Genomic DNA, 72089 nt, shown 5'->3' with positions numbered 1-72089 from the left:
AAACTTCAAAAATAGTTTGATTTATACAAAGACATAGATCTCATTGGCTGGATGAAATCAAGTACCTTTTGACAAATAGGGCCCAAAGCCAATTAGTTTTCAAGAATAAGGGTAAAAGTGTCCCACATTTATACAGAGATCACAGACTGTATCTATATTACTATAGATTTTTTATGTCTTAGAATTGATCAGGCATTTCATGTTTTGTAGGGTGAACATGAACTAACATGCAAATCTGCTTATCATTCCAGAGTCTGTAAAAAGTTTTACTAGCCTAGAAGAAGTTCTTCTTTTGAATTGAGAAAGATTTAAATAAAAATGAAAAATAGTCCTTATAACATTGAAGCTCTCTGCATTGAAGTTCTCTGTCTGGTTTTTTTGTTTTTTCTTCAGATTACCCATAGTCTTTGTCATAATGGCTACATCCCTTTAGGGATTGTGAAATGGGTTGCATGTCTCCTCTGGAGCCCTCTTTCTGTCTCCCCTCCTTGTCTTGTCTTCCTGCTATTGTCTGATATACAAGGTCCTCTACTACGATAATCTTTCCCTTTCCTGCCCAGATTTAAACCACTTTCCCACGTCAAAATTTACCCCATTTCTTCAGGAGTCATGCAGATAAGTGTTTCTCAGACTTTAATGTGCACGTGACTCACTGGTATCTTATTAAAATGCATATTCTCATTCAGTAGGACTGGGTTGGAGCTCATGATTCTACATTTCTAACCAACTCCTTAATGATACTCACATCTGCTAGTTTGGGGACAGCACTTTGAATATCAGGGTTTTAGGTGACAGAAAAAAATTTCAATCAACTTCACTTTTATAATCTAATAATGGCTTCAAAAGCTTTACTCTGTTCAGAAAAATGTACATTGTTAAATAAACCTTCAATAACTCACATGTAAATATGATATGGAATTTTTAAATACTACAGTAATACCCATGGGAGAAATGTTAAGAGGACAATCATCATTGAATGTCTCAAATCACACAACAGAGTAGACAGATGCTTTGCTTATAAAAACAGCAAGGCCTAATAATTAGAGGACTCAGGAAGCAGATATTAATTCCCCCACTTTATGGATGAGGAAACTGAGTTCTAGTGATATTAACTGGTCTGAGGTCATGAAAATTGTAATTGAAACAGAGAGGCTTTGAACACCGATTTTCTGACTGGAAAAATCTATGCTCTTTCTACAATGTAACTGCACCTGCCTGATAGCTAAAGAAATTTATCAGAGTCATAGGCTGAAAAATCCTTCAGGGGATTTTAAGATTCTAAAAATTTAACTATCAGGTAGATGCAACTGGATTCTGGGGGGAGAGAAAACAACATTTGTTAATTCATTTTGTAATAATACACACACACACATAATATTACTAAAAGCAAAAAAGTAAAACTTTATATTCAAATAAATCTCTAAACTTTATATGCGGTGAAGTTGATTCAAAAAAGGTAGCAATGAACATTCAAAACTCATAGCTGAATTTAAGTAAATAACCTGCTAAAAGTAGTTCTGTTACTATTTTTAGAATTGTATGGATTTTTGTCCAACATTTTATTTCACCAGATTTTCTTATCAATTTGTAGACTTCCATTATTTATTTATTTAAAGCTTGACTCCTCTTCTCTGAGTGTAATTTTAATATACTCTCTACTGAATTCTTACAATGTAATTTGGAATAAAAGTCAAGGAACAATAATAGCAGTAGGATTCCAAGTCCAATGTACTACAGGCTGATCTTAAAATAGAGTTCAGAATAATGATCAGCTTTAGGGCTGAAAGAGACCAAGAAATAAATAAGATATAATGGAAAGGAAAAAAAAAAAGTCTAGTTCATTTTATGGTGCCGTTCCTATTTCTCTGTATTCAGTCAGCCACGGCTATTTCTTACAGCTGAATAAATAAAGCAAAACATAAGAACTAGCATCTTAAAACATATACAAAATTCAGTAATAATCTTAGGCGGGAATATTCTTTAAATTGAAATGACTGCAATTTTGTTGACATAGTTTTTCTCCAAAGTCAAAAATACCCATATTTTAAACCACTTTTCACATTCAGTCTGTCCTCCAATAGTTACAGGGCTCCATTAATGGGGAGACGAGGGGACAACATTTCCTTTCAAACTTATTATGTGCCTTGGGTCAATGGTTCCACCATATCTTTATTGCGTCCAGCTTATCGTCTCCTCTCCAAGAAAGGCTCTCATGCAAAAATATTGAACTATGTCCAACGTGTAGAAATTAACATGTCTAAAGCAGGATCCGATATTTTGCAGAGACGAAGCATTCTAAACCATAAAAAAAGGTGGGCTCACCCTCATCCTAGTACGTAACTAAAGATTGCGTGGGGCAGTTTCAGTTCCAACTCAGGCATAATTCATGATCTTTTGATGAGCTAATCATCCATAATGGGTCTGTTTTCTCTTCCGGCCATGACTTATCCTGGTCATCCTGGCCAGTTTCTCACTGCATTTGCTTGCTCCTTTGATTTCTCTAACTTGCATGTGTGCTTGGTAGTGCCCCACCAATAATTTTAGATCTCCCAGCCACTGAGTGGAGATGAACAACCTCAGCAATTACCAGGCATAATTTTAACTCCATGAGGTCCACACAGGGAAAATCAATGATCTAAACTTGAGAAATGATACAAACCATAGGTTATTTCAATCAGACAAAGATACACATGCTATGTGACGTTTGTTCATTATACCAACGTGATACAATGAGTATAGTCAAACATGCCCTATACTAGTCTGAAAATAAGATCCCTAAATGCCATAAAGTTTAGTTGTAGTATTTGTAGTTAAACATACAATTGTATGTTCTTATGTTTGAGTCAGAAAGGGCTCTTTTTTTTCTGTGAGAATGGTAAAACAAACACATCTCCTAGTAAATGATCATGAAGGCAAGTAGAAAAGCCTACCAAACATACTCTCATACTGTTGCATGGAATCAGTGTTATTCGAAATACATTAGAACAGTGGCCTCTTAAACTATAAAAAGTAATGTATATAGTAGTTTTATCAATGTAGCAAACTGACCTAACACCAAACTCTGCTCTAAGGACATATAAATACTGAATAAAATATAGCTATTTTTTTCAAGATTTTTATTTATCTATTTGGGAGAGAGAGAGAGTACAAGTAGGAGAGAGGAGCAGAGAGAGAGGGAGAAGCAGGCTCCCCACTGAGCAGGGAGCCCGACATGGGGCTCGAACCCAGGACCCTGGGATCATGACCTGAGCTGAAGTTAAACGCTTAACAAACTGAGCTACCCAGGCGCCCCATAGCTATTTTAATAATCATAATGAATCCTGAAAGAAAAATTCCCAGCTGACAGAAGTCTAAAAAGAACTCAAGCTCTCGGCTCCTCCCTGTTCAACAGACAGCCCCATTTTCTGGTGCAGTGTCAGCCATGTCCCCGATACATCATGGTGAAAGTCACAGAAAACAGATGTGGCCACATTGGGCTTTTAACTCTGACAAAATAGATATTGTCACATCAATGACCTCTTCATTGACCTCAACTACATGGTCTACATGTTCCAGTATGATTCCAGCCACAGCAAATTCAATGGCACAGTCAAGGCTGAGAATGGGAAACTTGTCATCAATGGAAAGCCCATCTCCATCTTCCAGGAGCAGGATCCCACTAACATCAAATGGGGTGATGCTGGTGCTGAGTATGTTCTGGAGTCCACTGGGGTCTTTACCACTATGGAGAAGACTGGGGTTCACTTTAAAGGTGGGGTAAAGATGGTCATCATCTCTGCCCCCTCTGCTGATGCCCCCTATGTTTGTGAGGAACATGAACCATGAGAAGTATGACAACTCCCTCAAGATGGTCAGCAATGCCTCCTGCACCAACTGCTTGGCCCCTCTGACCAAGGTCATCCATAACAACTTTGGCATCATGGGCCACAGCCCATGCCATCACTGCCATACCGAAGACCGTGGATGGCCCCTCTGGAAAGCTGTGGCATGATATCTGAGGGGCTGCCCAGGACATCATCCCTGCTTCTACTGGTGCCGCCAAGGCTGCAGGCAAGGTCTTGGCTGAGCTGAACAGGAAGCTCACTGGCATGGTCTTCGTGTCCCCACCCCAATGTGTCAGTCGTGGATCAGACCTGCTGCCTGGACAAAGCTGCCAAATAGGATAACATCAAGAAGGTGGTGAAGCAGGCATCGGAGGGCCCTCTCACAGGCATCCTGGGCCACACTGAGGACCAGGGAGTCTCCTGTGACACCCACTCTTCCACCTTCGATGCTGGGCCAGTCATTGCCTTCAATGACCACTTTGTCAAGCTCATTTCCTGGTATGACAATGAATTTGGCTACAGCAATCAGGTGGTGGACCTTATGGTCTACATGGCCTCCAAGGAGTAAGAGCCCCCTGGTCACCAGCTGCAGCAAGAGCAAGAGCTAGAGATGGGCTCTCAGCTGCCGGGGAGTCCTTGCCTCAACTCATCCCCCGACACATACTGAGAATCTCCCAACCTTTACACGGTTTGCATCCCAGACTCCCTGAAGAAGGGGAGGGACCTGGGGAGCCCTACCATCAACAAAGCATACTGTGTCCAGCCAAAAAAAAAAAAAGTCAAAACCAGAGTGACAGCAAATTAACTAGTATTATGGTGGCATAAGGGCTCTCTGAATGACATATCTAACAAGCATTCCAAAAGAAGAAGATAGGAAGTAAGGAGAAGCAGTAGTGAAAAGAGGGGAGAATTTAAGGAAGACATGAATACTCAGATCAAAAGAGCAAAGCTCCAATGGAGATAAATCAAACTAAAGTGACATGTGGAAACAAGGTAGGAAAACTGTAGAATAGCAAATGCAAAGGAAAAGATTACAAATAATCTGAGGAAGGATATATTCCCCCAATAAAATGGCAATCATATGGACAATAGATCTCGTATCAACAACACAGGCAGGAAGACAGTGGACATCTATTATCCAACAGCTGAGGGAAAATAACTGCCTGCCTAGGGCCGCTAAATATTCAAGAGTGAATGTGAAAAAAGACATTTCAGACAAACACTGAATGAGTTTACCACTCACGAATGCTTACTGAAAGCGTGACTAAACATTATCCTAAAATGAGACAAAGTCTGAACCTTGAACGAAGTAATGGAAATGCAAAAGGGCTGTGGTGAACAAAGAAGTGGGCACAAATGTGAGGAAAGCTAATGAGGCATCACTTGTAAAACGTATACTATGAGGAACACTTTGGGCAAGTTTAAAAACAAGTTGGGGGCGCCTGGGTGGCTCAGTTGGTTAAGCGACTGCCTTCGGCTCAGGTCATGATCCCAGGGTCCTGGGATCAAGTCCCACATCGGGCTCCCGGCTCAGCGGGAAGCCTGCTTCTCCCTCTCCCACTCCCCCTGCTGTGTTCCTGCTCTCTCTGTCTCTGTCAAATAAAAAAAAAAAAAAAAAAATCTTAAAAAAAAACAAGTTGGGACCTCCACTTCTGGGAAGACGGAGATGGATTTTCCCTATTCCTCCTGCTAAGTACAACTGAAAATGCTGGACATTATATATAAAACAAACATATAAAGACTTTAGAAAGTGGAAAAGAAAGCAAGTCAATTATGGACTTTGGGGACCAAGGAATGGTATACTGGTGAGTTCTCAGACAGAAAGATAGATACATGATAGAGAGACATAGAAATAGATATATCTCCATCCCATGAATATCAATAGGAGCAGACAAAAAAAGCTTCAGTGAGACTTATTGTCTCCAGCCAAAGAACCAGGAATGGGAGACCTTAATAAGACAAAAAGCTTTCAGACAACAACCAATCTACTGCACTCAGATACCATGGTAGAAACTATAACCTGACTCCCACCCATGAAAGCAAAGGCCAAAGGGGGAACCTAGACACCCACTCTCACAAAGCTGTAACAAGGTTCTCCAACACCAACGATTAGGTGGTTCAGAGAAAGCCATATTAAAAGCAGGGACTTTTATCCCCCCTGCCTGGTAACGAATCCCACCCTCATGGTGTCAGAGGATACCTTATGGGGAGCCTGAGCTTACGCCCCACCCACCATCAATGAGGCATTGTGCTCCCTCCCTGCCGGAGTTGTGTAAGAGGAGGCCTGGTGGAGAGTCAGGACTTTTACAGTTTTGTAGAGGAAATGAAGTGACACAACCCCATGGTGAAAGTGGAAACCACATGGTTGGAAGTACAATCCTATCCAACAGAAATGAGTACACCCCACTCCAATGCCAGTGTCAGTGGAAACCAAGCTGGGACCCTTTACTACTACTCCACCTTACACTAAATGAGGCAGCACTTCATTTTCCCCTGCCAGAGAAGTGTCAGAAGAAAGAGAAAGTCAGCAAAAAAAATATGAAGATTTCAATAAGATCCAGAGCCTCCTAAGATAAGATGAAAATGCCCAGCTTTCAATAGAAAATCATTCATCATACTAAGCACTAGAATGATCTCAAACAGAATGAGAAAAGACAATCAGTAGATGCCAAGGTCGAGATGAAAGAGATGTTAGAATTATCTGAAAGGAAAAAAATGGCACCCACATAAATGTATACCCAGCAAAAGTACCCTTCAGGAATAAAGAGAAACTCAGGCATTCTCAGATGAATGAAAAATGAAGAGAATTCGTTGCCAAGAAACACGCTCTAAGAGAATGGCCCAAACAAAGAGAATTTGTTGCCAAGAAACATGTTCTAAAAGAATGGCCCAAAGAAGTTCTCTAAACAAAAGGGAAATGATAAAAGAGAGAACCTTGAAGCATCAAGAAAGAAGAAAGAACATGGCAAGCAAGAATATGGGTAAATACAATAGGTGTTTCTCTGAGTTTTTTAAATTATACTTGCTGGTTTTAAAAAAGTCTAACACTGGTGTGGTTTTAAATGTATGCAGAAGAAATATTTAGGACAACTATATTATAAAAGGGGGAAGGAAATGAGACATAAAAGGAGGTAAGAGTTCTATACTTCGCTCAGAATGGCAAAATAAGGACACCTATAGAAACCTCAATCGAGGGATGTTCTAGAAAATACCAGACTGTCTACAGGAGCCTATGGAAACATGATGGCTAAATGTATCATGATCTCCTGGATGAGATCCTGAAATAGAAAAAGGACATTAGATTTTTAAAAACTGAGGAATCTGAATAAACTACAGACTTCAGTTTAAAATAATGTATGAATATTAGTTCATTAATTGTGGCAGATTGACCATACTAATGTTTATAATAGAGGTCTGAATATATGAAAACTCTACTATCTTTGCAATTTCTCTGTAAATGTAGAACTATTCTAAAATTAAAAGTTTCCTTTAAAAAATTGCTGTACCATTAAAAAAAATTATGCTCAAGGACTGATTTCATTCACACTATGTTCTCTGAATACAGTGTGGTAATAGAACAATAAGAAAGAGACTATAAATATCTAAAATGATTATAGAGATTAGGGGCACCTGGGTGGCTCAGTCAGTCAAGCGTCCAACTCTTGATTTCAGCTCAGATCGCAGTCTCGGAGTCCAGGGATCGAGCCCCAAGTCATGCTCTGTGCTCAGCAAGGAGTCTGCTTGAGGATTCTTTCCCTCTCCCTCTGCCCCTCCCCCCACTCGCACACTCTCTCTCTCTAAAATAAATAAATAAATATTTAAAAAATAAAGTAAAATGATTATAGAGATTATAAAAATAAATAAGAACGGGGTGCCTGCGCAGCTCAGTCGTTAAGCATCTGCCTTTGGCTAGGTCATGATCCCAGGGTCCTGGGATCGAGCCCCGCATTGGACTCCCTGCTCAGCGGGAAGCCTGCTTCTCCCTCTCCCACTCCCCCTGCTTGTGTTCCCTCTCTCACTGTGTCTCTCTCTGTCAAATAAATAAATAAAATCTTTAAATAAATAAATAAATAAATAAGAACTATGATGAAAGCACAAAATGATATTTAAAATTCAGATATGTAAAAATAAAAAAATAGAAATTAATTTTTTTCTAAATGGATGAGTCAAACAAATCATAAAGGAAATGGTTATATAACTGTAATTGAATAATCACAAAAATACTACATATAGGAATTTACTATGCAGTTATAGTAATTAAAACAGTGTGATATTGGCAAAATGAAGCAATTAGGCTAATGAAATAGAATTAAGCCAAATGTATATGCATACATTTGTACGTATATGAAAATTTATCATATAACAGAGATGACATAAGAATTTTTTAGGAGGGCGCCTGGGTGGCTCAGTCGTTAAGCGTCTGCCTTCGGCTCAGGTCATGATCCCAGAGTCCTGGGATCGAGCCCCATATCGGGCTCCCTGCTCCGCGGGAAGCCTGCTTCTCCCTCTCCCACTCCCCCTGCTTGTGTTCCCTCTCTCGCTGTGTCTCTCTCTGTCAAATAAATAAAATCTTAAAAAAAAAAAAAAAAAGAATTTTTTAGGAGAGTGCAAGCTTTTCAATAAATGGCATTGGACCAATTGAGTGTATATATATATGTGTGTATATATAGAGAGAGTGTAAAATTAAAATAATGTATTTTTCTTCATATGAAGAAAAATAAAATTGGATCCCTACGTCACATAATAATAAAAATCAATTACAGATGGATTTAAAGACCTAATATAAAAAAAAAAAAAACTTTTAGACAAAATACAAGAGACTATCTTTATGATTTGGAAATGTCAATGGCTTTCTAACACAGGAACCCAAAGCTAAAACTACAAAGTAACAGATCAAAGTTTGAGTATGTCGTAATTTAAATTTTTCTGTATGACAAAAGACAGGGTTAAATTAGAAGATATGACTGGGAGAAGACATTTCCAATACATATAAACCAAAAACACATTGGGGATCAAGAATCTATAAAGAACTCCTATATGTTTGTTTGTTTTTTTTAAAGCAGTTAAAAGGTGGTCAAAGAATACGGACAAGCGATTCACAGAGGAGAAATACGAACAGTCAATAAACATATGAAAGGATGTTCGATCTCAATAATAATCAAAGAAATACAAATTTAAATAAATATCTTTCATACCCAACAAATGGATGAAACTTTAAATCTGACAGTGTAAATTTAGGCAAGGATATAGCAAAACAGGTTAGGTTCACTCAAATGCTGTGCGGTTGGAGTGCAGTTGTTAAAATAATTTTGGAAAGAACTTTATTTACATAATGGAATGCTACTCAACAATAAAATAAATGAACAAGGCCAATATGGATACATCTCAAAACAAAATGAATGATAAAACAAGTTACAAAATAAGTCATATATAATAGTAAAATGCTTATAAATTTTAAAAAAAACACACAACCAGGGTCCATCTTAAAAATAAAATAGCCAGTTATTGAAACAGCAAAAATGAATTTATTTGGAAATAATGTAAGAATTGCTGTCTTGGACATGCAAATTAAGGCAAACCATAGTCAAGTTCAAAGAACTAAGGAGCAGAGCATGCTTTTATAGAGGAAAGGAGGAAGTTGAGAAGGGTCATTTTGAACGAAAGCTCACTGGAGGAGATGGAAAGTTCAGGGTAGTAGCAGTGTCTTATTGGCTAGGTTGTTGCTAAGCAAGGAGAAAAATCATTCTTCCTGCTAGGTATGGAAAGAAAGCTGTGAGGAGTGGTACGTGAGTGAGAAACCTTCCTTCATGGCTTCCCAACTCCATTTTGAATTAGGTTTCCTGTATTAATTTTCACAACAGTAATATACTGTAAATGGTTTATGGAAACATTTTTGCTGTATTAACATAAAATGAGACATGGAGGAAACGAACTTTAAAATGGTGGTCATTCCAGGAAGGGAAGGCATATTGGGATAAGTTCAGGGTACAAAATGGGCTTCGGGCGCCTGGGTGGCTCAGTCGGTAAGCGTCTGCCTTCGGCTCAGGTCATGATCCCAGAGTCCTGGGATCGAGCCCCGCATCGGGCTCCCTGCTCAGCGGGGAGCCTGCTTCTCCCTCTCCCACTCCCCCTGCTTGTGTTCCCTATCTCGCTGTGTCTCTATCTGTCAAATAAGTAAATAAAATCTTTAAAAAAAACAAAACAAAACAACAAAAAAAACAAAATGGGCTTCAACTGCATCTATAAGTTTTATTCTTTAAAAAAGACTCAAGCAGATATGGCAAAATCTTAATATCGGTGAAGGTGGATGGTGGATTCTTAGTGTCCAGATTATTGGAAAGAACATAAAACCTCTCCTAATCCCAAGATCCAGAGTTTACCATCGTTAAACTTGTAACACATTTCTTAGAGCCTCTGCGCTTCTCCCTTGTTTTCTTATTCTCGTGTGTGTGTGTGTGTGTGTGTGTGTGTAGTAAATTGGGATCATGAAGTTTTACATACTAATTTCTTCATCTAACATCATATAGTAAGCATTTGAGCATTTGATATATAGCCATTTCAATACCTTCCAGTTTTTCACTACTTATATAAACAAGAAATGGCTGTTTCTGATGTGCATCTTTGGCCCCATCACTGAATATTTCTTAGGATAGATTTCTGATGTGGAATTACTTGGAGATTAATACTTTAAGGCTTTTGATACCTATTTTGCTATATTGCCTTTGAGAATATTTGGGTTAATTTGCATTCCTATCAGTAAAGTGAGTATCCACACTCATCACGGAGAATTAGTATCTTAAAAACATTAGTCAAATAGGGGCGCCTGGGTGGCTCAGTTGGTTAAGCGACTGCCTTCGGCTCAGGTCATGATCCTGGAGTCCCTGGATCGAGTCCCACATCGGGCTCCCTGCTTGGCAGGGAGTCTGCTTCTCCCTCTGACCCTCCTCCCTCTCATGCTCTCTGTCTCTCATTCTCTCTGTCTCAAATAAATAAATAAAATCTTTAAAAAAAAAACAAAAAACAAACAAAAAAAACATTAGTCAAATAAATACACCTCATTTTAATTTTCATTTCTTTGATTGCTAATTAGGTTGAGCATTATTATTATTTTTTTGGTCAATTGTTTCTCTTCTTTTTTATGTCTGTATCAATTTTTTATTAGAATATTCATCTTTGTTTGGAGTTTTCTAGTCTCTTTCCATTGTCTTTATATTCCCGTTCTAATACCACATTGGGGTTAAAGTGTTTCTTTGATACATTTTTATATAAGCAAGTAATCTCTCTTATTTTTGTTGTTCAAAAATTTCTTGGCTGTCCCATGTTTTAAAACTTCCAGATGAGTGTTAAAATCATTTTCTCAAGTTTCAAAAATCCCACTGGGATTTTGATCTGAATTACAATAAACTTACATCTGAATTTTGGAAAACTTGGCATGTTTATATTGTTTAGTCTCCCTCTCCAGGAACATGTTATTCTTCTACGTTTATGTAAATCTTGTATCTCTCCCAGTAAAGTTTTGTCATTTTCCTCAGGCAATTTTTAATTGTTTGCTTCTGGGTATTTTGTACATTATGTTGCCATTTTCAGTGGTCTTGTTTCCCTGCTATATTTCCTAACTAGTAGTTACCAATATGTAAGAAAGTTCTTTAGTCTGTTTGTTTCCTTTGTATTCGGGCATTTGACTAAACTCTCCTGTTAGTTCTAAGATTTTTTAATGCAGAACCTCTTAGATTTTCTATGCAGATATTTCTTGTTGCATTGGCTAGAATTTCTATGCCATAATTCTAACGATGAAGTATGCTTGCCTTGTTCTTAATTTTGATTATAATGTCTCCAGCGTCTCACTGTTACAGATGATGTTGCTTATTGTTTTCATCTCAATATCATAATGTTAAGAGCCTATTCTTTCATGTGTAGGCTTTTAAAAAATGAATGCTTAGTTTCGTTTATCCAGAAATGGGTGTTGAAATATAGCAAATGCCCCTTTTGGCCATGTACTGAGATAGTCTAGTAACTCAGTTTTCTTTTGACCTCTGGGTATGATATAGTAAGAGATTTCCTAATGTTGTCAGGCTAACATTCTGGAATAAATTGTACTTGGTGATATTATTTTCTTTTTAATACTGGCCATATTTTATTGGCTTAGTTCTTTATGTCAGTTTTTTTTAATTTTAAGAGAATCAGTCTTTAATTTCTATGTGCTATCTTTGCTAAGATTTTGTATCAGGGTCAGATTAGCTTCAAAAAATGTGTTTAGGAGCCTTCCTTCTTTCATCATGGTGTGATTTTTTTTAAAAAATTACTGGCTAATTACATATTCCATGAAAATCTGAAAAAAAAACCATAAATAATCAGTCTGGGAATTTGAATAGAGCTTCTCAATAGAATATAAGCCACAAGGAGGATTTTTGTCTCTCTTGTTCACTACTGTATTTCTACTATCTAGAATATTCAGTAAATATTTGTTGAATAAATGTAATGGATAGTATCCTCAGACCTTTTGTATAGTATTGTTTGGAAGGTTTCTCTCTTTCTGAATTATTCTGTATTTTGCTCAATAAAGCTCTTTTAGTGTATCACTTCACACACACACACACACACACACAAAACTGGTTTATTTTAGAAAACCAAAGTACAGGTGTTACTACAAAGACCATGTATTGTGCTTAAATTCCCCACTGATATTAAGAACAATTATCAAAATTTTCTAAAATTTTCCAATATTATAAGTTTTAACAAGGCCATAAATTATATTTTAAGAAATTTTCAAGCTGACATTTCAAAGTTTCAGTGATAGACATAATGAATTGTTAGTGTCAATTTGAGATGGACATGTAGCTCATTATCTTGGTAAAAAAGCTAAAAGCAATTTCTCTTCCAAGTCCCTTAATACTTTTCAGAACACATTACAGACCTAAAGGTCACTTAAAATAAGCTCTAAATGTCACTTAAAGTAAAACTATGTCACTGAAAATAAAATATCAAATTTAAGCATCATCGCTCAGATTATATAATCATTTTCTTTTGCCTATATTACAACATCAGGGGTAATATGGGGATAGAGGAGCAAAAAATGTCTCAGGTTGGGATTGATCATAATATATATAGTTTTTAATCCCTTTCTTTTCAAACAAAGAGAAGAAATATGGTCTGATAATGTTAACTCAAAGATGATTAATTTTAAAGAGCATGACCTCGGCAAAATACGATGGTAATTTTTATGTAGTGACTTCTGGATTATGAGTCATAACAGATCAATGATCTGTGGTATATTTCACAAATACAACATACCACTTATTTATTTGACCCTGGATAACATGGTACTATTCCAAATGAAAGGAAGCTGTGATTGAACAGTATAGAGCAACCAAAAAATGAAATAAACCTACAATGCCCTCTGTTGATGAAATGTGTGACTACAGAATGCATGATCAAAAAGGAAAAATTCAATGGATGTTTCTTAGTTCATTTTTGTATCAGTTTAAAGTAGTTTCTCTAAAATATGTCTTAATTTAATTTCATAAAATGAATATTCCATTTTTATAGCAGTCAGCACAGAACTATAAAAATTAATAAGAAAAAATCAAAATAAAAATGGTTAATGCAGCAGTTCCAGTCACATGGCTTTGAACAGGTATGATCTAGTCTGGCCTTGTTCCAGGAGAACAACAATAGGGAAGGAAGAACCATTTTTAGAGAATTTCAACTAAGGCAGAGTGTAAGAGGTAGATGGGTGGTCTTCTGAACAAGTCAGATAGATTGCTATTCTCTCCCTCATTTTCCCTAGTCTTCAAATATCAGCCAAGTCCTTACAACTGATGGAGTTCACCTGTGGTGTATGGGTGCAAGGATGGGTTGGTACCCTGAAACAAAATCTAAGTCCCCTCCTCTAGAAGGTGTTATAGAGATTGATAGACATCCTTTGATACTCTTCTCCCTCTTCTTCTTAGTAACATGATCATAAATTTTGGTTGGGCATATTGGTCCCCAGCATAAACACTATATTTCTTAGCCTCCTTTGTGGCTAGATTTGACCACATGTCTACATTCTGGCCAGTAAAATGAACATGGTAGTGACATATGTAACTTCCAGGAAATGTCTTTAAAAGAGAGGACGCATGTCCTTCTTCACCTTTTCCACCAGCCTGGTAAGCAAGGACTGTTCGGCAACCATCTTGGAATTTAGAACATATATGTTGAAGATGACAAATCAACAGAATATAACATTTGTGTTCCCAATACATTTATGAATCTCCCCTACTCATGCTGGACCGCCTGTCTCTTAATCAACTATTTCTTTGTTAAGTTATTAGTTTGCATCTTAGCTACACCTGAATCTAAACCTGAATGAAAATAAAAAGGAGTTTTGGGTAAAAAATTTCAGAGACTATGACACTATCAAGCATTATGACAAGTTGCTTTATACCGATTATTTGCATAACCTTTACCACATTATTCAAATAAATTTGCATTAAATTTACATTGATTGTGTTAAAGATACATTGTATAAACCTAGGGTAAATTTTATTGTTATAGAATGAAAACTTTTGTAATATTTTCTGGATACCAATTACCTTACTTCAGTGGTTATGTTGACACAATTGTTAAGGAGGGTTTCCTTGATGATTCAGGTTGTAGAATGTCCTTTTTTGTGCAAAGGTTTATTCTGAGGAAACTCAGGTTTCATTCTACATTCATACTACTCTTCCTTCAAAATCAAATAGAAATGGGCTCACATCTTCCAGACACCAGGAGCTACTACACTTTGAGCTTAAGATGTATGACATTGTTACAGAGGTGATTAAATATGGTAGCATAACCCAAGAGAAGCTCCTGAGCAATGGCAGAATCTCCATAGCACAGCTAAAGGGGCAAATGCTTCAATTACAACAACGATGTCTTAATATCATTTGATATCCCCTCTGTCAATTTCACAACTAGAGAGATGATGGGTTGCTTGTCAATGAACCTGATGGTGAACACTGAAAGATTTAATGTGTATAGGTAACTGCTGACAAGGTATCTCCATTTATTCATCTTTTCAACACAGGGACAGAAAATTAATAGCATAGACTATCTAACTTGTGATTCTTCTCTACTTGGGGATAAACATATTGAGGCAGTATGATGAAAGGACCCCAAATCAAGAGGCCTGGTTCCTAGTTAACTAATTCTGAGACCTTTTTTTTAAAAGATTTTATTTACTTTTATTTGAGAGAGTGAGCAAGAGAGAACACGAGTGGGGGGAGGGGCAAAATGAGAGAGAGAAGTAGACTCCCCTGCTGAGCAGGGGGCCCGATGCGGAGCTCCATGCTGGGTCTCCATGCTGGAGCTTGATCCCAGAATCCCAGGATCGCGACCTGAGCCAAAGGCCGACGCTTAACTGACTGAGCCACCCAGGCGCCCCTAATTCTGAGACCTTAAGCAAAGCAATTAAATCACACCAGCTTCCTCTGACATAAAATAGGAATTACACTCGTCACACCTACCAGACAGGACTGTTGAGAAGGATTAAATGAAATCATTTAAATGAAGATGCTTTGGAAATCATAGAGATGATAAACAAATATAAGAGCATTACCTTTCTATCCAGATTACTAGAGATAGCAAACTCTGTCCATGAATAAATTGACGATGTAACAAAATACACTTATCTAACTTCATCACCATAGAAAGCACTGTCAATGCTCCCACTATAATGTAAAAATCACATCTATTCAAACACCAGCCTTGGAAACACTCACCAAGTTGCCCACAAATATTTCACAATAATATCCAAATGGCTGAGGAATCTGGTATTTTCAAGTTTAATATTATATGACGTATACGTCAGGACTTGGGGAAAATTGCAGTAAAATTTATACACGATATCCTCAGTATCCTTTTTTTTTTTCTTGATTCTATCCTACTCCCTACCCTCACACAACTGTATTAAACCTATTTTCTCATTTTACCCCCTTCCACCAGCAGAACCCCATCAAATAACTAAGGTAATCTGAGTATTTTAAAAATTGATGTCATATACATCTTGGCATAAATTAAAATATCACAAAGTGCCTGGATGGCTCAGTCAGTTAAGCGTCTGCCTTCGGCTCAGGTCATGATCTCAGGATCCTGGGATGGAGTCCCAAGTCATAGGGCTCCCTGCTCAGCGGGGAGCCTGCCTCTCCCTCTCCCCCCTGCTCATGCTCTCTCTCGCTATCTCTCTCTCAAATAAATAATTAAAATCTTTTTTAAAAAATAAAAAAAGTCTCAAGAGGGAGAAGTATTTTAAGTTTTATCTCTAAAATGTGGAGTAAACAAAAGCTTTCACAACCTCCTCCCCTAAGAATTTCAGCTCATTAGTAGGGGGATTAATCTTCTCCTGTGTAAAAACCGAAGTGGCAAAGGACCAGCCCATGGACTTTAAAACCACATTCTGTAAGCATATGAGATAAGCCTAATTCTGATGGGAAATCAAGGGCAAAACATACTTTTTCCGTCATATCCCAACAATAAGATAGGCCTCTGTAATTCCTGTCTGAACCATGTAGCTTTACAAAATAGCACTTATAAGACTGCAACAGTTTAGCTTGTTAACAGCAATTAAATAAGAAGCAGAGTATTGCTGCTTGTTTCCTATCTTTCCTTTATTCTGGATAATCTGAGCTGCCCCCCCACACACACACCTGTAACCTCTCACCACTCAACCATCCTTCTAAACCACACTTACTTGACTTGTTCCTTCCTAAAGGGCTTAATTTTTCCTGTTGCACCAAGAGGCAGTTATCCAATTCTTGAAACTATATCTGTATACTGGATCTCTATCAATGCCAACACCCTACCTGTGTCTAATGCCTACCATCACACTTCCTAATATCAAACATATCCTTTCTGAGATATTTTAAAAATTAATAGTATAATGGGGCACCTGGGTGGCTCAGTCCGTGGGCATCTGCCTTCAGCTCAGGTCATGATCTGGGAGTCCCAGGATGGAACACAAGAGCTCCCCACTCAGCAGGGAGTCTGCTTCTCCCTCCTACCCCTTCCCCCCACCCCTGCTCATGCTCTCTCTCTCTCTCTCTCACTCTCTCTCTCTCAAATAAATAAAATCTTTAAAAAATTAAAAATAAAAAAATAAAAATTAATAGTATTACTAAAATATCAATCTTTCACATTTCATAAAATTCAGCAAATCAATAATATTTCACATTTCACAAAGTTTCTGATAGTCACAGTACTTAAACAATAACCAAAAGGATGAGATCTTCATTGAATACATTGATTTATAAAGGAATAGGTACTTGGGAAAGCATGTGTTCTACACAGTGTCTTCAAGTTGAACTCATGTTGTTAGGGGCCCAGAGAAGGAATAGTCATTAGCAGAGAGAAAGACCTGGAAGGCACCTTTCTCTTCTGCATATACAAATAGGAAAAGGCACCAACAAGAAAATGCAAATTTTTCCTTTTATCCACAATAGTTTGCAAAGATAACATATTTGTCAGAAACATCATTTCATAGCACAAACCAAGATTTTTTGGGGGAAATAGACTGGATTTTTGTTTGTGCTAACATAAAAAGCAAAATCATTACAAAGGGAGAGAAGTAGTAAAGAAATTTAGAGATATGCTCATTAAATAAATTTGCTGCAGAGACCATTGAAACAACATTTTATAATTGAATAAGCACATTCCTGCCAGTGACCAAGATTACAAATTTTGAAACATTTGTGGCTAATATTTTGAAAGCACAGGAATAAGCAACAATAATTATTAGGAACTTAACTTTTTCCCCAAAATAAGAACTTTTAAAAAGATGATTTAATTATAGGCCAGAAACACAGAGAGTTTACAAAATATTTCAATAATAAAAAGTAATCTGTTTTCTGTGTACACAATAAGTTGGTCTTTGAACAGAAAGAAACTCAGAATCTGATTTTATGTTCTGTATGTTTTAATGTAATAATTTCCAGTAAAGGATTCATAAACCACCTTTATTTCTAATCCTAATATCGCTTTAGATGAATGTGTTTATACAGGGCGCCTGGGTGGCTCAGTTGGTTAAGCGACTGCCTTCGGCTCAGGTCATGATCCTGGAGTCCCGGGATCGAGTCCCACATCGGGCTCCCTGCTCAGCAGGGGGTCTGCTTCTCCCTCTGACCCTCCCCCTTCTCATGTGCTCTCTCTCTCTCATTCTCTCTCTCAAATAAATAAATAAAATCTTTAAAAAAAATGTGTTTATACATATATAAATGTATATTATATGATAATGTGAATCTTTCCATCTTATTTTTAAAATATAATTAACTTTATATGCATATTAAATAAGACAATGTGTAAGGTATGTTGAATTTATTATCTTAATAAAACTGTAATAATTTTTTGATAAATTAAAATATAAATTATATACATTATCTCATTTGTATTCATTTCTAACTATTATACCTAGTCTAAACTCAACCATTTATTGCTACCAGAACCAACCATTAAAACTTCTTTCCATACAGGCTCCCTGCTCCTCCCCGTTCGACAGACAGCCACATCTTCTGGTGCAGAGCCAGCTGCATCCCCGAGACACGATGGTGAAGGTCGGAGTGAACAGATTTGGCCGTACTGGGCGCCTGGTCACCAGGGCTGCTTTTAACTCTGGCAAAGTGGATACTGTCGCCATCAATGACCCCTTCATTGACCTCAACTACATGGTCTACATGTTCCAGTATGATTCCACCCATGGCAAATTCCACAGCACAGTCAAGGCTGAGAATGGGAAGCTTGTCATCAATGGAAAGTCCATCTCCATCTTCCAGGAGTGAGATCCCGCCAACATCAAAACCAAGAGTTGGATGCCCAACCAACTGAGCCACCCAAGTGCCCCAGGACTCTATACTTTTCAATTATTCCTACCAGTTGTCACATTTTATTTATTTAATTTTTTTCCAGTTGCTGTATTTTATTTTTATTTTTGTTTTTTAAAGATTTTATTTACTTATTTGAGAGAGAGAGAGAGCACAGAGAGAGAGGGAGAAGCAGACTCCCCACCAAGCAGGGAGCCTGACACTGGGCTTGATCCCAGGACCCCGAGATCATGACCTGAACCAAAGACAGCCGCTTAACTGACTAAACCACCCAGGCACCCCTCCAGTTGTAGTAATTTTTTTAAAAGATTTTATTTATTTATTTGAGGGAGAGAGAATGAGAGGGAGAGCACATGAAAGGGGGGAGGGTCAGAGCGAGAAGCAGACTCCGTGCCGAGCAGGGAGCCTGATGCGGGACTTGATCCTGGGACTCCAGGATCATGATCTGAGCCGAAGGCAGTTGCTCAACCAACTGAGCCACCCAGATGCCCCAGTTGTAGTATTTTAAAAGTCAATTGTTAGTGGGTTATATCAACAAGATGGTGGAACAAGAAAACCCCAGGCCCCAGGCCCTCTTTTCCTCCTGGTGATATCAAACAACTACAGATTGACTAAATTTAACTTTATAGGAACTCTGTAAACCAATGAAAGATCTATAGCAACCAACTGATTGCCCAATCAAGAAAAAAAAAAAAACACATGAAAACTAGTGGGAAATTTTGCAGCCTTTTTGCTCACTTTTGCCTCACCCCTCCCTGATGGGCGCATGCTGGAAAAATAGCAGCCCAATTCCTGGTTACATCCATCGGGCAGGAGCAGAGTGAAACTTGTTTACAAGGACTTGGTCTGTCCTTGGGCTGTTGGAGTGACTGGTTTATGTCTTGCCTGACTAAAAGCTCACTTGAGGAACAGCAGAAACTTTTGGATCTCAGTCTGGAAGTCATGCGAGACAATGGAGAGTATCTTGGCATGCAAACACTATAGGGGGGTGCAGGCCTGTGAGCCAGAGATTCTAAGTAGAGGAATACAATAGAACTTCTAAGGCCCCAAGAAGCTTGCATGAGACTTTTGGGGAAATGAGACATTTAAAAGCCCCTGGGAAATAAAAATTTAAAAAGCACACACACAGACTCACAAAAAAACACACACCCTGAGAAGACCCAGGGCTGATCCCAAGGCTCAGGGTCCCTCTAAATAGTGAAGGTCTTCTATGTCAGTCTTTAAAGACTAGAAAAGGTGGGCATTTTTCCAAATGCCCGATTCTCAGCAAGGTATCAAAAAGCATACAAAGAAACAAGAAAACGTGGCCCATTCAAAGGAAAAAATAAATCTCCAGTAATCATTCCTAAAGAACATATGCATCAGACTTACTACACAAACATTTTAAAAGAACTATCTTAAATATGCTCAAGGAGCTAAAGGGGAGCATGGACAAAAACTACAGGAATCCAGGAAAAAGATATATAAACAAAATGAGAATATCAACAAAGATAGAAATAATAAAGTATCAGATTCTGGAGCTGTAAAATACAATAACTGAATTGAAACATTTACTAGAGGGGGATTCAAAAGAAGACTCAAACAGGGAGAAAAAAGGATCAAAGTTAAAGACATTAGAAATTATTTTTTTAATTATTAACATATAATGTATTATTTGTTTCAGGGGTACAGGTCTGTGATTCATCAGTCTTACACAATTCACAGCTCTCACCATAGCACATACCCTCCCCAGTGTCCATCACCCAGCCACCCCACCCCTCCCACCCCCCTCCACTCCAGCAACCCTCAGTTTGTTTCCTGAGATTAAGAGTCTTTTATGGTTTGTCTCCTTCTCTGGTTTCATCTTGTTTCATTTTTTCCTCCCTTCCCCTATGATCCTCGGTCTTGTTTCTCAAATTCCACAAATCAGTGAGATCATATGATACTTGTCTTTCTCTGATTGACTTATTTCGCTTAGCATAATACCCTCTAGTTCCATCGACGTCATTGCAAGGACATTAGAAATTATTGAGTCTGAAGAGTAAAAAGAAAAAAAGACTGATGAAAAGTGAACAAAGCCTAAAGGACTCATGGGACACAATAGAGTGAACCAATACACACATTAGGGAAATCCCAGAAGAGAGAGAGAGAAAGGCAAAGACAATTTATTTGAAGAAATAATGACAGAAAATTTCTCAAATTTAAGGTAATATATGAATATACAAACCCAAGAATCTTAACAATTCCACTTAAGATATACCTAAAGAGTCCTACCCTGACACCATTATAATTAAACTACTGAAAGCCAAAGAAGGAATAGTGAAAATAGCAAGAGAAAAATGACACATCATGTACAAGAAATCCCCAATAAGATTATGGGTGGATTTCCCAGCAGAGACCTTGCAGGCCAGAAGGCAGTGAGAAAGAAATAAACTGTCAGCTGAGAATTCTACATCCAGCAAATACGTCTGTCAATAATAAGGGAGAAATTAAAACATTTCCAGACAAACAAAATCAGGAAGAGTTCATTACAAATAGAAATGCTAAAGAGGGGCACCTGGGTGGCTCAGTCGGTTAAGTGTCCAACTCTTGACTCTTGATTTCCACTCAGGTCATGCTCTCAGGGTCATGGGATCAAGCCCCATGTCAGGCTCCACGCTCGGTGTGGCACCTGCTTGAGATTCTCTCTCTCCCTTTCTCTCTGCCCCTCCCCCCTCAAAAAAATAATATTAATAAGTAATGCTAAAAGAAATACTAAAAGGAGGGGCGCCTGGGTGGCTCAGTCAGTTAAGCGTCTGCCTTCTGCTCAGGTCATGATCCCAGGGTCCTGGGATAGAGCCCCACATGGGCTCCCTGCTCAGCAGAGAGTCTGCTTCTCCCTTTCTCTCTCCCTCTGCCTCTCCCCCTGCTTGTGCTCGCAGTCTCTCTCTCTCAAATAAATAAATAAAATCTTAAAGAAAAAGGACACTAGAGAGTAACTCAAAGCCATATGAAAATATAAAGAATTCTAGTAAAAGCAAATGCATGGGCAAATGTAAAAAAAAAAAAAAAAAAAACACAGTATTATAGCGATTTTGGTTTGTAACTCCACTTGCTATTTTCTACAGGATTTAGAGACAAAATCATAAAAATAATTATAAATCTATGTAAGTGGGTATCCAATATATAAAAGATATAATTTGTGACATCAATAACATAAAGTGGAAGCAGGAAGCAGAATTGTAAAAGAGTGAAGTTTATGCATGTAATTGAAGTTAATTTGGTATCAATTAAGACAGATAATCATAACTTTAGGATGTTATATGGAACCCCTATGATAACCACAATAAAATATCTATCGAATACACACAAAAGGAAATAAGAAAACAATCAAAATGCATCACTACAAAAAACTGAACTAAAGATAAAGGCAGTAAGCAGTCATGGAGAAAAGAAAGGACAAAAACACTAAAAGAGGTACAAAAACCAAAAAATAAATAAAGTGATAAAAGCAAATGCTTCCCCACCAGTAATTACTTCACATGCAAACAGATTAAACAGCCCAATCAAAAGACATATATTGGCAGAATGGAATAAAAGCAGAACCCAAGTGTATGTTGTGTAAAAGGGAGTAATTTAACATGCAGAGATTGACAGTAAAAAGATGGAAAAAGATATTTCATGCACATAGTAATCAAAAGGGAGTGTAAAGTTAAGTTGTTGATTTTTTTAAAGATTATTTATTTATTTATTTGAGAGAGAGCAGAGCAAGCGAGAATACGGGTTGAGGGGGAGGGGCAGCGGGAGAGGGCGAAGCAGGCTCCCCACTGAGCAGGGAACACAACACGGGGCTCAGTCCCAGGACCCTGGGATCATGACCTGAGCCAAGGGCAGACGCTTAACCGACTGAGCCACACAGGTGCACCTAAGTTGTTGATTTAAGTCCTTTTTTTAAAAGAAAGCATTTAAACCTATCAATTTCCTGCTCAGCACTGATTTTGTTGCATCCCATAAGTTTTAGTGTATTGTATTTTCATTTGCATTTGCATCAAGATAGTTTCTAATTTCCTTTCTAATTTCTTCTTTGACCCATTGGTTGTTTAAAAGTGTGTTGTTTATGGGACGCCTGGGTGGCTCAGTCGGTTAAGTGTCTGCCTTCAGCTCAGGTCATGATCCCAGGGTCCTGGGATCGAGTTCCGCATCGGGCTCCTTGTTCCGCGGGGAGCCTGCTTCTCCCTCTGCCTCTGCCTCTCTCTCTCTATCTCTCATGAATAAATAAATAAAATCTTTAAAAAAAAAAAAAGAAAAGAAAAAAGTGTGTTGTTTAATTGCCACAGATTTGTGAATTGACCAGTTTTCCTTCTGCTGTTGATTTCCAGTTTCATCCATTGTGACTGGAAAAGATGCTTTGTATGATTCAATATTTTTACATTTATTAGAACTTGTTTTGAGCACCTGGGTGGCTCGGTTGGTTAAGCATCTGCCTTTGGCTCAGATCGTGATCCTAAGGTCCTGGGATCAAGTCCCGCATTGGGCTCCCTGCTCCGCGGGGAGCCTGCTTCTCCCTCTGCCTCTGACTCTCTGTCTCTCATGAATAAATAAATAAAATCTTTAAAAAAAGACTTGTTTTGTGGCCTAACATATAGTCTATCCTGAAGAATGTTTTCACGTGAACTTGAGAGAAACATGCATTCAGCTATTTTTAGGAACAATAACAGAACTAGAAAAAGAACAGACTAAATTCAATGTTAGCAGAAAGATGAAAATAATAGATGTTAGAGCAGAAATAAAGGAAATAGAGAATATCAAAACAATAGGGGGGGAAAAAAAACCCAAACTAAGAGTTGTTAATTTGAAGAGATCTAGATGACCCTGGGTTTGGTGATAACTTTTAGACATAACACCAAAGGACCTACTCATGAAAGAAAGCATTGATAAGCTGGATTTCCTTAAAATTAAACATTTCTGCTCTGTGAAAGGCTTTGTCCAGAAAGTAAAAACACAAGCCACAGACTGGGGGCAAACATTTGCAAAAGACATATCTTATAAAGGACTGTTATCTAAAACATACAAATAACCCATGTTCATAGCAGCTTTACAATAACCAAAAGGTAGAAGCAACATAGTGCCCATCGATGGATAAATGGGTAAAAAAATGTGGTATATATATACTGTGAAATATTATCCAGCCCTAAAAAGGAATAAAATTCCTACACATGCTGCAGTATGGATGAAACTTGAAGACATTATGTTACATGAAATAAGCCAGTCACAACATGACAAATATTGTGTCATTCTACTCCTATGAGGTAACTATTCTATCTAAATCTGTAAAAACAGAAAGAAAAATGGTAGTTTCTAGGGGCCGAGTGGAGGGGAGAATAGGAATTTAGTGTTTAATAAGTATAGATTTTCATTTGGGGAAGATGAAAAAGTTTTGGACATGGATGGTGGTGATGGATTGCACAACCCTGTGAGTGTACTTAAAGCCACAGAAGTGTGCCCTTAAAATTGTTTAAAATGTTAATTCTATGTTTTGAATATTATACTGTAATAAAAAAAATAAATGAAAAAATCAATGGTTAGCAAGAGTAGTCTAATGTGCTTGATGAGAATATTTTCAAAGGTCTTTGAAGTGTTCCCTTGGATACCAGTAAGATGAAATTCAAAATGCTTTTGTCAGAGACAATGATACTGGGCTGCACTCCATTTTATTTGACGAAGCAAGAAAGTTAGATGTCAACATAACCACAATAACATACCAGAGGAAGTGTTATTACCCAGCCAGTAAATATTGAAATCCTTCCATGCTCTATTCTTTGTTTGTATGTCCTAAACTGACATGAGGGAATTTCTTCCATACCTAAAGCTTCAATTATCATGTATATGCAGATGCCTCACAAATTTATGTCAATTATCTCCCTGAGCTCAACTATTTCATGTCTCAATGTCACCTCAAACTCAACATGTCCAACACCAAATTCATGATTACTAATCCTACACGTGGTTATTTCCTATCCATCTAGTTGAATAAGCCATAACGCCAGGAGCGTCATTCTCCTTTATATCCCATATCCTATGAGAAGCTCCTGTGCCACCATGTACTTCTTGCTACCACTTATCTCATTAGCACTTTTACATTCATTTCTGTGGGTGTTTGATTAATGTCCATCTCTCACACCACAGTGCACATTCCAGGTGAAGAGACCTTATTTTCACTCATAATCATATCCCCAGAATATATCACAGTATAAACACCCTTTACATGAGTGTTTATTACATACTTGTTGAATAAAGAAATCTTTAAGCTTTGAACTCATCATTGGGAAATAAGTTTGATGTGCAAAATTTATAAATAATTCCTTTCTTTCCTATTTATATGAAGATGTGAGTCATTTCCCCAAGCAGTTAGGGGTTGTAGTTTGCCACTCATGTTGAGATTACCCTGGCCATTGCTCTTAGTTCTGAATTTTTAGTTCAGTGTCATCTTGGACATCTATCCAAATTTCTCGAACATTTCCTGTTGAGTACAATGATTCCTGTATCTTTTACCTCTCATTAATATTAATCCAAATATACTGTTCAATTCCTTGAGTGGAAAATATGAAATACTCGATGCTCACAAGTCCGCAAGTACAGGTAGAGGTCCTGAGGATGGGGATGGGGGAGTTCATCTCAGGACTCAACTCTGTGGATTCGAGTCCTGCTTTTGCTGCTAGTTTCAAATGAGTTTACTTAATACCTGACCTGTTTCTGCATTTCTGAAAGTAGACACGGTATTAAAAATACCTATAGCACAAAAGTATTGTGAGAATTATGTGGGAGAATGTCTCTGGAATTACTTTTTAAGCTGTACAGTGACACAAATGTATATAATTAGCCCAATGTGAATAGGGTTAAAGTGAATCCTAAAACAGCAATGGGACTGTGGAGGAGGTTTCTGGCAAAGACTCACACAGTTTGTGGGTAACTACTTTTCACAGTACATTTCCATCTTGTTTCTGAACTTGTTTTTGAAATGAATAATGGAGTGGGTGCAGCAAGGACAAAGATAACTTAAAAGAGAAAAAAAGGAGGGACGAGCACTTTTAAAATCTTGTCTTTAGCCGATGAATTTCGAGTCTATTTCTACAGTGTTTCAGCTTCCTGGAAATCCCGACCGCCCCGGGTGTCTCTCACCTCCCTCTCTAACGACCCGACGCCGCAACCAAGTAGGCCGATGTCACGCCGCCTGCTTCTGGGTCTTACGTCATCAGATTGTGACATGGCGCCCTCACGTAGGTGCTCGATTGTGACGTCACACGCCCTTTGCAGTATATAAAGCCGAAAGCGGACCCGTCTTCCAGCTGCACCAGGCAGTGTGGGATGCTTATCATCTTGGCCCGCGACTTCCCTAGTCCGGGTAACTAGTGTCCCCCTGCTCCCCAACTGCCAGCCGAGTGCCTCCGTGCCCCAGAGAAAGAGGCGGAAGAGGAAACATGAGCATGCTGTGGCTTCTACTGAGCGGTATTCTGTTTGCTTTTCTGTTTGTCTTCTGGAAAAGCCACTTTCAGGTACAGTGTGTAAGAGAAACTGGAATTAGATGAAGTGAGGTGGTTCATGGATGGGAGGTGTGTGTCTGAGAGAGTAGAACGATACTAAAATAGTAAAGTAAGAGTAAGAGAAGGTTACTTCATTCCTCTTCTCTTGCAAGAGCCCCAGATGTTTACCCCCAACGCTTCTTTCTTACCGACCAATGACTGGGCAGCTGTGGTCTGCTGTAAAAGGCCCCGAGTCACTGAGTATGTGGTCAGCTTTTCACCCACTTGAAAAGGAGAGCTGAAAGTGCCCGCTCCACCACCTCCTGTTTTAGGAATCTGTACCTTCTCTCTCTTCTCTAGTTTCTACTGCTCCTTAGGTTTGTTTGCCTCTTTCTCCCCTGGTTTCAGTCATCTGTATGACAGGTATTTGGGCTTTCACAAATAATTCAGGTCAAAATGTGGGTTTCCTGGTGATATTGAAAGCTGCAAGTGACTTTAGATCTTTAGTGATCCTTTTAGATGAGGATGAGGGTCCAGGTATAGACCTACTTTTCTGTCTAAGAAATGTAAGCCAAAGATATGACATTTTGATATTTAAAGGCTACTTTCATTTTTTTTTTTTTCAGTGTTTGGGAAGAGCGTATTTCCAAAATCAACATTGTTGATTTTCAATCTCTAATTCTTAGGGGAGGACAATCAGTTTATTTTGGTAACCGAGACTAAGCATGTTAGTTGGCAGTACAGTAGACCCTTAAACAACATAGGTTTGAACTCCATGGGTCTTTACTTTCTCTCTTTTTTTGATACAGTACAGCAAATGTATTTTCTCTTCCTTATTATTTTCTTAATAACATTTTCTTTTCTCTAGCTTTATTGTAAAAATACAGTATATAATACATATATAAGATGTGTGTTAATCAAGTGTTTTCTGTAAGGCTTCTGGTCAAGAGTAGGCTATTAGTAGTTAAGTTTTGGGAGAGTCAGAAGTTATACATGGGTTTTTGACTGCACAGAGAATCGATGCCTTTACCCCCCCACACACACACACCTTGTTCAAAGGTCAACTGTATTTGGAAATTGTTAAACTCAATAAACTACATGTGTATAATTTCCTTCCCTTACAGAGCAGCGTTGGTGAAATGTCATCAAATTCGACTTCTCTTGCACTAGTAAGACCAACCTCTTCTACTGGGTCAACTAAGAGCAATACTGATAAGAGTCTTTCAGTCAACAGCCTCTCTCAGGATATCTTAATTAATTCCCCACACATCATAACCATGCAGAAGCGAATATTGGCAAACCTCAGGATCGTGGAATACAAGCTGGCTGAACTGGAACATTTCCTAGTTACCAAGGGTTTAAATGGTGCATTAGTTAACTGGAAATCTGACAGGCTTAGAGAATGTAATGACAGTGGAGGCAATCATTAAAGGCACTTTGAGTGAATTCATTTGATTATATGTGTTTATACCAAATGAATTGTTTAAAAGGGGAGGGGATGCCAAGTCAGGTACAAAAACCAGACGTTTATCAGTTTGCTTTTACTGACATTTTAAGAATTGATTACATGTTTTATATATTTATACATTTATATATTTTATATATACAAGTTTGACTAGTTTATAAACATATATAAACATATTTATGTATGTATGTATATATATATATGTTTTACTGGGGAAGGAATGAAAGTACAGTAGAGAAAGAAATGGTTCCTCAGTTTTGCGTTAGAAAATAAACTACAGCAAAAAGAATATAGTTGAGATATAGTGATTTCAATTTCACTCACCTGTGAAAAACAGTTTTGGTATACAATATGCAAATGTCTTTTTGCATTAAAGTAAATGGGATTTGATGGAACTCTTTCTATTATACAGAATTCTCTCTTACTACTGTCAAATCCGTAATAAGAGCTATCATTGAGCACCCTAAAATATGCCAGGCACTGTTAAGATCTTGCTTTAGACACTTGTGAAGATAATCACACAAACTCTTTACTCTTTGTAGTCAGCTCTTGAAGGGGATTTCTTCCCCATCACCCTCTCCTCCATCAATTTGATGTTATTTCATTAGAAATGTGCCTAAATCTTCCCTGAATTATAAGAATCACCTACAAAAAATGGCATGCGTTTTTCTATTTGGTGGAAAATTGACACTCAGGGCACCTGGGTGGCTCAGTTGGTTAAGCGACTGCCTTCGGCTCAGGTCATGATCCTGGAGTCCCGGGATCGAGTCCCGCATCGGGCTCCCTGCTTGGCAAGGAGTCTGCTTCTCCCTCTGACCCTAACCCCTCTCATGTGCTCTCTCTCAAATAAATAAATAAAATCTTTAAAAAAACAAAACAAAAAAAAGAAAATTGGCACCTCAGATAGCACCAAAATATAATGATAGAATGCATGTAATATGGATTAAAATGAAGAGAAAGTGTTTCTTAACTCTAGTCAGCCATCTATTTCAAATATTTTATAAAAATCCAGTGTAACTGAGGAATTAATCTGTTGAAGTTCACTAATTACATTTGACTTACCCTCAAAATCTTCAGAATATCTAACACAAGGTCATTTTATATATATGTACATAGCTCACTGAAATTGTTCAATTATAGGCCTGTTTTTCATGCCCCTTCTCCCCAAAATAAATTACCAGTATAAATTAAATACCTTAATCCCTTACTCCTTTAATCTTCAATCAAAAGGAAGAGGAAAAGGAATCTAAAATGTATCAGAAATTAAGGCTTAAAATGATTCCTTTTATTCCTCACTTGCTGAGAACAAAAAGCCAGAAGTAGTAGTATATGTGGTTCTTAAGCTTTTTTGAGTCATAGATCCCTTTGCTATTCTTATGAAAACTCTAGACTCTGTCCCTAGAAAATGCAAGTACACATTCACATAGAAAGATATTATGGATATTATGTATAATGTCGGTTTCATATGTTCTCTGAACATATGAACATAACCTGAAAGGTTAAGGACCTTAAGAACAGCTGAGAAGTTTCTTGCATATTTAGGCAATGTTCACTATCCTAGGCTGTGATGTTTAAACCAGTGGTCAATAATATCAATGTATAAGCCTATTAATGATATGTTTTCATTATCTTTTTTTTAAGGAAACTGGGACATAGGACTTTCTAATTTGCCTTCCCTCATTCTTGACAAGTTTATCTCCTTTAAGTGTATAAATAAGTTATCACCTGTAAGTAGTAACTTACTCAAATAAGACAAAAATCATTTTACTTGATCTATTAATGATATATTACAATCATAAGATCTTAGATTTGATTGAAGCCATTTCCTCATTAGCATTTTGTCCCATGTTCTATTTGAAAATAAACCTAGATTTCAGAGAGTATAATGAACAACTCTTAATTTTGTGAAACACAGTAGAAATCAGGTGGGAGATATTTTCTTCCAAGTATAACCTAGGAAGACATTATATGGGGAGAGAAGTACTTGAAGCTTCTGGATTCCATTTTCTAGATTTATCACTTACTGGCCATAGACTCCTTATTTTTCTGTCTTATTTCACTATTTGTAAGTAAACATAACCACTAATTTCACATAGAAAAAGAGACCCATAAATACATGAAAATTTTAGATATATTTGGATTAAAAGTATGAAACTACAGTGCTCATAGACACAGTCCATTTTTTCATGTATGTGTAGCATTTCTAGTTAAATGAGGCCTTCAATTTTAACACTTTCTTTTAAATATACTGATTTATTTTTCCCAGCTTTATGGAAAAGAAGGATTATATACTAAGAAAATATAGGCAAATAATATTTTTAAACTTGTATAATAGAAAATATAACAATTTTCTAAATAACTGGCTCAAAATAAAGTCTTTGGTATATTAGAAAAATATGGTAATATTTACAAAAGTATTACTGTGACATAGAGACAGCTATGTATGTGTTATACAGGTAGATAATCTAAAAAGAAATATAATCACATTGTTAAATATTAGTAGATTCACATTATATTACACTCCTGCTTAAATGGGAAAAACTTATACCATCATGAACATAGTATATACATTTTTCTACTCCGTTAACATAAAATAAATAAAATTTTCCTCTGTTCTAAAATAATCACATTGTATGGCCACGTATTTTAAAAAATTAGATCTCATTCTGGTTTTCTGCTGCCACTAACAGTAGGTATTTCATGGTCAGTCTCTTTTTTAGGATCTACCATATCTTTATATCTCTCCCCACGATGTCGTTCTAGGTATGGACCCCAGTTAGAAGCTGGTCTGCAGCAGCTTACAATGCGCTGAAAAGGAAAAAAAAAAAAAAAAAAAAAAAAAAAGCTTGTTTTAGACCATAAGTGTTAAAATCTGTAAACAAGCAAATATCAAACCGTATTATTAAGTTTCTTTGCTAACCAAAATGAAATAAGAACCATAGAAAAGTAAAAAAAGTGATCATCAAAATTCTTAATACAGTATACTAAAAAAATGATACGCAGATTTAACTGTTACTAGAATTACACCAACTATGAAACCAAAATAACTGAGTACGTAAATGATTTTAAAAGAAAGTGTATGAGCCCATTTGAACAACAGAATCAATCCATGTATTTTCATTGAATTATCTGACATTTCTATCCTGCCCTTAGAAGGAGGGTTAGGTGAGGATTTAAACCAGTGTATACTTGGGAGGTTTCAAGAACCGAACAAAGGGAGCTCCAGGGTCAAACCATTGATCGGGGTGGGCTTGGGAAATTATTTAAAATCTGATTCCTGAGATTTGTCTTAGTCATTGTCCTAGTGAGATGTCATAATCAACTCCATCTGCCTACACCTCTATGCAAGAGGGATCACTCAGGGTCTAGATGGGGTTTGAAATAATTTACCAGGCTTTTTCCAGTCTAAACACATTATGAGGACAGGTATTATAACCAGACAATGTATTTAAAGATTATAGGTCTAAAGCAAAAAGGTCCTTTGCTTTGTGTCATCTTCAGGGAAACTCAGTACGAGTATAAACATTACTTCTATGTGCTCAGCACGCTCATAGGGCCTGAGGATATAGCAGCAAGCAACATAAGACTCTCCCTAAAGGAGCTTAGAGTCTAGTACGAGACACACAAATACATATATGGTATAAAGCTATGCTATGCACATAGTAATCAGATGATTGTATCAAGTGTAGAAGTAGCCTAAAGGTTCATAATCTCATATTACCACCATATGAGTAATCTTCATTTTGATAAGTGCTTTCTATAAAAAAGTATAAATAATATAAATGTGCTTACTTGAAAGATATTTCCTTCAGCTTGAATTATTTTTATGACGGCCATAATCGGAATCCAAATAATGCAGAAAATAATCATACACCAGCCTAGAGCAACTCCCCAGTCAGGGTATGGAATTTTGGCATAATTAGGCCTATGAAATTTCACGAGTGACCAGATCAAAATTGCCTGTGAAAGTAAAGTATGAAGAGACAATGCTAAAGGTTAGACTTTATTGCACTGATGATTTCAATTGCACTAATTGTTAGGAATTTGATCCCTATCCTTAGAAATAATTTATCAAAAGCAATTAGGGCGCCTGGGTGGCTCAGTCGGTTAAGCGACTGCCTTCGGCTCAGGTCATGATCCTGGAGTCCCGGGATCAAGTCCCGCATCGGGCTCCCTGCTCAGCGGGGAGTCTGCTTCTCCCTCTGACCCTCTTCCCTCTCGTGCTCTCTGTCTCTCATTCTCTCTCTCGCAAATAAATAAATAAAATCTTTAAAAAAAAAAAAAACAAAATGAAGATAGATTCAAGCAACTAAGATAATCCCGTAACTAGCCAGAAGATAATACTAAATGAACTAATCTAAATAACTTGTATTTGGCTTTGAATAGATTCTTCCAAAATGAGCACCTCCGTATAAGAGATACAAATGCTGGTCCAAGATGTTTTTCAATAAACTACTTTATCGTGAAATATTTCAGATCGAAAATAAAACAATATCTGAACATTTCCATGACTGAACTTTTAAGTTTCACTTAATAATAGTATGGTTTTATTCTATGCTATAAGCTAGCCAGCATATCAATTCATTCAAGGAGAATGTAAAGTACCCTTTAGTGAACATGCTTTGCTCCTTGCTTAGCAGTTGTTTCTATTATTTCTCACTGCACGGAGCACCCCTTACTCCACACCCAAAACACAGACACATTCACAAGCTACTGGTACGTATTTGCTAAAGCACACTTCACTTCCAGCCTCTCTGAGAGAAAAACAAGCTCAATGTATGTTTGGGTGAAACAGTGAACTCTGAATCTTAACAAGAAAAACACTTAAAAGCCAAGTTAAAAAAAAAAAAAAACTTTTTAAAAAACCTGCTAGACACGTTGCAGCATTAAAACTAATTATTTAGAAATCCGTAAAGCAAACAAAACAAAAACCAGAGTCACCTAGTAGTTTCTCTAAATTATTTAGCTGTCTATGTTTTACTAAAATCAGTGAGGAAATGGAATGTAAGAATATCAAATAGGTTAAGTTTAATAGATTAATTTTATCTAATAGATTAATTAATAATCAATTTAATAGATGAATTCTACTTAATTACAGTAATTTAAATGTATTTCCCAATTATCATAATTTTTTTCCATAACTACAAGAGAATGGGTGAGGAATACTGGAGTATCCATGACTTCACATCACTTTATACAAAACAGACAATAATGTATATCATTTAATATATAATACTTTTGCATTTTAAATTAAATCCAGTTGTCAGAGCTATGTAATCAATAAAAACTAGCTGGCTAAAAAGTCTGGTGAGAGCTTCTGAATTGATAAAGAGTTTATTTTATTATGGAGAATTGTCAGAAGAGGAAAACAATATTTAGTACCACTGTCTAAATCATTTAGCTAGAATACAGAACATCCAAAATATTTTAATTCAGTACATCCAGTCCCAAATTGCTCCCTACTTGAAACTGACCTTATAAAATGTGAAAAAAGTAAAACTTAACACCCTCTAAAACAACCACAATGCTTCAGATGTGAAGCAAATTCTGGATCAAATTATTTAATGCCCTTTCCTAGGAAAGGCTTTGAAGCCTGGAGGCAATGAGAACCAAAACACATCCTCTGTGAAGCTTTGCCCCTGCCCCACCTCCACCATTGCAGTAATTCTCCATCCTGTTAAGTGTTTATTTTGTCATTGACTGCCCTGAACTGTTACTTAACGATATGTCTATATGCCGGGTCTCTCCAGTAGGGTATCTTTTGCTTTCCCTCAGTTCCTAAGTAGCACCAATTGTTGAATTTAACATAAACGATTGCCTCTGTTGACAGTGGTTTCTTTTAGTAATTTCAGATAGTAAACCCCTCCCATGAAGAAAAAAATATGCATTAAAATCTGTGTTGTTTCTTAGCAATTAATATATTTAGATCACAATCCTTACAGTCCATGTCTGGGTCTTAGCAGAGAGTTTAGGAACATTGTAGATGACTCACCATATTTTTTAGGGAACCAGCAGATGAATGATTTATTTTTATTCGATTGATAATTTTTAAGTACGTAGGACCTTTAAGTCTATAGGAGCCTGATCATTTTCTCAGATGGTAAATGTTTAAACCTATAGCCTCAAAAACAATACTGCGAAGGCATTTTAATTGAGGCAACTTGCAGTCATAAAGCAAAAGTTGAAGGTCATTAATTTATGACCTTAGTTTGCCTTATTGTCTCCAATATGAATTATTCTTCAAGTTTATCTTAGAAATGGTCAAATATATACCAAATTCATGGCATATTAATTACTTACAATCAAAAGAAGAGGTGTAATGACAAACCAGCAGGCTCTCCACCATAGCCAGAATATCCACCTTTTTGCTCCAATCATCATTTCTATATCTTCAATGAATCTGTTCCCACCTTTGAAAAAAAAAAAAAAAAGAGTACATTCAGTCCTTGCTCACATTTTCCTCCATTAATAATTATGGCCCCAAATTATCTTTCTGTCTAAACATTTTCTTATTCTATAGCAATGAAGTATACACCTTTTTTCCAGTATTATTATATTTTACAATTTTAGTAAATGTAATGAAAAAGAATCACACTAAGTTATTTTAATAAAATGTGTAGATAATTCTATAGTTACTATTTACCATAAATCCAGATGATTCCTATTATTTCCAGTATAGCTGCAATCAAGATGCCCCATCCAGCACAGAAATGGTCAATCAGATGAACCCAGTAAATTCCAGCCTACCAAAAAAAAAAAAAATACCAATTACATCTAAGTATATTTTTAATTATCTTTAGGATTGATGAAGTCTTTAAATCAAATCTATTCATTTGATTTTAACATGTGCTCCTTGGTTTCACCTGTACTAAGATGTGAAAAAGGAATATTTTCAAATGTAAACACAAATGTGGCCTTAAATATCTCAAAAAGGATGCACCTTTCATCCTATCCTGAGTCACTGGGAAAAAAGAAGCATTTAGAGTAGCTGATTATCAAAATGACATGCAGTGGCTGTGTGCTGTGTGGTAGCTATCCAAAGGCTAGTATGTGTTGAACGTTTATAACTTTATTGTAATTGGAGAAATTGTCCAATATTGGGTCACCACCCCTCTTCACAATACTTAACTATCGAAATTGTGCTATACTGGGAAAAACTCTGGGCTCAAACTCAGAAAACCTTGAGCTGAATCAGACTTGGACTTGTCCTTAAACATCCTCTTAAACCTTTGTTTTCCCCCTTTAGATTATAAAGCACGTTCCAACTAATGATTTGTCTATGAAAAAATACCATAGTAATACCTGAGTCACACAGACGAGACCAAGGAGAAACAAAACCAAGCAGCAACCCAAAGTTATAGGAACCCTCATTTTCTTCATCACTTTGGGAAATAAATCTTGAATCGTTGTTGTAATTGTTTCTTCAGAAGGGGAAAAAAATGGCATGTCATATGTCAACTCATTTGCCAATAATTTTAATCAAAGAATTCAACTTCTATTAATCAAATTTACAAATATATGCTGAAAATATACTCTGGGTCCTTCTCCTTGCTTTTATTTATTTATTTATTTTTCCCTACATGAAGTGCTTTATTTTTTATTTCTTTTTAAATTTTATCTTCTTTAAATTCAATTAAATAACATATAATGTATTATTAGTTTCAGAGGTAGAGTTCAGGGATTCATCAGTTGCATATCACACCCAGTGCCTACCCCTTGCTTTTAAAAATCCATAGGGTCCTTTCTCTTGGCAGTCACCACTTGTTGGTTTGGATAAAAACCAAATGCAGCTCTCTTTCTTCGTTGTTTTTAGTCTGTTTTACAAGGTTTTTCATCGCTAGTAACTACAAGGTAACAGATCCCTGAGGGCTGACGTAGTTTGAAAGAGGGTTATGGGAAAGGAAGACTTCTAAGAGAACTTTTAAATAAGGTGAATATTTGAATAAATGGCATGGAGACAGAAAGGCCTTCTAGGTTTAAGAAATAAATGTGTTCATGAAACAGAGTACTGGCTGAAAGCAGAAGGATGTAGGGGTGAAAGAATTAAGATACAGGTTTGAAATTTTCAAGGGCTTTGAAAGACAACTAAAGGAAGCCAGACTTTATGCTGTACATAGTCAACTATTAAAGTGTGTTATGTAAGAGTGATCTGATGAATAATGTTTCAGAATGTCTAGGTGTGTACCCTAGGGCCACGTGCAAGAACAGTCATTGCAGTAGCATGTGTGATTTGTCAGAATTCGGAAATAATCCAACTGCCCATCATTATGGCAACAGATTGTGAATTAAGTCGATCTATATGAGTATGTATCAACACAGATTCACAATACATGTAAAAAAAGCAACTGTCAGAATGATATGTATGTTATGAAACTTCACGTTTATGTGATAACATTTATATGTTATTTATGGATACATATATAACATATACAGACATGGACTGAGTAACACATAATCCATGGGGACAGTTAGTTCTAGGAAGGAAGAAATGTGAATTGTATATGGGAGAGAAAAAGAGGAGACTTCAATTTCATTTCTGAAGCAAATATAAGATATTAATGTCTGTTCCTTTTGGGTATCTACTACATGAGTACTTTGTACTTTTCTGTATTTAAAATCAAGTTAAAAAGAATTTTCAGATTCTAAGAGTAAAAGCTAATGGGGAAAACAAGGGTAAGAAAAGGATATAAGAGGGATATGGTAACACTGGGAGTATTACTTACCAATGGATGCAAACTGAGAGTCGAGACCCAAAGTCAAAAGCATGAAGAAAAATAATATGGACCAAAATGGGCCACCTGGGAGTTGGGCTAACGCTTCTGGATAAGCAATGAATGCCAAATCAAAACCTAAGAAAAATGTATGACATTTCATTTAAATTAGTTGCCAAAAAGTTCACACATTTGGACATTTTCAAAATGAGATACTGGAAAAATGTCATTTTGATTTGCCGACTCAATCCATGATATACATTCTCGGACAACTATTTCACTTGCCACTTTTAAGAATATTTGACTTGGTTGTTCAATGAAGTGATAATGTGAGCATGTGATGTGAACTAAGCTAGTGAGATGAATTTTGTAAATGGTACATTTCTCGCATAAGAAATCTTAACTGTTTAACGATTTTGTTTAACCTATTTCATTTTTTAGAGATGCATGAAGAATAACAACTGTCTTAAACTCCAGAAACCTAAATTAAGTTATCTTAGCCTAGAAATTCTAGAAGAATTACACTATCAAGAGAGCTATGCTTATGGAACTACATTTTTAGTCTTCAGCTGTCTCTCCAGATGTTCACCCAGGGTCACTAGCTGTAGAGCCATTTTAATTAGTATAAGGACACTTGCAAAATTGTATGTAACAAAACTAGAAGCTGAACCTTATTTTCTATTTGATGTATATTATCGTTAGAGGTGCTTTTAATTTTTTTTTCAATTATATTATGTGATACTTAGTTGTTTGAAGTATTTTAAATTTCTCCAGACTCCCAGAGGACTGACCTAGGATTCAGGAGGATTAGCTTCTAGCCTAGACTCTGTCACTTCCTAATGATTTAATCTTCTGCAAGACATAACATTTCTGTGCATCAGTCCACTTCTCTGTAAATGAGGAGCTGGACACTAGATTATCTATAAAGTCCCTTCTAGTCCTAACATTCTATTTTCCTGCATTGGTCTCTCCATCAAATGATATTGGCCATAAATAAAAATTTAATGGGGGATTCCTACTACTAAGAACCCTGGAATTCTTTTCCTAAGAATCTTAACCAGATAATTAAGCATCCCTAGCTAATGTCTTTAAAGTTAGGAAGTTCATTAATCAGATTCCTTTAAAGCTGGACATAGCTGGACACTCAGAGTTACCTGGGTTTCTATCTATATGATATTAATGTGTTTTAAAAATTCAGACCCAAGGCTGCACTTGTACATGGAAGAATACACACACACACATATACTCTCATACAGTCATAGATATATGAATACACACATGTATATGTGTATAAATTAAATGAAGATAACACATGTAAAGGCATCCATGATGCCTGATACTTGTACAGTAAACAGTTCATATTAAGGACTGGACAAAATTCAGAAAATTATTTTCTTAAACAATTATTCCCTAATATAGTCCTATTTTCTCAAACCGTCTAAGAATTATTACATCATTAAAGTAATCAAATTATATAAGATGCAATGAGAAAGAAAATGCAACACCCTAAACATCGCTTGAGTGCTTTAAGTAAATTGCTATAAAATGTATTAGTGTTTCTTAAATGAGCTACACCGAATTAAGTGAAGTTATTAATGTATAGCATCACATACCTGATTTTACGACTTGAGCAACTTCCTTTCCGGATATATGAGCCATGTGTCCCAAGATAGAAAAAATAGCAAATCCAGCGAACACACTAGTGAAGCAGTTTATCAGACAAACTAAAATAGCATCTAAGAAGCAGTTGTTATTGAACTTATTGTAAGATGATAGAGCAACTAAGCCACCCCAAGCCACTGAAAGGGAGTAAAATATTTGAGTGGCAGCATCCTTCCAAACCTATAAGAGAAGATAATTTCATCTTTAAAAACATACACTTTAAACTTTTTACTTCTACAAAAGATTTCATATATACAAATGAATAAATATGAATAATAATGAAGTAAACACCAGAACACCAAACCCACTGCTCAGCTTAAAAAATGAAATGTTACCAGTCTTTGGAAACCTCCCAGGGCCCCTTTCTGATTAGATCACCCTTCACCCTCCAGTGGTAACTGCTATCCTGACTTCTGGGTTTCTCATTTCCTCATTTTTCTTTAGATTTTACCCTAGAAACATGTAAACCCAAGCAATATGGTATTTAGCTTTTCATGTTATTGAGTTGATAGAAAAGTTTTCTAAATGCATGTAAACCTATACAACTTGCCTTTTTTCATTCAGTATTGTATGAGAGTTATCCGCTATCAATTTGAACCATATGAAATTTTAATTTTGTGCCAAAACTGAAAAAATATAGACAAATTCATATGGCTTAGTTAAATATATGTAGTTTTGAACTTTTTTTTCACTGCTGTATTGCCCCGCTGTATATACCACAGATCATCCTCTATCCTGTTGAGGGACATTGAGGTGGTTCAATATTCTGCTATTAAAAATGTTGTAGCTATAAGTATTCCTGTGCATGTCTCCTCATACCGAGTTGAGGAACGGTGATGTCAAAGAGTATATGCATCTTCTCTTTTATGAAATAGTGCCATATTATTTTACCGCTTTGGACTCTCACCAGCTAGGTGTGAGAGCTCCCATTCCTTCACGTTCTTGCCAGTATTGGTCAGAATTTTTAATATTCTCCAGTCTGGTGGCTGTCAAATGAGAGTTTTCATTACCCTAATTATTTATAAGGTTTAGTATGTTTTTATGTCTTCATATTCCACAGGTTTTTTTCCCTGTGCAATTCCTGTTCAGGTCTTTTGCCAATTTCTTGTTTGGGTTATTTGTCTTCTTTGATCTCTAGAAATTCTTTATGTATGCTGGATTCTAATCCTTTGTCTATTATATATGTTATTTTTTCCTCCCAATTTGTGGCTTATTCTTTTGAGCCAAAGATTTTATTGTTGTTTTAATGTAACTAAAGGTGCCCATCTTTGCTTTTATGTACTGTCCTTGATTTCTCTGACTTAAAAAGAAATCTTTAGCCAAAGATCATAGATACTGTCCTACATTTTCTTCTAAAAGATTTAAAGCTTTGTTCATATTGTTTTCAATTAGCCTGAAAAATTGATACAGTACATATCAAAGTGGAAAGTCCAATTCATTTTCTTTTCTAAATGGAGTATCAGTTATCTAAAGATAATCATTTGGATGTCAGTTATATCAATTAGATAGTCCATCCTTTCCCCATTGATCTGCATGGCCACCACTGCCACATATCAAGTTCCAAATGTTCATGAACCTATTTCTGAGACTATTCTGTCCCACTGGTCTGTAAGTCTATATCTACGCTAACACCACATTATTTTAATTCCTATAGTATTATAATATCGTTTCATATCTGGTAGGACAAGTGTTCCTTCTTCAAAAACAGGGGGTTTTTTTGTTTTGTTTTGTTTTTTGCCTTTTTCTCTTGCGTGTAAATTTTACAATCCGTTCTCAACAACTAAGGAAAACTGTGCTGTCAATCTGATTAAAATTCTATTGACTCCACATATCAATTTGGGGACAATAGATACATATCCATTCTTAACAAGGACAGTACTAGGCAATTTTTGAAGAATAATGATATATTTATAATCCCTTAGATCACCAGTTCCCTCATCCTGTGTTTGTTCGATTAGAGCCTCGCGTAGCCAACCTCAACTCTTTAAGCAGCCTCCCACTCATTCCATCTAATCCCACCCTTTTACTAGTCTGCCTTTTACAATTTACCCCTCCTATATCTTTGCTAAAGGACAATAATCTCAGAAACTAAGCAAATCCATGTTAACAGTGAAATTCTGTAGATAGAACATTACAAAAGAAAAAACCTAATTGTATAGATTTCAAATAGATTGGCAAAGATTTGGGCAAAAGTGGTTTTTTTTTTTTTTTTTTTTTTTAGTCCATTGAAAAACAGGACTGCTCAGTGAAAAGCAGGCAATATAACATGGCGACAAAGAGCTCTAACTCTGGAGTCAAAAAGAATGAAATTTATATCCAATACCTCTTACTCTCCTTGACTTCAATTTATTTAACATTTTTAAGTCTGTTCGTTCATCTGTAAAATGGAGATGATGAAGATGATGATGATGATATAAGTGTACTAGGAATGATGTGAGAATTGAATAAGAGCATATGTAAAGCAATTAGGATGCTCAATGGTAGCTATTATTGTTACTATGGAAAATAATCATAAATTGATACTCGGTTTCTTTTATGGAAATTAAAAATTATAATTTCCCCCTTTGAAAGGTATGTAATCTATTTCCAATTTCAATAGATATAAAAGTCATTGGGGAATAAAATTTACTAGGTCTTCAGAATACAGCTTGATGTTAGATTATTATTACATTATAATTGCAGCCAGTAGAAAGCAGAGTGAGTGGATGGATAGATAGATAGATGTTATTTCACTTATAACAAAATCATTACAAATAAAATGCTCTTATTTTTTAGGCACCTGTACATATTAAGAGATGAACAACATGCTTATGTTGATGTCTCAGCTGCTTTTACCTGATATATTTTGTATTCGTATGTGAGTTAGGGGGAGCTGGAAATTGGTGTAGCAGGTCTGGGTTCTATCAAAATGCTACTGCAGACCATGATGTGTACCTAGCTTGCAAATAAAGTGAAGCAAAATTCCAAACATAGTTCTAATCTCTGTATCTATCAATCTCATAGCTATATACAAAATTAGTAATCTAGGGATTAGAAAATCTTAATTCAAGATGCACAAACTGGCTGTGTAAATTTAACTAAATGTGAATCTTTCTGGGTTTCAGTTTCATCACTGTAAAATGAAGGAGTTAGTAAAATAATCATTGAAGACCAGAAGACCCTTCTAGCTATAAATTTGTATGGTTCTCTGCTCTCCTAGAGGTTGCAACAAAGTTCAGATAGTCAAAGAAAAGGAAAAATATATATATTTATGATCCCATGCTCAGAATATGGATTGTGAGAAAGGAAAAAAGGTCTAAGAAAAAACTCTCATTACCAGCAGTAATACAGTACCAGTGGGGGTACTGTATTTATTGGGGTGAAGAGGAGGGAGGATTAAATTGTATGTTTCAAAGGGAGCTTTAGGTTTAGGTCTGATATTTTAAAGGTAATAGAGACATTGAAACAGACCAATATAAAATAATCATATAATTTTTTCAGGAACTATAAAGCTCAGGTGATCTGAGGCTTGGAAAAGTCACTTAAAGAATATCAAAGGGGCTTTTCACCTGTGCTCAAAGTTAAGAAGTTTAAAGAAAATGGAGGGTCCTCTTCTTAGGGAAAATGTTGCATCCATAATAGTAGAGTATAATATAACAGCAATAATTGAAATAATTGTGTGCTCATATTTATATAACAGTTTACCATTTTGAAAGTGCATTAATTAATATTTTATCTTGTTTAACAACCTAACAGAGAGAAGATGATGATTCCCAACTTCCATTTTATTTGTTTCTTATTCATCATCAAAAATGGTCTTCGAGTTGGAAAGATATTAACAAACAAGGTTAAAAGATGTGAGGCCCAAGATAAATGAAGAAATGAACAAATGGCCTGTGGACACATCAAACTATATTAATCTCCAAGACTAAAATAATAAAAGTTCATAGTTCTAAAATAATTTAAGTCTGTTGCGGGTTCATTGCTGAGTGAAAATTATTTGGGTACAGGAAACCAAAGGCCAGACACTGACATCTCAATTTTCAAAAAAGGTAAAGGAAGGATTGTCATGACTAAAAAGTGATAAATTTGACTTGCTTACCAGAAAAATTCTACAACAAATAATTAAATACCCATACTGTGGGGTGCCTGGGTGGCTCAGTGGGTTAAGCGTCTGACTCTTGATTTTGGCTCAGGTCATGATCTCAGGGTCATGAGATCGAGGGCCGCGTCAGGCTCTACACTCAGCGGGGAGCCTGCTTGAGATTCTCTCTCTCCTTCTCCTTCTGCCCCTCCCCATACATGCGCTCTCTCTCTAAATAAATAAAATCTTAAAAAAGTAAATATCCAGATTGTAAGTATTTAGAAAATAGCAAATTGCTGGAAATTAGCATCAGTTCCTCAAAGAACACCATAGCAAGCAAACGAATATCCATTTTGGATAGCACTGCTACTATGGAAGATTATAGTAACATAGTGTTTCTTGACTTCAACATAAGACTTGGTGTTTTAGCTGGCCAGAAGCTTAATGTGTGCCAAGAATGTGATGTGATTACTGACAAAGTGAAACCATTCTTAGGCCGTGTGAATAGATGCATCCTATATAGAGTACACTTAATCTGTATGCTCTCTGCAGTCAAAAGTGTAAAAGATTTTATGTATCCATGATATACACAGCCATTATCTGGCGAAAGACTGGTTAAAAGAGGGTTACCCAATTCATATTCATGGCACACATTTATGTTGACAAATAACAGTTTCATTTATGGAATGCTTCATTTCAAATTTGTGGTTTAACTTCCTAATCCATTAGGTACACTTTGATCTTAGCTTGGGGATATTAACTTTTGAAGACAATTAAAATGTATACTAGACCATTAGACTTTCACCTGTAATCTTGAAATCTATGAGTTTATCCAAGAAGTCTCACCGTCCTACTCATCAGCTTGCAGGTAGGTATCCAAACATGACAGGTTCTTTCCCAGATTAATAGGCCCCAAATCCTTTTGGTCAAATAGAATCAGTTATATGAATAATATGACTTTTAAAGCCTTACTCCTAAAAATGATGATCTCACTTCCAAAAGGAAAGCACTAGTGTCATGTGAAATGGCTACATTGGACTTCCTAGTGGACAGAAACACTACTAAATTTAAGTTCATGTTCTTTTGCAAGCCACTACATTATGACACTCATATGCAACCAAGGATTTTCAGTGTTTGCTTTTTTTAAGGTTTACCTCCTCGGATAATCTGAAATCCAAATGAAGTCTTACCTCCGCTTCCTGAAGTTTTGTAAAATTTGACTGTGCTCCAATATAGTATGAAATGCCTTTCAATGCACCCTCCAGAGTCGCCCCTCGGACTAGCAGGATGAGCAGGACAACATAGGGGAAAAGAGCTGTAAAGTATACCACCTACCAAGAAAAACAAGCAGTGGTGGATAAGTTAAATGTTTAAGTCCTGCTATGTAACTGTATACGCACAAAGTTATTAGCCGGTTGACATTAGTAAAATAAAGTATTAAAGATTTCATAAGTTATTAAGAAACCTGGTGATACCGATACCAAAAATGGCATAATTTTCTCTTTCTCTTCTCCCCACTCTCAGATGATCCATCTTCAAAACACTCTGATGTATGAAGCAGTATTTCCTGGGTTCACGTTGTAAATACACAGTACATCAGCAGGGGTAACTTGGAATCTAGGTAGAGTGCTTTCCTAAATATGTCCGTAAATGTCTGAAGGGACTGAATATCACTTCTCGGTAAATTACTGCATTGAGGTAGAAAGGGAAATGCTTGTACACTTGCAATAGTTAGTGTATATTCAGTCGCCAAGGAGAAGGAAAATAATCTCCTAGTAGATGTCTAAATCCCCTGTGTACTTGTATCCTGGATAACACATGGTTCCAGATGAGCAGATTGCCTTTGAGGCCGGCTTTTCATTAATGTGGACAATTTCTTTGATCCATAGATGTCCTGTGTTTGATAATATGCCCAAGGCGACAATTTAAAGTCATCCAGAGACCAATAAAAATTAATCGCCTAGGCAAATGGCCTTCAATGGATTATTTCAATATTAACGTCAAAAAGGAACCATGGGTTTCAAAAATGTGCAACTGAAACATTATTTTGGAAAGTTTCCACTGACTTTGTGAGGTTCACAATATTTTTGTGATCTAACAGAATGTCTCATCATAATTTAGCATGAACTGAATGCGCTAGATATTATACCAGGAATACAAAGGTAGTATCCACAGTTACCCCAGTCTTCCATCTTTAAGGAGATTTCAGTCTAGTAGTTACCATAAATATTCACTTTTCTGGGTCCCATTACAACTGTTCATGGAGAAAATTTCATGTTGTTCCCTGAAATTGCCATGATGCTCTCGGGAAAGTTTAAAAAACAAAACAATAAAGGGGGAAAGTATAATGTTTTTCAGAAGAGGGCTCTTCACTGAAAAAGACGGTTCTGAGTCAATTCTGGCCAGCTTTAAGAGAACAACTGCATATTTGATTTTTTTTTCTCTCTCCCATTAAAGGAATCCCTACACTAACCTTATATAACGAGGATCTAGACTTGCCAAACCAAACATTGCAATATATAATTCCATCCAAGATGCTTACTTATGTAAGAGGACACACAATTTTAAAATATACACTCAAGTCTCCGAATGCTATATTAGCTAGCAGGGTCCAACTTCTGATACAGCTGACCTTTGAACAACACAGGTTTGAACTGTGTGGATCCACTTAGATGAGGATTTTTTCTTTCAATAAATACAGTACTGTAAATGGATGTCCTCCAATGATTTTCTTCATAACATTTTCTTTTCTTTAGGTTACTTTAAAGATTTTATTTATTTATTTAGTTAGTTAGTAGTTATTTGAGATACAGAGTGAGCATGAGCAGGGGAGAGCTGCAGAGAGAGAAGCAGGCTCCCAACCAAGCAGGGAGCCTGACGTGGGGCTCCATCCCGGGACCCTGGGACCACGACCCTAGCCAAAGGCAGACGCCCAACCAACTCAGCCACCCAGGTGCCCCTCTAGCTTACTTTATTGTAAGAATAAGGTATATAATATATATAACATACTAAAATGGGTGTTAATTGACTTCAGGTTATCAGTAAGGTTTCTGGTCAACATCAGGCTGTTAGTAGTTAAGTTGTGGGGGAGTCAAAAGTTATAGCTGGATTTACAAATGCAAGGGGGGGTTTGGCACCCCTCACCCCCACGTTGTTCAAGGGTCAGCTGTAATTGCACAACCCTAGTTCTAGTTTTGCTTGTTTTGTTGTATTTGTACCAATAGCAGGGATCTTATGTATTTTCCTACAGCTAGGCTGCCTACTTAGAAAGCTTTTCACACATTCGAATGTTCCCATTATAGAAAAAAACATGCATTTGATTATGCTTGACATTGAACTGCAATGAAATTGGAAAAGAGCTACATCACCATCTAATGTGTTTTCCAAATTACCTTGCCAGAAGACTTGATTCCTTTAAATAGCGCTGCTCCAACTATGAGCCAAGCCAGAAGAAGACAAAGTGCTAAATACCACACAATTACTCCAGTCTCATCCATTCCACTTGACCGCTGGAGTGCCACTTTACTGAAAACACACAAGCCTTTTTTATGAACACAGAATCACTTGTCTTCATACATTGAATTTTGTAATATCTATCATCCAGGGAGATGTTTCATGAGTATTCTATCTTACTAATACATCAATGTCATGGGAGCCTTTTACTTTTTTAAAGATTTTATTTATTTGAGAGAGAGAGAGAATGAGAGAGAGAGCACGAGAGAGGGGAGGGTCAGAGGGAGAAGCAGACTCCCCGCTGAGCAGGGAGCCCAATGCGGGGCTCCATCCCGGGACTCCAGGATCATGACCTGAGCCAAAGGCAGACGCTTAACCGACTGAGCCACCCAGGCACACCCATGTGAGCCTTTTATTGATACTATTGTACAGAGGGGCAAAAATAGTTCAGTAAAAAGCTAGGCTCTGAACTTTAGGGTTAACTGTAGCCAATCCAAAGTTCCAAACCCCAGAATAAAAAATCTACTAATTCCTTTAGCTATGATTTGCCCCCTAATATTTCAAAGATCTTTTATGTAAAAAAAAAAAAAAAAAAAAGAACCTTATCAGATTATTTCTTTTATTTGTTACAGTATTTTTCTCAAGGTAAAAAGATGAAGAAAACATCTAAAATTAAATTATTCATCATACTTATAGTTAGCATCAAACCTAAATGATTCCAATTTTTATGACTTTTTCAAAGGCTTTCTGTAAAAATCAGTGATTTCTATTAAGGAATGCATGGATCTAAGGTTTTAATTCTTAGCTTGGTGTTTGGGAACATTTTAAGACCCAGTTTTTGAAAGGGTCCCACAGAGCATGAACATGTAGATGAGGAAGAGCTCATTACAGCAATAATCAAGGCAGTTTGGTAAGGGTAAAATGTAGGTATAAGTCAGGAGAGTAAAGAGTGATCAATTAAAGTTAATACAAATAAATATAACCCTGAATATCTATTTTTATCATATAATGACAATTATAAGCAAAATGGATAATGAAGAATTACAGCTTTAAATGGCAATTTTGCCCCCAATATTACTCATCACCCAACAGTTTATTATTCAGATTTGCTCATTATAGTCTAAAATTTGAGTATTTATTCTTCAGAGCAATGCCCTAACTTATATATAATAAACACTAAACAGATCATTACTGACAGTATTGCTCTCATTTGATAAGCAATTTACAAATGACAATTTGTTGACTAGAAGCTGATCTTTCAGGTTACTACTCCCCACACAGGCTAGATAAGCATTTGAGTCCTATCAAGTATAATTTGCTCTGATTCCCCTTTTATTCCTACCTATATGAGGTAAGAAACAAGCTGATTAATATTTTATTGTTATTTACAAAAACTTTTAAATAACATCTGTTTAAGAAGTAGATCATCTATGAACCATGAAAGACTATGGACTCTGAGGAACAAACTGAGGGTTCTAGAGGGGAGGGGGTGGGGGGATGGGTTAGCTTGGTGATGGGTATTAAAGAGGGCACGTACTGAATGGAGCACTGGGTGTTATATGCAAACAATGAATCATGGAACACTACATCAAAAACTAATGATGTAATGTATGGTGATTAACATAATATAATTAAAAAAAAAACAAAAAGAAGTAGATCATCTAGCATACTTACTTCCAATATTGTTCACTGGGAAGCTGCCCTGGCTGATAAATTTCACTTCCATTGATGCAGTTTAAAGCGTTGATGTCTACCAAGCTTTTATTCACTTGGATGCTCTCCCCCGAAAGTGTACTGATATTACAATGAGTAACTAAAAATTATAAAAAAAGAATACACACAGAGACACGTACTTAGTTTTAGACAAGTACTTTCCTGGGAAAAAAAAAAAGTGTTTTTTTTTAAAGATTTATTTACTCATTTTAGAGAGAGAGAGCATGTGAGCAGAGTCGCAGATGGGGAGAAAGAGAGAAGCAGACTCCCCACTGAACGTGGAGTCTGATGCAGGGCTGGATCCCAGGACCCTGAGATCATGACCTGAGCCGAAACCAAGAGTCGGCTGCTCAACAGACTGAGCCATCCAGGTGCCCTTCCTGAAAAAAAGTTTTAATGGTAAAATAATTAAACCATTTAGATTGTTACTTGGTGAGGGCAGAGGAGAAATCTTGCAAATGGAATAAGCCATGCACATTCAGCATCTTAAATCTTCTCTACTACCAACCTGGGGGTGAGTAAATATCTGCCCTTTTAAACTATGATTATATGTATAATAATAACCGCTATAAAGTAACAATCATTTCGGACAGGACTTAGTGCTCTAAGGAATTGTTAGTATGTGGACTTATTTAACCTATATAGATAAATGACACCTTTAAATTCCTAAGAAGCATTAAAGCTTTATTACTTTATTCTCTAATATACATAGACAATCCCAGTGGTAATAGTCTATAATAGCAATACTACTTGATTCCAAAGATCAGCAACTTACTATGTGGATGATACTCACTGGCTCCTGAAACACAGTAGTATTATCTATCATGGATAGTGCTTGTCTCTACCACTTTCCCACTTTCTTCCTTCTCTCCTGCCTACTCCTAAGGAGGGCTTGGCTTTACTGGCGGCCCTCAGAAATTAACATACTGCATTAATCAGTTTTCAAAGTTAGCCAAAGTTACCCTGCTTTCATCAATAACCCTGGGCTCACTTTAAGATTTGATTTTTAAGTAATCAACGTGGGTCTCGAACTCACAACCCCGAGATCAAGAGTCACATGCTCTATAGACTGAGCCAGCCAGGTGCCCCACCCGTGGCTCACTTTAAATTGCCCCTAAATTTGTTAGAAAATCATGTAACCCTTTAAGCTTATTAGAAAAAAATAAAAGAATGATGCTTCGTTCACAATATTTTTAGGTAAATAAATGAAGTTTACCTATAGGCGATCTGCTACAGTTCTCATCTGCCCAATATGAGCAATTTTTCCATGGTAGTTCACTTTGAAAAGAAGCAAACATGTAGTAAAGACTATAGGCAATTATGACATTATAATAGATTGTCACGAAAATGGATATCAGGACCATTGTAATTCCCACACCTGGAAAAGAGAACAATTAAAATCAAAAACAAACAAGTGCAATTTCTTTTGCTAATTCATAAAAAAAGCTGCATCTCAATTTTCACAAAATCTATTTGAAAATGAGAAGGCAGGTTCAAACATTGTCTTTTCTTTTTTGGGGGGTGGGCGGCAGGGGAGTGGGGAGGAAGGACTACTGTCTAAATAGCCTTCTTCCAAAATTTAAAATTATTTTGATGATTGACCTTCTGAAACCATTTTTTTAGTTAATTAGAAAATGGTACTAAGACCAAGGGCAGAAGACCTGTGTGGATCCATCAGGTTCACGTAAAGAATCGCTCATGGCCATCACTCTCTTATTATGTCTGAAAGTTCTTGGCAGAGTGGGTCCTGTTCTTAAAAACAAACAAACAAAGCTCATATCCTATTGACCCACTGACCACTACTTACATCTTCATCTATAAACCAATATTTTGGCAAGTAGAAGATAAAGGCTCGGAGTTAATATACAGGATTTCTAGCAGCGCATGTAAAGAAAAGTCAATAATCCAGTAACAATCCGAATTTAAACGTCCAAAATTTCTTGAACTCCATCGTTTCAAGATGCGGTTTAGCATACTGAATATGACCCATACACACCAAAAGGATGTGTAATCTTCAGACAGGAAGGCTGTTTGATGTTTAATAACAATCAAGGCACTCGGAAAAACTTCGCCAGTGTCCTATTCTATTAGGGAGTGTCCCAGAAAACATAGTGACCTGCCCTCCAACTTTTCTGAATGAGGCGTTGCCAAAGACACGCAAAGGCGAGAAGACAAAAGACGGCACGTGAAGGAGAAAAAAGCCAGAGCCACAAAGTTAATGCATAACAGGACTATAACTATGTGCCACGGGATTGTAAAAGGTGAATATAAGACAATAACGACCCCCTCCAGTATCCTCCCTAACCCCTTCTGTATCTTCAGCCCGAGAGAAACAGAAATACAAATTACCATTTGGTCTTTCAATTCTCTGGCAAATATTCAGCAAAACAACATCTGCTTCTTTGCCTTTAACATGTCCAAATATGAAACATTCTCCCGCCCCCTAGTGCGGACAGCTATAGACCCCAAGAGACCAGTAGGCACAGTAAGAAAAACATGTGAACACTAACCTTGAAACAATGGGAGAAGCCTCCAAACTGAAACTGGACCTAAGCTAGCAAACTGTCCCAGTGAACACTCCAGGAAGAACAGAGGCAAACCAGCCAGTGCCAGCATGATCGCATAAGGTATCAAGAAGGCACCTAGAAAATGCAAAAGAGAAGCAAAGCACTATTATGTCCCCAAACGTTGATGGCACGTTGATAACCGGCATAACATTTTGAAAGCATTCTGATATAGTGGAGTCAGAGTACAAGGTTTAAGCCCCAGATTTACCAGTTTCTGTGAGAAAGTAGTTGATTCTCTAAACCTTGGTATCCTCATCTGTGAAATGGGATTCTAGTATGACCTAAAGAGGTTGCTGTGGTTATTAAAAACGATAACCTATAAAAAAGCAATCCAGAGGAGGTGAATGATCACAGGCTCTGGAGCCAGATACACCTAGGTTTATATCCTGACTCCACCATTTACTAGTTATGTAACCTGGGCCAATTTACCTAACCTCTCGGGACGTTGGGTTCCTCATAAATGGGGAGAGCGATACCAGCTCATCAGTCTGTGGTAAGCGTTCAATTATAGAGCCTCTGTGAAAACACTTGGCAAAATGGCAGGCACACAGTATGTGTTCAAAGTTAGTTTCCCTCCTTTCTCCTTTCCAAATAGTCTATTTTTTTAAGACTTCGGGTGCAAATGCTACATGTGGTTCAGAGTGGAAGTTACTGCAGCTAAGTGGATAATTCTCCAAATAGTCATAAGGGCCTTTCTTCAATGTTAATAAGAATGTTCTTGGTTTTGTTAAAAGATTCTGAAGTTTTGAGGCACAAAGTTAACTTTCTGGAGCGCCTGGGTGGCTCAGTTAAGTGTCCGACTCTTAATTTCAGCTCAGGTCATGATCTCAGGGCTGTGGGATCAGTGTCGGGCTCCACCCTCTGCATGGAGTCTGCTTGAGATTCTCTCTGTCCCTCTGCCCCTCCCCCGCACCAGCACTCACACATGTGAGAGTGCTCTTTCTCTATCAAAAAAAGTTAGCTCTTTATTTTAAAAGGAAGGACTAATGCTCATACATTTAGATTATCCAGATCCCTTTTTGATTTTTTTCCACCCACTTCTGGGACATAATAAATTGCTCATTCGAATTTTGGCCAGATTGTAGGTAGAAGCAGGGACAGAATATTAAATTTATTGATCAAGTACTCTAGAAGTCTTAACAAAGTTTAATAAGAAACCGGGATCAGTAGATTAAAAAATGGGCTTTTGGATTACATACATTTCATTGACCCATGTGGCACTGTTTCCCTCATGTATTTTTCATACTATGATATTGTAACGGCATACCTGGGAATAACATTTTTCCCAACCCTCAAAATATATTCCATTAAAAATCATAAGACAATAAAATACTTGTTATGTACAAGTCACTAGTCACTAGAACATAGGGACAAATATGTTTTCATAGATGTTGCAATGTACATACCATCACTACTATGACTAATAGAAGTTTTAGTCTTACCAGTGATAAATATGAAGAAAAGTAATAGAGACTATCCCTGTCTCAATACAACAGTAAGGTAAATCTTAATAGCCCATTATAAATAGTTGCCTTGTTTTTTGTTTTTTGTTTTTTGTTTTTCAAAAAAAAAAGATTATTTTCCTGAGTGACATATATAATTTTTTACCCATTATATTATTGTTTTTATTAACAACCATAATTTGTAAATTGCTAATATAATATCCTGGTCCCAAATTGGTGATACTGCCATCTTAGACCCTTTGGCTGTATGATGCTTCTCTTTTATAAACTGGTAAAAAGAATCTGTAGATAAAAATGATTCCAGATTTTAGCCATAGTTTTCCAAACCTAACCATATTTAAAAATCTGATCTATTAACACTTGGCAAATCTGAGTTTCATGTTCCCCTCCTACACTTGGACAGGAAAGAAAGAAGCTATCCAAAGAGCCTAGATCATGCATTACCCAAAGGATACAATCTTTAAAAACTGAGAACTGATGTGATATATTAATTTTTAGAGGAAAAGGTGAGAGAGATAATAGCATTTTGGGGGGAGCTACATTTCAAATTCTCTATTAAACCTAGTTTAATATAGTTCCTGGAAGTTTATGGCCACCACTGGACTGATGTATGATGGTAAGACACGGGGAATTTCTGAACCTGGGGTTTTTCTGAAACTGAGCACTAGAGGCTGGAAAGAAGTCTGAATGCTCTTCGTTACACTAGACCTTAGGACTTAAGCATTCAAAGGATTGTTGATTCCTAACTCATTTTCCAGTTCAAACTTAGACCCAACCCATGACTAAACAATGTAGGCTCCAGAGAGGAGAATTTATTGCCCCCAACACTTAAAGTGTTTGATAAACAGAGCTTCTCTCTTAAGTCTCCACAGGCCAGTATGAATGTTCTAATGCAACCAATGAACAAGGACTATAAGATTGAAACATCACCACACAAAATCCTATTATACCAAGAAAAATAATTATAGTGGCACAGTTTCACTGGTTCCCAATTATGAAATCTAAGGGCATGTCACCTCTACACTTCTAATAGAACCTGTAATTACAAGTAAATAAAATATGGTGTAAGTGAAAAGTTGTTTCGACACTACTAGAGAATTGTGCAATTCATTTTGTTTCCCTTTGCATGTCACCTCAGAGTTATTTTTTTTTCTCCTTGTTCTAATTGAGTCTTCCTTAATGATCTCTGAGGTATAAACAGTATCATTTTGCAGAAATTAAACACCTAGTCTTGAACTAAAGTCTGTTGCATTCTAGAAGGATCCTCTACATGGTCAATCCAATTTGATATTGCAGCTTAAAATACTAAACCTTTAATTCTTAATCATCTCCTTCCACACTTGTATTTCCAAAATGTAATGCCTTACGCTACTTAAGCAACCAATGTATTTCAGCTTCATATTAGAAAGAGAATCCCCAGCCTCTTGCTTAGATTCAGCCATAAATTAAGCCAAACACAACTTGAGTCTGAACAGATTATCACATGAACGTGTATAAATGAAGAAGAGCAAGTCATAGCGGAAGATTACATTGGATCCTAAACCAGAGACTCGAAAGTGCTAAATGTACAACTTTTATCAAGTTTATACCTGAGGATTTTGCAAAGCCAGCTTCCTAACTTGAGCTAGCAACTCAGTCTAATGATGGATGCGGTATGCTTGTTTCCCATCCCCCCACTAACCCAAACTGTCATATACCTTTCCTCAGTTCTTAAAATAGCTTCAGAGGCCATACAGCACACCATTTAAACTGGAAGGGAAAGAAGTTGAGCTGGGGCGGGGGGGGGGGAGTACCTCCGCCATTGTTGTAGGTCAAATAGGGGAATCTCCACACATTCCCTAATCCCACTGCATATCCAACCATAGATAGAAGATAATCCGATTTTTTGGACCAGTTACCACGGTCCTGATTCTCATCAGTTTCACCAACATGGAAATTCTCAGATGAAGCCGTCACTTTCTGGAGAAGAGAAAATATCACGAGTTTGTCTTTCTACTATTAAAAATCCACAGAAGCATAGTTTCACACACACACACACACACACACACACACATGAGAGAGAGAGAGAGAGAGAAAGAGAGGTGGGGGAAGAATGAACCCTGAAAGCCTTAGCCAAGGGAAACACTTTCCAAAGGTTGAGGGGATTTCTGCTAATGGCCGCTTTTACTTTACAACATTTACCCCTTGAAATGAAAAAAAAAAAAAAAAAAACAACAACAACAAAAAAAAACAACCAAAACAAAACAAAACCAAAAACCTCTTCAGGTGGGAATATTTACTACTTCTTTGGGTGAGATCATCCAAATTTTGCTAGACGGATTACATGTGGTACCCAGCATGAAGGACAAATGAAGGTGCACAAATAAGACTTCAAAAATACAAAAGTCTTAAAGATGAATTAGGTAAAATCAACACTCTTGAGATTGCAGGAGATCTTTGAGAAGAAGGCTCCAATATAGCTTCTACTAAAACAAACAAACAAAAAGAGTTTATAGACTCCTTTTCCTATAGGCTGATAGTTTGGGATGTTTGGAATTAAGGCAAGTTTAACTTCTCTCCCTATCCCCGGCTGGAAGCCACAGAATAATATTCAGAGACAAATTCTCCTGTCCCACCAGGTGGAGTAGCTCTCTCTCCACCTCAGAGGGAAGGGGTTCTCTCCCAACCTGTTAGCTGCTCTGGGGTATGGAGGGTTCCTCAGGTCAGATAAGGACAATGCATTTTCTCATTTCCCTCCAGCATATGGACACGGTCCGGAGAGGGACAAAGACCAGGATTTTGTGGGCACACCCAAGGCGGAGGTTGAGGTGATCCATCCTAAGTCTTCTGGCTGCCCCAGTAAGAGTTGTTCCCTTTTCCCTCTATCCTGTGGGGACATCTCAGGCACACTTGAAGGCAACAGAAGAAAAATATGGAGAACAAGGAACAGCCGCCGAAGGCAAAACCTGAGCCAGCCTCCCCTGAAGTGTTCCCTTCCCAGGCCCCCCACACCTCCCACGGTTTCCAGACCCCTACCTCCTTCCCTCCGCACTTGAAGAAGCTCGGGCACTTGAACTTGTCCATGGTTGACTCACTCCCTCAGCTCGCTCCGACTCGTCTCGCAGTCTGGCTGAGCTCGACTGGTGGCAGGTGCACACTCCCCCGTTGCTACCTGCCTGAGTGAGCCACCTTGCCCAGGGGTGGGACCATTTATGGAGGGAGCTCTCCCCTCCCCCTTCAGGGCGCCCTGTCGTGTCAGTTACCGGAAGGGACCGAAGTGAGGCTCTGGTTTTTCCCCAGGTAAGCTGGCATGGAGCAATCCCCTGCCCTGGCCCCAGGAAAGGGCTGGGCTGTTCACGAGCCGAGCAGCCTGAGCCAAAGTGACTGACCGCCTTTGACTCAGAGCCGTGCAGGTGCCTTCGCAATCTCGCCTCCTTTGCCCGGTTCCCTGCTTCCTCCTAACCTCCTCTCTTAATCTGGTCTCTGTCCTGACGCCAAGTGCTGATCTCCACTGGCGCTGGGGCGGGGGTGTGAAGGGCACGGTCTGTGGGGCCCGTTCCGTTCCCCAAGATTCTTCTGAACAGACCATAGCGTCCTGGGCCCTGGGAGGTCTCAAAGTTTTGCCCCTCACTCGAAAGCACGTGATCCCCTGGGGCGAACGCTGCTCCCAGAGGGAAAGCGCCTGAATTGGGCACCTTGAAAGGCAGCCACTGAGATAAGATTACTCAACTGGCTCTGCCTGAAAAGAGCAACTTTGAGCCGCTGTCTCAGGGACCTTTCTCAGCCTTCGGGACAGCGTTGCCCTTTACAGGGATTGCTTTGTGTAGCATTTCAAAGAGGGCAAACAAAAACAAATTATCAAGTGGGTTTATGGGAAATTTTAACCCTAACAAAGGACTCCACTTTGCTCTTGCAAAGTAACTATGGAAAGTAAACTATGAGGAAGCCTTCCAGGTTGGCCAGGGAGGAAAGAATTACTATAATGCTGTTTACCAATGTAGCACCTCTTCCTCAGAAAGCTCAAAGGATTTAATCTGACTCAGGTCAAAGATGGTGGTTGCTTTCTGAAACACAGTAGGAATCAGGGCACACAGAGGAACCAGCAGAGAGTCGAATTCTGTAGCCTGTGTGCAGCTCCTTTTGTCTCCATCCACCAACACGAATTTCTCACTTGCAGAAGAAATACACCCCGAGGAGTCTGGACAGGTAAAGCAGAGAAAAGCTCAGGAGGGAAGTGGGAAAGTAGTCATGAGAAAGCATTAATGAATTTCATCCGGCTTTGTGCGTACACGCGTGTGTGTGTGTGTGCATGTGCCTGCTAGTATTATATACACACAACTAGGTGTGACCTAAAGGCTAAAATGAAGGAATTATTAGCCTGTCTCAGACACAGAAGAAAGGAGAGGCAAAGGGACGTATAACCCTCTTTGTAAAAAGATGAGCTGAAAAACACATCTAGTCGCATTTGCCCCAACTATCAACATCTCATAGAAATTAAAGGGACCCACCAAGGGGCGCTGGAAACAGATGGTGACTGTGGGAATAGAAAGAGAATAGGAGTCTTAGGGACAGATAGATTATGGGGATATCAAGGCAGGGGTAGGGAGCATGCAGAGGAAACAACTAGCAATTCTCCCGGCCTGTTACGCTGTAGAGAAGCGTCTGACAACTTGAGAGCTTAGAGCATCAGGGACATAATATTTAAAATAGAAGGTATTTGAGAGAAAATATTATTTGTTTGAGGGATATTTTCCCATTGTCATGCATCTCTTGCCATTCTCTGCCTCAAACTCCTAAGCTTGCCTGTCGTTTCCTGTGCAGGCACCTACCTGTCGTTTCTCACCTCTGTGCCTTTGCTCATGCTATTTCTTCTGGAAATTCTCGCCCTCCTCATTTGGCTAACTACTACTCATGCTCTAAGACTCTGCTTAGGTGTCACCTCCTCAGGTCTTTCCAATGGTTGCACCTCGATTATTACACACGGTTTGGATGTCTCTCCTCTATAGTCCTATGCTGCCCCATACTCACATTACATCGTGTGAAATTATTTGCTTACGGTCCTCTAGACTGCCAGTTCTCCGAGGGAGGGCAGGATAACAGTCCTACTCATTCCTGTATTCCCAACACCTTGCACAGAACCTGACACAGACAGGCATTCAGTAAATGCTTATTAGGAAATTTGACTCAGAGAGGCCATCTAATAACCCCATGGTCCAGAAAGGGCAAGGACAACTGGTCTACTATCCATCCCCAAGAAATCATAAAATACCAGGACTGCATTTCCTTCTCTTTGGGTTCTGACTTAGTAACTGACAAATTGCGTTCGTGGATTTTTTTTATTTATTTGAGACTCGAAAGAAGTATAGAAGTTGAGTGGGTGGGCACCTGGGTGGCTCAGTCGGTTAAGTGTCTGCCTTCAGCTCAGGTCATGATCTCAGGGTCCTGGGATCGAGCCCCGCATCAGGCTCCCTGCTCAGTGGGGAGTCTGTTTCTTCCTCTACCCTTCCCCCTGCTCATGATCTCTCTCTCTCTGTCTCTCTCAAATAAATAAATAAAACCTTTTTTAAAAAATGAAAAAGAAGTTGAGTGGGTAACGGCGCCTGGATGGTGCAGTCGGTTAAGTGTCTGCTTTCCACTCAGGTCATGATCTCAGGGTCTTGGGATCAAGCCCCACATTGGGCTCCCTGCTTGGCGGGGAGTCTGCTTCTCCCTCTCCCACTCCCCCTGCTTGTGCTCTCTCTCTCTGTCAAATAAATAATAAAATCTTTAAAAAAAAAAAAAAGAAGTTGAGTGGGCATAAGAGAGAGGGAACTACATAAACCCAGTCACAGGGGTATGAATGAGCATGATGTGGGAAAATATGAGAAGAGTCTGCTAATTGATAGGATAGTAAGAAATAAGGTTAGAGAGAGAAAGTGTGGCCATTTATGTGCCTCAAAATCTAGGCCTAAGCCATGGTCTAGTAGGCAATAGTAAAGTGATTGTTACCTTGAGAATGACACATGGTACACTCTACTTCAGTTGTGCAAAAATACCTCAGAATTATAATTAACGATCTCCATGCACCGAGTTGTGCAATGCTGGACTTTTAACTATGGGTCAGCTCTTCCAGGACACCCACACCACAGCCATGAATCTGCTTAGCTGTAAAAAAAAAAAAAAAAAAAAAAAAAAAGCACTGACAGCAATTTAAAGATTTATTTAGTAAGTCACCAGCAACTAAAGATCATCTTATTAACTGTGATTTGGCCAGGAAAAAAAGTTAAGAACCGATCCAATAGTTATATCCCACGTTCTTTGCCCTTAGTACTAAGAATCAATTTATTTCATTATTCATGGAAGTCCCTTCGATATTTTTAGTCACTAAAAATAAAGGACACTCATTACCTAAAGCTTTCTTCCAGCTATTTGGATGTGAAAAGTTTGCACTAATCAGAAGGTCTTTGAACAATCTCAAAAACCCAATGTCTTATTGAGCAACCACACCATTCTGTAACCCTCTCCTGGAAGAACCCCATTAAACTTCCCCAGCTGAAAGCCTTAAGAAAAGGAACTCTACTAGTCTATCAACAGGAAAAAGAAATAAACATGTATTTTTAAAATTTTATCATAGTAAATGTGTATATATGAATTATCTCTTTTAGGTCTATAGTTTCAGGGGCGCCTGGGTGGCGCAGTCTGTTAAGCGTAAGACTCTTGGTTTTGGCTCAGGTGGTGATTTCAGGGTGGTGACATCGAGCCCCGCATTGGGCTCTGTGCGGAGTCTACTTAAGACTCTCTCTCCCTCTCCCTCTGGCCCTCCCCACCATGCTCTCACTCTCTCTCTCTCTAAAATAAATAAATAAATCTTAAAAACACCATTTAAAGTCTATAGCTTCAGACATTAAACACTTGATTAAAAAATTAGACTCTGTCCATAGTCAAAACAAATTAATAAGTAATTAATAAATTATTTCTTTAAAAAAGTGTCTTTCAGTTCTAGGAAGCAAGACTTAGGAAAGACAGATTGCATAGATGTCCTTGCTGCCAGCAGAAGAGGTAATGATTGTCTAGCTGGAGCAACTAGTGAAGAGACAGAGAAAATACACACTCCTTTCTTACAGAATACTCGAGGGTACCATGCCAGAGAAACTGGAAAGAAAACGATAGCTCTTGGTGATTAATTTCATGTGGGTGCTTTCTAACAGAAAAAGTTAATCTGTCAAATTTCGTAATTTTTTTTTTTAAGTAGACTCCACACCCAGCATGGAGCCTGACTCAGGGCTCCAACTCAAAATCCTGAGATTAAGATCTGAGCTGAAGTCAAGAGTTGGTCGCCCAACCGGCTGAGCCACCCAGGCGCCCCAAATTCCATAATTTTTACATTCACTGTGGCATACCATACAGCTTTTCTTAAGTATTAAGTGTACAAATCATAGGTGTACAGCTTGATGAATTTGCACAAATATAGCACTCCCATGCATCTAGTTTCAAGTTCAAGAAACAATAGTGCCAGAACCTCAGAAGACCCCTCCTTACTGTCTTCAAGGTTAACCACAGTCTTGAATTTTTAACACCATAAATTCGTTGGGGCAGTTTTTGAACTTCATATAAATGGATATTATTGCATGTACATTTCTATGTCTCACTTCTTTGGGTTCAACATTATGTTCTGGAGATCCACCCATACTGTAGCATGGACCTATGGTTCATCTGCTGTCATTCTACATGGTATTCCAATGTATGACTATTCCACAATTTATTGATCTGTTTTACTGATGGACATTTGGGCTGTTTCCAGATTGGAACAAGGTCTTCTGTGTGTATTTCTGTTAGGCATAGACCTAGTATGGATGCTCTGGATCACAGCGTATACCCTATTTAGCTTTAACAGATGTTGCCAAACACTATTCCAAAGTGATTTTCCAATTTGCATTCTGTCTAGCACTACCATACCGATTTTAAAGGCCACGTGGAATAGAATAGGTTTGCGGAAAGAAGAGAAGGGAGATGGAAGGAAGCGGACGAGTAATAGGAAAAGAAGAGAAATACTGGGCCAGGTACTGTGTTAAGTGAGCCACATTTCTGATCGCATTTGATTCTCATAGAACCACTTTGAGGTAGGAACACCCATTTTACAAACAAAGAAACAGAGGCCCCGAGAAGCTAAGTGACTTGCCCGAAGTTACACAACTAGTAAGTGACAGGTCTAATATTTGAACCCAGACTATCTGACTCTCCAGTCTGTGCTCCCAAACCACCTTACTATAATAAGAACATGAGCACAAGGCGTTAGAAAATGCGTTATCTGTGGAATTCCTGCCTCAGAGGACTTGGCACTCCATCAGCAGGAATGATGACATGGAATAATTAGGCATCATTTGATCCTCTGTATCCAGTAGAACAGTCCACAGAAACGAAACCTTTTAATCTCATCTTTGGGAAGATTGAATAAGCTTTTCTGCATTGCCTCCTTGAAGACGTCACGACTTAGACATCCATGATGCCTTCCCAGCTGAGTCTCACACTATCAATTTGCAAGGGTCACCATCAAGAGATTCGGATTCAGTTGATTCATAGTGAGGCTAATCAGTAGTGTTCAGGGTGAGGGTGGATTTCAGTAGCTAGATCTTGGAAGCAAAGAAAGACATGCAATGCTCTTTCTGTAACATACACATAGGACTTGGAGCCTGTGGGACCAAATCCCACACAATGCAGCTTTTTATTTTTTTTAAATATCTTTAACCATGGGCGCCTGGGTGGCTCAGTTGGTTAAGCGACTGCCTTCGGCTCAGGTCATGATCCTGGAGTGCCGGGATCGAGTCCCGCATCGGGCTCCCTGCTCGGCAGGGAGTCTGCTTCTCCCTCTGACCCTCCTCCCTCTCATGCTCTCTGTCTCTCATTCTCTCTCTCGCAAATAAATAAATAAAATCTTTTAAATAAATAAATAAATAAATAAATATCTTTAACCAAACCAACCCTTTTTTAAAAAAAAGATATTTATTTATTTATTTATTTATTTGAGAGAGAGCAAGCCAGCACCCAACAGAGAAAGAGAGAGAGAGTGCATGAGCAGGGGGAGGGGCAGAGGGAGAGGGAGAAGCAGACCACCCGCTGAGCAGAGAGCCTGCCATGGGGCTCCATCCCAGGACCCTGGGATCGGGACCAGAGCTGAAGGCAGATGCTTAACTGACTGAGTCACCCAGACGCCCCTAACCAAACCGATCCTTAATATAAGAGATACCTGAATCAAACCAGGCAATAGAGCTAATGTGAATTTTTTAAATCTTTATTTCTTTATTTATTCTGTGTGTGTGAATAAACAAATCAAGAATTTTCTCTCCTAGGACATATATGGCCTTTCTTCAGTACATCAATATTCATTCTTTCCATCACCCTGGAACACTGGCTCTGTAGCCACTACAGGTACTCTTTAAATTGTTAGCAACAATGAATAAACATTTGAATTTGACCTACTTATCTGATACTATTGTAATGGTGCATTAAAGGAGAGAAATATTTAGGCTTCACTCTTGATACACTGGTATTTCTCCTTTGGAAAGCATTGCCGTAAGTCATGCTTATTCTCAGTTTGCTTTTATAATAATAAACTGTATCAGAACTATATCAGAACTAACTCTTAGACATTCAGGCCCTTTAGAGATCCAGGTGCCCAATTTTTTGCTTTCCCACCTAAGGAAATCATTCACTTCGTATGAGACACAGAATCATTGCTTTTGTTAACTTCTTAAATAAAAGCAAGCATTAAAAAAAACATCATTTCATTATGGGATCTAACTGAAATCTACATCCTAAAATCCTTTGAGAAGATAAAATCAATTTAAAATAGTTATGTTAATACTGTGTTCATGTGCAAAAATTTTCAATATCTTATTCTAATTAAGAAAGATCAAATTGGGAGTTGCTACATCTTCTCAAGAACTGGAAAAGGAAGTATGATGAGCAACACGGATCATGTGTATAAAATACAGCATTCATTCTTTTCTTGCTTGGCTGAGGTCCTTTAATGTAAAAGTGAAGTGCGGTAGAATGTCTAATATGTGAGCCATGTAATGCAGTTCTTTTCCTCCTTCACCAACACAGTGATGTTCTAGCTTTTTTTGCTAAAACCTGACATCTGGAGGGCTAGCTGAGACCTTCTTCATCTATGCACTTTCTTTTATTGATGAATGTCATGGCAATTGATTTGTGTTTTATTACCATCACTAACAACAATAATGTTACTGCCTCTAAGAATAATAGCAATAACCACCATGACAGTAATAATATCAGCTACCCTTTGAGTAGCTGCCATATGCCATGTACTTTATGTACGTTCTTTTCAATCCTTACAACAACTCTACCAAATAGGTACTATTATTATCCCCATTTTTATAGATTAATAAACAGGCACAGAGGGGCAAAATAACTTGTCCAGAGGTCATAGGTCTGGAAAATTCAGGGGCAGACATCCAAACCCAGTTCTGTTAACAAAATCTGAGCTTTTCCCAGTGATCGTACTGTGGGGTTTCTCTGCCTCACCTCAGCCTTTCTGGATTATTCTAAAATTTCTTTCCCTCTTCCCAACATTCCACCCTCCTGCTGTTTACTTCTTCTTCTTTTTTTTTTTTTTTTAAGATTTTATTTATTTATTTGAGAGAGAGAGAATGAGAGACAGAGAGCACGAGCGGGAAGAGGGTCAGAGGGAGAAGCAGACCCCCCGCTGAGCAGGGAGCCCGATGCCGGACTCGATCCCGGGACTCCAGGATCATGACCTGAGCCGAAGGCAGTCGCTCAACCAACTGAGCCACCCAGGCGCCCCCTGCTGTTTACTTCTATGACACTTTCCTTTACCCCTTATCATGCCTAACCCAATCCTTCATACAAATTATATTCCCATTCTTGACTTTCTCCCTCTTTTTTTCCTCCTCTCTCAATCAGTCTCTCTCTAAAACACAAACACAGGTTAATCAGTATTCATCACCAGCCTGAGCAGACAACACCTTAACCCCTTCCAGGTATCTCACTTCTCCAAGCTGGGGATCTCTTTCGGGAGACCACTGAAGAGAAGAGGGGTGACTCAGTGTATAAGCCAATTGGATCAGTTCCACAGGCTTCCTACAATCTGAGATCAGTTTATGAGACCAGGACCAAGACCTCTGTCAATACCATGGGAGGAAGGGCTTATGAATACAATGGAGTCCAGCACTATAACTTGTTTCTAATGGTTATTAACAGCAATGGGGTGCAGCAACCATTCACAGGGGGTCAGAATTTCAGGCTTCCCAAGACCCAGGGTTATTGGGATACTGTTGTTTTCAGGCTTAGGAGTGGTGATGCACTTGTTTTGTAATTACACAACCCCAGCTAATGCCTCAGTTACAGATTGACTCATTTGTTTAAATCCTTTGTGTCTAGAAATGAAGGGAGCTATATGATTAAGACTTACTGAGAAATATTATTGAAAAGTGCAGGAAAAATGTAAACACTACCTCTTACATAATATCTTTCTGTTAAATCATTCTACCAATTAGAGTTGCTCATTTCAATGAGGCATACCAAGCAAAATAGGTGCAATGGGTATTAGTCTTATTTTTCTAAATAGTTAACAGAAAAACACTCAGGTTGCTGTTGCATAACTTCGTGATGCAAAAAAAAAAAAAAATATATATATATATATATATATATATATATATATATATATACACACACACACACACACACACACGTGGGGCTAGAGAAATGGCAACATTTCCTGATGATATAGATACTAAATCCTATTACCTATTCTGACGAGCATGTCCTTTAGAAAGGAAAAAATAATCATATTGATATCCAGTTTATTGAACAGTGTTGTGTACACATGTAACTTTTTTTCTGATTACTACCTTTTTTTTTTAAAGATTTTATTTATTTATTTGAGAGAGAGAGAATGAGAGACAGAGAGCATGAGAGGGAGGAGGGTCAGAGGGAGAAGCAGACTCCCCGCCGAGCAGGGAGCCCGATGCGGGACTCGATCCCAGGACTCCAGGATCATGACCTGAGCCAAAGGCAGTCACTTAACCAACTGAGCCACCCAGGCGCCCACTGATTACTACCTTTAACCATGACGTGTTGAACCTCCATTTCCTGAACCTTAAAAACACCTCAGGAGGGTGCCTGGGTGGCTCAGTTGGTTAGGCGACTGCCTTCGGCTCAGGTCATGATCCTGGAGTCCTGGGATCGAGTCCCGCATCGGGCTCCCTGCTCGGCGGGGAGTCTGCTTCTCCCTCTGACCCTCCTCCCTCTCATGCTCTCTGTCTCTCATTCTCTCTCTCTCAAATAAATAAATAAAATCTTTTAAAAAAAAAACACACCTCAGGAGTAAAACTGACACTATTTACAGATGACACGATATTATATATTAAGAAAAAACCCAAAGACTCCCCAGCCCCCAGAATTGTTAGAACTAAAAAAATAATTCAGTAAAGTTGCAGGATTAAAAAATCAATATACAAAAATCTGTTACATTTCTATATACTCATGACAAACTATCAGAAAAAGAAATTAAGAAAAAAATTCCCAGCTACAATTACATCAAAAAGAATAAAATACCTAGGGATAAATTTAATCAGGGACATAAAAATTCTGTACACTGATGGCTATAAGACATTGATAAAAGAAATTGAAGAAGATACAAATAAATGGAAAGATATTTCGTGTTTATGGATTGGAAGAATGGACATTGTTAAAATGTCCATGCTACCCAAAGCAATCTACAGATTCAATGCAAACCCTGTCAAAATTCCCATGGCATATTTTCACAGAAATAGAACAAACAATCCTAAAATTCACAGGGAACCACAGAAGACCCTGAATTGCCAAAGTAATCTTGAGAATGAAAAACAAAGCTGGAGGCACCATAATCCCTGATTTCAAACCATATTACCAAGCTATAGTAATCGAAATAGTGTGGTATTGGTATCAAAATAGATGCAAAGATCAATAGAACAGAATAAAGAGTCCAGAAATAAACCCATGCATAAATGGTCAATTGATTTATGACAAAGGAGGCAAGAATATACAATGGGGAAAGGACAGTCCTTTCAGTAAATGGTGTTGAGAAAACTGGACAACGACGTGCAAAAGAATTAAACTCTTATACCATATACAAAAATTAACTCAAAATAGATTGAAGGCTTGGATGTAAGACCTGCAACCAGAAAACCTGAGAAGAAAATATAAGTGGTAAGCTCCTTGATGTCGGTCTTGGTGATGATATTTTAAATATCAAATGACATCAAAAAGCAAAAGAAACAAAAGTAAAAATAAACAGGTGGGACCACATGAGACTAAAAAGCTCATGCACAGGGGCGCCTCAGTGGCTCAGTCAGTTAAGCATCTGCCTTCAGCTCAGGTCATGATCCCAGGGTCCTAGGATCGAGTCCCACGTCAGGCTCCCTGCTCAGCAGGAGCCTGCTTCTCCCTCTCCCACTCCCCCTGCTTGTGTTCCCTCTCTTGCTGTGTCTCCCTCTGTCAAATAAATAAATAAAATCTTTAAAAATAAAATAGAATAAAAAAATAAAAAGCTCATGCACAGCAAAGGAAACCATCAACAAAACGAAAAGGCAACCTACCAACTGGGAGAAGATATTTGCAAACCGTACAACTGTTAAGGGGTTAATATTCAAAATATATAAAGAACTGATACAACTCAATAACCAACCAACCAACCACAGACAAACAATCCAATTTAAAAATGGGCAGAATATCTAAATAGACATCTTTCCACAGAAGACCTACAGATGGCCAACAGACACATGATTAGATGCTCAGCATCACTACTCAGGGAAGTGCAAATCGAAACCACAACAAGATATCACCTCACACCCGTTAGAATGGCAATCCTCAAAAAGACAAGAAATAAGTGTTGGTAAGGATGTGGAGAAAGGGAACTCTGTACACTCTTGGTGGAAATGGAAATTGGTACTACTATGGAAAACAGTATGGAGTTTCCTCAAAAAATAAAAACAAAAATGGAACTGCCATATGATCCAGCAATTTCACTCCTGGGTATTTATCCAAAGACATTGAAAACACTAGCTCAAAAAGATATCTGTACCCCCATGTTCATTGTGGCATTATTTACAATAGCCAAGATTTGGAATCAATGTAAGTGTTCGTTGATGGATAAATGGATAAAGAAAATGTAGTATTGGGGCACCTGGGTGGCCCAGTCAGTTAAGCTTCTGACTCCTGGTTTCTGCTCAGGTCGTGATCTCAGGGTTGTGAGATCAAGCCCCATGTCAGGCTCCATACTCAGCAAGGAGTCTGTTTGAGATTCTTTCTCCCTCTCCTTCTACCCCTTCCCCTGCATGCACGCGCTCTCCCTCTCTCTCTCAAATAAATAAATAAATCTTAAAAAAAAAATGTGGTGTATATATGTGCAATGGAATATTATTCAGCCACGAAAAGAATAAAATCATGCCATTTGCTACAAATGGACATGGATGGGCCATGCAGACATTATGCTAAGTGATATAAGTCAGGTAGAGAAAAACAAATCCTGTATAAAACATCATGAACTCACTTATATATGGCATTTTGAAAGCTCATAGATACAGAGAACAGATTGGTGGCTGCTAGAAGGGGGGCATGGAGAGGAGAGGCAAAAATGGTGAAGGGGATCAAAAGATACAAATGTCCAGTTATAAAATTGAGAATTCATGGGGATGTAATATGTAGCATGGTGACTATAGTTAATCATACTGCATTGCATATTTGAAAGCTGCTAAGGGAATAAATCTTCAAAGTTCTTGTCACAAGAAAAAAACCTTTTAAACTATGTATGTTGACAGATATTAACCAGCCTTATGCGGTCATCACTTGGGAACATATACAAATATCGAGGTGTTATACTGTAAGCCTGAAACTAATAGGTTATATGCTAATTATGCCTCAAAGAAAACAAGTGAAGGACACATGAGGAAAAGATCTCCAACACCTCAGGCATATAACACTGTTTTCTGATCACCTTTAGGTATGAAAAAGTCCAACCTAGTCCACCTCATTTTAAAACTCCAATTCACTGCCCATTTCCTCTTACCTTTTTTGTCCCCCTCAGTAACAGCCAGACTTCAGCTTCAGGGACTTGGAGCGGTAAGGAAATACAACTGGCTCTTAATCCTCCCCTCTCTTTACAGAGTCCCTTTCTCCTCTGCAGCTCTGCAGATGGGGCGAGCTCCTGGTATAATCTGCATTCAGCTGTCACTGCTTCTTTGACGATGAAAGCCTGGCCATCCGTGTGCTCTGCCAGGCAGGTATCCAAATCCCAGGTGCGTCTGACATCTTCTGGAACCGTCTTCTGGACGTGTGGCTCGTCCTTGCACTCTCCTCTGACCTCCAGTTGCAACCTCTTCCAAGCTGACATCTGTAGTGCACTTTGGAGCCTCTGACTCCAGGGAAAACCTTCACCCGCTGGCGGCCCTCTTGGGGAGCATCCTGGCAAGATGACTCCAACCCGGCTGCTTTCGGTGGCATCGGCTTGACCAGTGGGAAACAGATACGTACTTCACATGCCAAACTGAGAGTTCAGGCAGTTCCGCAGCTCCTTGTCTCTGCCCTGCCATCTCTCTTCAATTATTTTCTCCTGTTGCTCGAAGCAACGTGAGGGACAGATCAGATGGTCCACTAGATAAGCAGAGGTGGAAAGAAAAAAACAACAGGTCGGGGTTCTCTTTTTACCAAACCTGCAATTTCTGGCCAGTAGTTATCTTGGAGTCCTCTCTACTCTTAACTTGTCATTGGAACACTCCTCCTCTTCCTCTTTAAGAAGAAAGAGGACCTATGGCGGGAACCATTTCGCAATCTCTACAAATATGAAATCATTATGTTGCATGTGTGAAACATAGCGTTATATGTCGATGATATCTCGATGAAAGAGAAATCTACTTTTTAAAGATTTTATTTATTTGACAGACAGAGAGAGAGAGTGAGGGGTGAGAGGCAGAGGGAGAAGGAGGCTTCCCGCTGAGCAAGGAGCCCGATGCGGGGCTCGATACCAGGACCCTGGGATCATGACCTAAGCTGAAGGCAGACACTTCACCGACTGAGCCATCCAGATGCCCCAATGAAAAAGAAATCTAAAGAAAAAGAGGAGAACGATAACACTTCACACATAGAGCTTTTTACATCTAACGCCTCATACGATTCTCCTAACAATACTATAAAATAGGTAGCAAATATATCATTGTCTCCATCTTACAAAAGAATCTAAAACACAAGAAGCATATGATTCCCTCAAGATGTGTTTTCAAAGGTCCCCTGTGTGAGTGGCAGATCCAGAAACAAACTCTGGTTTCCTGATTCCCAGGCCCATGCTACAGGTTGAGTCCCACTCTAACACCGACCTCAGGGGCTCGGCCCTATATTTGCAGTTAGACTGACTTGGAGACCCTGAGGACCTCTGTTATGAAATCTCCTTGGGCAGGGTTGGTCCAAGACAGAGCAGCCTTATTCAGAATCTCATCCCACTGATGAAAGCCAAGTTCTGGAAAAGAAGGGGGTACTTGGTGCATACACTACACTAGGTGCTGTGGGGAAGCTATGCATAATGAGCTTGCAGTCCTTCTCAGAGGAGTCGAAAAAGACAATGAAGAATCAATTGTGAATACAGATGTGAGTGCTTGGATGAAAGGAGTCACTGGGGAGAGTTTCAGAGGGGATTTAGGATTAGCCTTGACTGTAAGGATTAGGGCCTATGGGACAAGATTAACTGTAATCGGGCAAGAATGAGCATAAAGCAACTCAAATACAAGTCTGACTAGAGCAAAAGATTTTGCGTTGGGGAGGGAGAGTAGAAGAAACGGTCGACTCCATTCAGTCGAATTACCAGGCTGCTAAGTTCACAGAGAGACCTTGTCTTGTTCACCAGGGGATCCCCAGTGCTTTGAAGGAGGCTTGGAGCACAAGGGGCTCAGTCAATAGTTATTGCTTGCTGAGCCTGAGCATAGAGATCTCGAATCTGGATTCTATGGAGGGGAGCCTGCAGAGTTAGCATCAAGAACAGAGCCACTTGAGCGTTTTCCAAAGTGCCTTTAGAATTATTTCAAGGTTTATTTTGTATCCAGTCTTCATCATCTCGCACCCTTATTCAACCCAAGGAAATCTCAAAGTAAATTCGAGCAAACCAGCAGTCTCCGCCCATGAAATAAGGCTGAAGAATGACCGAAGTCGTGTTCATCTTTATTTCTTTGGCTCTCATTCAGCACAGAATTTGTGATAATATTTATGTTATTTCTTGTGGTTTGAAAATCCAGATTCACATCCATCTGCATAGTTGATAGGACTGTACATTTGTATTAACTTCTGGAAAAGCAATGTGGCAACATGTGTCAAAAATTTGAAGAATGTTCATATCCTTTGACCTGGTATTTCTTAATTCTAGCAATGGAGCCTAAGGAAAAGAAGATGTAAACAAAAATTTAGCATAATCAAGAACAACTAATAACACACTGAGTAACTAAGCATTCGTGAATGTTTAAGTAAATTTTATGTTATTCAAGCAAGAAAATATCTGTTGTAGAATAATGACATTTAAAAATGTGAACATATACCTAGAGAGATTGGAAAAAGATTGGGAAAATTATGCTAAAATATTAGAGGGAGATTTCTCGAGGCAGTGAGAGTATTAATAATTTATATTCCAAATTATCATGTGTATTTTTTATAATCAGAGGAAAACTACACTCTCTGAGTTTATTTCATAATCCATCTTTGCTTTTTATCTTCTCCTACCCAATGCAGAGGCAAAAAAAATGAAAAGGGACAGAGAAATGGAAGCAACAATAAATTCAAGGCAACTTAGGAACATACCGGTCGGTATTTAGGGACTATGCCTGAGTACCCAAAGCACATTCCCAGAGTAATCCTGCAGATTCCTCCCTTCCCCTCATGTTCTTGGCCCAGGATGGCCGTCCAAGCAAACTACAGGAATTTTTTTTTTAAAGAAGAACAAAAACAAAAACAAAACAAAACAAAAAAACACAGTCAATTCAGATGGTCCTCTGCTTTCTGATGTCCCAGGATGGAGAGAGAGTGTTATATGTCACTCTGAGCCTGGGAATCTCTTTGAATTCTAGTCTAAACCTCCATCCTTCTGCTTCCTGTCCTTAAAGTTGGTCTACAAGGTTTTTTTTGTTTTGTTTTGTTTTTTTAAGATTTTATTTATTTATTTGACAGAGAGAGACATAGTGAGAGCAGGAACACAAGCAGGGGGAGTGGGAGAGGGAGAAGCAGGCTCCCCATGGAGCAGGGAGCCTGATGCGGGACTCGATCCCAGGACCCTGGGATCATGACCTGAGCCAAAGGCAGACGCTTAACGACTGAGCCACCCAGGCGCCCCTGGTCTACAAGTTTTTAAAAAGAAAAGAAATAGAAGTCTTGACAATGTTTTCTATACTTCCTCCCAACTTTGCAGTAATTATGAGTATTAGGAAATAGGGCTACTAACCCAAAATAGACAGGTCCCTCCTGGCTATTTCTGCTGACATCATCCAAGGTAATGCCTGGTTAGCAGCAGGGAGGGTGGTTCTTCTCTGAACCCCATGCCCTATGGCCCCCAGTCTTTCCTCTTTCCTTCTCCCTTGGCTTCATCCTCTGCCCCATGTCTACTGTTCACACGGGCTCAGTCAGCCAGTTGAAGTGCAGAACTACTTACAGAGCGTGGCAATTTCAGGATATAAACTATACATAGATTAGGTAAATTGCAGGTACACAGTCGTCTTATTTAAATTAGCGTGACACGGCTTACTTGTTAATTAGGCCCTTAAAGAGGCTGTTGTTCTAGATTTTTCTCCAAGGCTCACACATTTGGCCATCTTCTTCCCTGACAGACCAGCAGGCCGACTGCTCAGGGCTGAGGTAAAACTGCACCTTAAGTGTTCCAAAACGGGATAGCATATAGTATTTATTTTACCTGCTGATTATAAAAGTAATATTTTTGTTTAAAAAATCATGGAATAAGAAAAGTATAAAGTAAAGCAAAAATTATCCGTAATACCTCCATCCAGGTATAACCACTATTACTTCATCATGTGCTTTACATATATATGTGTATATATGTATGTACACATAAAATCAAATCAGTTTGATATTGTAAAAAAAAAAAAGTTTTGGATCCCATTTGCTGCACCTAGCATTATATTTTGAGCATGTTTTATGTGAACATCTCTTAAAATGGCTCCATAGCCTCCTATCATCTGGGTTTGGCAATTTATTTGACCTGTTCTTGGTGATTTATAATTTTTCAAGTTTTCATTGCTATAAATGATGTTTAGATAAGCATCCGTGTCTATAAGTTGTTAAGGATTATTTCCTCAAGATAGATTTTTTTTAGACTTCTAGATTCCTAGAAGTGCCATGAGAAATCAGAAAGAATGATTGCTTTAAGCTTGAAGACGTATTTCCAAATTATCATCCAAAATTGTGCCGATTCACATTACCCCCAGAAGTATATCAGAGAACTTTGGTACTTCTTGGTACATGAAAACCTTGAGCTGGTATTTTCAGTATACTTTGGGAACCCTGACCCAGTCCCAGATACACAAGGGTCTTATTTATTTGCATCCACATTTACTGCAACTTACTACCTAGAAACAAGATTCTCTATGGATCTCCATAGATCTTTATAGATAATGACTTTCTGATATGGCCGTGAAGTCCAATTAGTGGTTTCATTATCTGATATCTCTTAGTTACATTTTTCTGCAAATTCCACTTACCTCTGAAATCTCACCAGAATGTAGTAAAAACTACAGGAACAACATCCATGTGAAAATCTACCAGCTGCCAGTGTGATCTCAGATGGCCAAAGAGTCCACCACATAAACTTAAAATGCAATTCCCTAATATTTTGTGTATTAAGGTCCATTCACTTTGGTCAGTCCCTGTAAAAGTTACATGGGAGAAGACTAACATTTCTTTGAGGGGTAACATTTGCCAGGGAGTGTGTGCTTCTCATCTCCCATGCACAGTCTCTTTTAATCATCACAAGGCTCTCAGGTGACGTTCACGGTAGGCTGTTTTACTGATGAGGAAACTGAGGCTTCGAGAAGCTCATTAACTCTCCTCCAACCACTAGGAAATGGCAGAGTGACAGATGAGACCCAGGTCCGTCTGACACCATGGCTGGAGCTCTCTCCACTTCACCACACGAAGTTCGGAGAGGTTAAGTTGAAACAGAGGTATCACCTCTTATGATCAATAATCTTCATCCTCCCCAAATATCTCATATGACATTTGGTTCCATTTCCAGCCAGAACCTTCTACCATGAACTATTACGACCACAGGAGTATTCTGAAGATGAGTCGATAAGCGATTGCAGCGCACATTAGAAGTCTAAATACAACCACCCGACAGCACAACACAGCTATGTCAAGTACATGACGTTAAAGCCTCTGTACAATGAAATGACAAACTCAGGGGCTCCAATTTTAATGTTATCTATTAGTCTATCTGTAGATGTTCACTTTCTTATTTTACACTACTGGGAGAGGATATGTATCCTCAGACACCCTTATTGTAACTCTTGCTGACGTCTAAGAGTCCCACACAGATATCTGGGGATAGAATTTGACTCTCTTTATGTCAAGGATTGAGTTACTAAATAAGAGATCAGAACTAATCTAATGTATGAATCAACTCCGTTCAGAGCATCTCCCTCCCTCCTCTTCCCTTAAAAGGAGTGGCTTGCTTTACAAAGGTCCATTTCTTGTTTCTTTGAGTAAATGATTAACCACTTGCATGAGAATCCTATAAACGTTTGGGAAACAGTCTTCGAGACAATTCTTTGTATCCACTGGAGCCATGTTGAGTACATTCAAGCTGTTGGAATTTACAAGATAGCAGCCTAGTCACAG

General features: G+C 38.1%; 2 protein-coding genes and 1 pseudogene across 2 annotated transcripts; 2 read left to right on the top strand and 1 right to left on the bottom strand.

The window, feature by feature from the left end:
• Positions 1-3522: 3522 nt before the first annotated feature.
• On the top strand, positions 3523-4474 carry LOC118011414 (annotated as a pseudogene).
• Positions 4475-24059: 19585 nt separating this feature from the next.
• CT83 (cancer/testis antigen 83) lies at positions 24060-27566 on the top strand. Its single transcript, XM_035005550.1, has 2 exons — positions 24060-24089; positions 27261-27566. The coding sequence occupies exons 1-2, from the start codon at positions 24060-24062 to the stop codon at positions 27564-27566; spliced, it is 336 nt and encodes a 111-aa protein (XP_034861441.1).
• Positions 27567-30262: 2696 nt separating this feature from the next.
• SLC6A14 (solute carrier family 6 member 14) lies at positions 30263-54296 on the bottom strand. The gene is made up of 14 exons (XM_035006171.1): positions 54249-54296; positions 53027-53192; positions 49714-49845; positions 48420-48581; positions 47165-47303; positions 45430-45562; positions 43228-43368; positions 37926-38154; positions 36325-36450; positions 34904-35022; positions 34245-34344; positions 33902-34011; positions 31394-31561; positions 30263-30409 (listed from the first exon to the last, which is right to left on the bottom strand). The coding sequence occupies exons 1-14, from the start codon at positions 54294-54296 to the stop codon at positions 30263-30265; spliced, it is 1920 nt and encodes a 639-aa protein (XP_034862062.1).
• Between the last annotated feature and the right edge of the window lie 17793 nt (positions 54297-72089).

This window comes from Mirounga leonina, unplaced genomic scaffold (genome assembly GCF_011800145.1).
Source record: "Mirounga leonina isolate KUSES-001 unplaced genomic scaffold, KU_Mleo_1.0 Mir_101664, whole genome shotgun sequence".
In the NCBI taxonomy this organism is placed as follows: Eukaryota; Metazoa; Chordata; class Mammalia; order Carnivora; family Phocidae; genus Mirounga; species Mirounga leonina.
The sequence above is the reverse complement of the archived record's forward strand: the minus strand, read 5'-3'. Positions and strand labels throughout refer to the sequence as shown.

Coding starts and splice junctions, on each gene's coding strand:
- SLC6A14 (XM_035006171.1), bottom strand. CDS start 54,296: ATGGACAAGTTCAAGTGCCCGAGCTTCTTCAAGTGCGGAGGGAAGGAG. Junction 34,345..34,903: donor GTCTCGTCTGTGTGACTCAG/GTATTACTATGG, acceptor TTTTTTTGGTAG/GCTGGAATTTACTGGGTTCA. Junction 34,012..34,244: donor AGGAATCATCTGGATTTATG/GTAAATAGTAAC, acceptor TTTTTTTCAAAG/GTGGGAACAGATTCATTGAA.
- CT83 (XM_035005550.1), top strand. CDS start 24,060: ATGGATGGTGGTGATGGATTGCACAACCCT. Junction 24,090..27,260: donor GTGATGGATTGCACAACCCT/GTGAGTGTACTT, acceptor CTTCCCTTACAG/AGCAGCGTTGGTGAAATGTC.